The following is a 70,861-nucleotide window of genomic DNA, read 5'->3' as shown; positions in this document are numbered from 1 at the left end:
ACCAAAAGCAACAAACATTAGAAAGGACCAGAGAACATCACCAGAATTCCAACTCTACAAGCAACATAATGATAATACATTCATATCTTTCAGTACTCACTCTAAACATCGATGGACTAAATGCTCCAACCAAAAGACATAGGATAACAGAATGGATAAGAAAACAAGATCCATCCATACGCTGTTTACAAGAGACCCACTTTAGACCTAAAGACACCTTCAGATTGAAAGTAAGGTGATGGAGAACCACCTATCATGCTAACGGTCAACAAAAGAAAGCTGGAGTAGCCATACTTGTATCAGACAATCTAGACTTTAAAATAAAGACTGTAACAAGAGATGAAGAAGGGCATTATATCATAATTAAGGGGTCTATCCACCAAGAGGACCTAACAATTATGAACACTTATGTTCCAATGTTGTGGCACCCAAATACATAAATCAATTAATCACAAACATAAAGAAACTCATTGATAATAATACTATAATAGTAGGGGACTTTAACACCCCACTTACAGCAATGGACAGATCATATAATCAGAAAATCAACAAGGAAACAATGGCTTTGAATGACACACTGGACCAGATGGACTTAACAGATATATTCAGAACATTTCATCCTAAAGCAGCAGAATATACATTCTTCTCCAGTGCACATGGAATGTTCTCCAGAATAGACCACATACCAGGACACAAATCATCCCTCAACAAGTACAAAAAGATTGAGATCATACAGTGCTTATTTTCAGACCACAATGCTGTCAAACTCGAAATCAATCACAAGAAAAATTTTGGAAAGGTAACTAATACTTGGAGACTAAAGAACATCCTACTAAAGAATGAATGGGCTAACCAAGAAGTTAAAAAGGAAATTAAAAAGTTCATGGAAGCCAATGAAAATGATAACACCACAACCCAAAACTTCTGGGATGCAGGAAAGGTGGTCATAAGAGGAAAGTGTATAGCAATCCAGGCCTTACTAAAGAAGGAAGAAAGATCTCAGGTACACAACCTAACCTTATGCTTTGAAGAGCTGGAAAAAGAATAGCAAATAAAATCTAAAACCAGCAAAAGACAGGAAATAATAAAGATTAGAGCAGAAATTAATGCTATCGAAACCAAAACAAACAAACAAACAAACAAACAAACAAAAAACAGTAGAACAGATCAATGAAACCAGAAACTGGTTCTTTGAAAGAAGTCATAAAATTGATAAGCCACTAGCCAGTTGGACAAAAAAGAAAAAGGAAAGGACCCAAATAAATAAAATCAATAATGAAAAAGGAGAGATCACAACCAACCAGCAGAAATAAAAACAATAAGAGAATATTGTGAGCAATTATACACCAATAAAATGGGCAATCTGGAAGGAATGGACAAATTTCTAGAAACATATACACTACCAAGACTGAAACAGGAATAAACAGAAAATTTGAACAGACCCATTACCAGTAAAGAAATCGAATTAGTAATAAAAAATCTCCCAAAAAACAAGAGTTTCCAAGGGAATTCCACCAAACATTTAAGGAAGACTTAACACCTATTCTCTTGAAGCTGTTCCAAAAAATAGAAATGGAAGGAAAACTTCCAAACTCTTTCTATGAAGCCAGCATTACCTTGATTCCAAAACCAGAGACCCCACTGAAAAGGAGAACTAGAGACCAATTTCCCTGATCAACATTCATGCAAAAATCCTCAACAAGATATTAGCCAATTGGATCCAACAATACATTAAAAAAATTATCCACCACGACCAAGTGGGATTTTTACCTGGGATGCAGGGCTGGTTCCATATCCGCAAAACAATCAGTGTGATTCATCACATCCATAAAAGAAAGGACAAGAACCATATGATCCTCTCAATAGATGCAGAGAAATCATTTGACAAAATACAGCGTCCTTTCTTGATAAAAAAAAAAAAACCTCAAGAAAGTAGGGATAGAAGGATCATAACTTGAGATCATAAAAGCCATAAACAAAAGACCCAATGCTAATATCATTCTCAATGGGGAAAAATTGAGAGTTTTCCCCCTAAGGTCAGAAACACAACAGGGATGTCCACTCTCACCACTGTTATTCAACCTAGTATTGGAAGTCCTAGCCTCAGCAATCAGACAACACAAATAAATAAAAGGCATCCAAGTCAGCCAGGAGGACATCAAACTTTCACTCTTCGCAGATGACATGATACTCTATATGGAAAACCCAAAAGATTCCACCAAAAAAACTGCTAGAACAGATTCATGAATTCAGCAAAGTTGCAGGATATAAAATCAATGCACAGAAATCAGTTGCATTCCTATACATCAACAATGAAGCAACAGAAAGAGAAATCAAGGAATCGATCTCATTTACAATTGCACCAAAGTCCATAAAACACCTAGGAATAAATCTAACTGAAGAGGTGGAAAATGTATACAATGAAAACTATAGAAAGCTTATGCAAGAAATTGAAGAAGACACAAAAAAGTGGAAAAAGATTCTATGCTCCTGGATAGGAAGAACAAATATTGTTAAAATGTTGATACTACCCAAAGCAATCTACATATTCAATGCAATCCCTATCAAAATAACACCAGCATTCTTCACAAAGCTAGAACAAACAATCCTACAATTTGTATGAAACCAGAAAAGACCCCGAATAGCCAAAGCAATCTTGAAAAAGAAAACCAAAGCAGGAGGCATCACAATCCCAACTTCAGGCTGTACTACAAAGCTGTAATCATCAAGACAGTATGGTACTGGCACAAAAACAGACACCCAGATCAATGGAACAGAAGAGAGAACCCAGAAATGGACTCAGAAACGTATGGGCAACTAATCTTTGACAAAGCAGGAAAGAATATCCAATAGAATAAAGACAATCTCTTCAGCAAGTGGTGCTGGGAAAACTGGACAGCAACACGCAGGAGAATGAACCTAGACCACTTTTTTACACCGTACACAAAAATAAACTCAAAATGGAAGAAAGACCTAAATGTAAGTCAGGAAGCCATCCAAATGCTACAGGAGAAAGCAGGCAACAACCTTTTTGATCTTGGCCGCAGCAACTTCTTACTCAACACATCTCTGGAGGCAAGAGAAACAAAAGCAAAAATGAACTATTGGGACCTCATCAAAATAAAATCTTCTGCACAGCTAAGGAAACAATCAGCAAAACTAAAAGGCAACTGATGGGATGGGAGAAGATATTTGCAAATGGCATATAAATAAGGGTTAGTATCCAAAATCTATAAAGAACTTATCAAACTCAACACCCAAAAAACAAATAATCCAGGAAAGAAATGGGCAAAAGACATGAATAGACACTTCTCCAAAGAAGACATCCTGATGGCCCACTCACACATGGAAAAATGCTCCACATCACTCATCATCAGGGAAACACAAATCAAAACCACAATGAGATACCACCTCACACCTGTCAGAATGGCTAACATTAACAACTCAGGCAACAACAGGTGTTGGCGAGGATGCAGAGAAAGAGGATCTCTTCTGCACTGCTGGTGGGAATGCAAACTGGTGCAGCCACTCTGGAAAACAGTGTGGAGGTTCCTCAAAAAATTAAAAATAGAACTACCCTACGACCCAGCAATTGCACTGCTAGGTATTTATCCAAGGGATACAGGTGTGCTGTTTCGAAGGGGCACATGCACCCCAGTGTTTATAGCAGCACTATCAACAACAGCCAAAGTATGGAAAGAGCCCAAATGGGTAATGGAGTATTACTCAGCAATCAAAAAGAATGAAATCTTGCCATTTGCAACTACGTGGATGGAACTAGAGGGTGTTACGCTAAGCGAAATTAGTTAGAGAAATACAGATATCATATGACTTCACTCACATGAGGCCTTTAAGACACAGAACATATGAACACAAGGGAAGGGAAGCAAAAATAATATAAAAACAGGGGGGGGGGGGCGCCTGGGTGGCGCAGTCGGTTAAGCGTCCGACTTCAGCCAGGTCACGATCTCGCGGTCCGTGAGTTCGAGCCCCGCGTCGGGCTCTGGGCTGATGGCTCAGAGCCTGGAGCCTGTTTCCGATTCTGTGTCTCCCTCTCTCTCTGCCCCTCCCCCGTTCATGCTCTGTCTCTCTCTGTCCCAAAAATAAATAAAAACGTTGAAAAAAAAAATTTAAAAAAAAACAGGGAGGGGGATAAAACATAAGAGACCCTTAAATATGGAGAACAAACAGAGGGTTGCTGGAGGGGTTGTGGGAAGGGTGATGGGCTTAATGGGTAAGGGGCACTAAGGAATCTACCCCTGAAATCATTGTTGCACTATAAGCTAACTAACTTGGATGTAAATTAAATTAAAAAAAAAAAGAGTATATTTAATACTCTTGTTTTCATGGAACCAAAGTATAATCAACACAAATATTCAGCCTTTATGATAAAGTGCATGCCTTTGTTTAGATTTGTATTATGTGTAAGTAACATAGGCTATGTTCAATAATCCATCATAACAAGAAAATCTGTAGGAATAGAGACCTGACTACATGATTCTTCTACTACATGTTTTAAAAGACTGGAGTTCCTGTCCCCTGTGCTGGTGCATTGCCCAGTGTACCACTGTCCCTGTGGTCTGCAGCCCACTGCTTCCTGCCCTAACCCCTCCTGCCCAACCCCCAACGTTTACTGAAGGGCCGTGTCGCGGTGAGACGGGGCATGCCTGCTGGCACTGAGCCCTTAGCCTGCTGTCCTGCCACACAGCCCCTACAATGGAAGCTTTGTACCGGGGAGGGGCGGTCAGCACCGCCACTTAGCCCGAGCCAGGAGAAGAAACTGCAACCACAGAGATCCCCGACGCACAACCCAGGCGCCTGGACTCCCCCACCCAGGCCTCCCTGAGGTCCCAAACCTAAATCCGCTGTCTTGGGGACCACTGCACAGATGCGTTCCTGCCGGCTCCCCCAGCCCTCACCCCACTTAGGGGACTCCCCCATGACCGGGCCCTCAGCCATGGACACCGGTTTTCCAAAGCTCACACTGAGAAGGGGTCATCCCGCAGCTCCAGCTGACCCTGCGATGCCAGACCTCTCACCTGTCTACACCCTTCAGACCCCAGGGCAGAAAGCAGCCAAAGCAGACGCTTCTGGTAGTACCGGGCACCACGGCCAATGGCAAGTGACAGCCGCTCGTTACTAGACAGGATCTTGTCTCTCCACAACGAAGCGACCAGTCATGCGCCCCCGAAGGTGAACAGCAATCTGGACCAGTGGCTGCTTGCGTGGGTGGACTGTGGGCAAATTGCAAAGTATAGAAGTCATTGTCCAGTACGATAGCTACTGTAGCACTTGAAACGGGGCTAATTTGAATTTAAATATGCTGTGAGTGTCATAGCCAGATTTTGAGACTTCGTATGATAAAAAGAATATACAATATATCATTAATAATTTTATATTAATAACATGTTGAAATAATATTTTGAAGTAGTGAAGTAAATAAAATATACCATGAAAATGCATTTTACTCCTTTAATGTTTCGATGTAGCTTCTGGAAAGTGTGAATTTACACAGGTGGCTGATATTACATTTTTATTTAACAGACATCGCTGTCCTAGGAAAACGATGATGTGAAAAATGCATACATTGTTTGGAAAACCCTGCCCTCCCTAATTTATAAATGTACATGGAGACAGACACAGGAGGAGAGCAAGGAGATTTGAAAGGAATAATGAACAATGGAGGGGGAAAAAAAAGAAGGTGGAAAGATGTTTGACTTACTCATATTTCAATATCGTGTCAATCATTCCCTGTCTCTTCCCTCCATGATTCTGTTTTCACCATAGGATAGAAGACATTTGTGGAATAGACACCACCAAAGAGGCCGAATACTGGATTTTGACTGAGCACTGGGTTTGAAATAGAAAGCAATGGCCTCTCCCAAATGGCTCATTCCAAGGAGAAATTTGGAGAGTTCTAACCCTTTGAGTCAAATATTGTTCAGTGCTGGTCGCCACAAAGGTGGGTCTGTGAGGCCCCTCTGAACATGAATCCACACCTTCTTGGGAGAAATTGTTCGGTGGCTAAAGTTGTCCCAGCATTTCTTACATTCACCAACTTGGAGGTGCAGACTATTTTGCCTCTCACAAAAGAAAATCTAGTCCATGTTACAAGTAAGTGGTTGTTGTGCCTGTGTAGTTGTTTTTTATTTAAAAAAAATTTTTTTAACGTTTTTTTTTTTAATTTTTTTTTTCAACGTTTATTTATTTTTGGGACAGAGAGAGACAGAGCATGAACGGGGGAGGGGCAGAGAGAGAGGGAGACACAGAATCGGAAACAGGCTCCAGGCTCTGAGCCATCAGCCCAGAGCCCGACGCGGGGCTCGAACTCCCGGACCGCGAGATCGTGACCTGGCTGAAGTCGGACGCTTACCCGACTGCGCCACCCAGGCGCCCCTTTTTTTAAAAAAATTTTTTTTCAACGTTTATTTATTTTTGGGACAGAGAGAGACAGAGCATGAATGGGGGGAGGGTCAGAGAGAGAGGGAGACACAGCATCAGAAGCAGGCTCCAGGCTCCGAGCTGTCAGCACAGAGCCCGACCCGGGGCTCGAACTCGTGAACCACGAGATCATGACCTGAGCCGAAGCCAGACACTTAACCGACTGAGCCACCCAGGCGCCCCTGTGCCTGTGTAGTTGTATAAAGACTCTTTTATAGGAGACATGGAAAGGGGCTGGGGAAGTTTATTTTATTCAGGGAGTCTTTTTCATCCATAGCTGTCATTATTTATTTTTTACATTCAAACTGTCCAAGATGTAGCCAGTGGGATCCCCTTCAGGCTGCCTTGTCCTTTTGACAGATCCCCCTAGTTCTCTGAGCGTGTCCTACTTTCCAACATGTTCCAGGATCATCTAGAACATCGCTTGCCCCCAGCCTTCCATTTCCCCCAGGTTCCCTGGTATCTTTCAGTGGGGGAAGGGTATGCTTCCTGCTCCCAGGATGCCATTGCTTTTAGGAACTTTTGAGGAACTAGTTAGGGCACTAGGTGTGCGTGTGTGCCTGTAATTTTTTAAAATCGTAGGTTTATACTAATCCTCCAATTTAAATCAAACACCAGGGGCGCCTGGGTGGCGCAGTCGGTTAAGCGTCCGACTTCAGCTCAGGTCACGATCTCGCGGTCCGTGAGTTCGAGCCCCGCGTCTGGCTCTGGGCTGATGGCTCGGAGCCTGGACCCTGTTTCCGATTCTGTGTCTCCCTCTCTCTCTGCCCCACCCCCGTTCATGCTCTGTCTCTCTCTGTCCCAAAAATAAATAAAAACGTTGAAAAAAAAAATTTTAAATCAAACACCAGCAGGTTCCTCTCTATTTTTCCCCATTCCCGGTTTGTATTCCCTTTCTCCCATGGGGACAGCCCTGGTTACCCCACAACATTAGGAAATGTATGCATTTCCTCAATCCTATAACCCCCCAAAATAGTATCAGTGCTCCCATGCCTGTTGTAACATCAAAAACAAAACTGTCAAGCAAAGTTGAAGATTTCCTTTTTGATCTTTTGGTTCTTAGAGTACATCCCACTAGGGAAGAGTATATATTCGAAGTGTTGTTTTTGAAAGTCACTTGAATTATTTATTTATTATTTATCATTTTATTATTTATTTTTAACGTGCTCAGTTGTGGTATCAATTTGCTGCACAGGTTTGTGTTCTCCTGTTTGTATTTGATTTTTGTATTTTGTTTTTTATGCAACTTTATATTTAGCTTTATTTCCAACTTGGTAAAATGTTGACACTGTTAGAAAGTCAAAATTATATTTTTGAAAGTGTACCTGGAGAAATTGCCTTCCAATCCTTATCCTGTCCATACTATTCATCTAACCCTGAGAGCAAAGCATTTTCATTAATTTCTTGTTTATTCCTCTTGGGTTTCTTTTTGAAAGAAGAAACAAATACATATGCATCTATATCTATATATTCTTACTCTCCTTCTTTCTTCAAAATGCACATACACTTTGTAAACTGCTTTTTTCACTTAGCAGTATATCCTTGAAATCACTCCATAGCAGTTAAGCAGATGGCTTTCATTAGTTTTCACAGATGCATGTTTTGCAATTTGTTTTAGATGTAGCGTATTTTATTCAACAAGGCTTCTCAGCATGGACGTTTAGGCTGTTTCAATATTTTGCTGTTGCAAACAATACAGCCATCAACAAGCTTATGTGCACTGGTTTTGTGTTTTGTTGGGGGAGGCTGGTTATCCTTTGAGGTGTAGTTTCAAGCTTTCTCCTAGAAGTGCAGTTGCTGGGTCAAAAGGTAAATGCATTTGTGGTTTTGTTAGATAGATAGTGTCAAATTTCCCCCCACGGCTGCTACACTGTATCCATACCCCACACTTACAGAGGGTGTAGTTGAGGTCTGGGAATTTTTGCCAATCTGAGAGGTGAGAAGTGAGATTTTATATAGTTTTTCTTTTGCATTTGTATAATAAGTGAATTAAAAATCTTTAGTGTATCATATGATCCATTTTCATTCACTGTTCTTTTTTTCTGTCAATTTTAAGAGCTCTTTTCCATTAAGTAGATTAACCTTTTGGAAGGACATGTTGTAAATATTCTTTCAATTTTATTTGTATATTGGCTTAGCTTATGGTGCTTTTTGCCCATGCAAGAGTTGTTTTCCTTAGCACTTATGCATTAACCTATCAGTCTGTTCTTTTATTGGATCAGAATTTTTGGAGCGTACTTATGAAAGCCTTTTCCACGCACAGGTGACAATGGAATTACCCAGATTGTTTCTTCCAGTTCTTAAATGGTCTCAGTGTCTCCATTTATATCTCTGGTCAATATGCAGTGTATTCTTGCATAAGGAGCAAGACACAGACCCGACTTCACTGGGGTCTGTGAGCAGGGGCTGCTCACACCCACCCTGAGGGGGAAGAAATCACGTTTCCCACCAAACCACTGGAAACACAGTCTTCACTTTGCCCCCTCCCTTGCTCCCACATCTGCAGTGACTCCCTACTGTCTGCAGAGACATGTTATTTGGGGCCTCACTGTGAGCTGACGTGGAACCCCTAGGACCCTGCTGAGCCAGGCCACGCACTGTCGCACATACTTAAAGCACTCCTGCCTTCTATCCACTGTCCCTGTCTTCCAGAATTCCACTTGCCCAGACCTCTCTTCATGATCCTCAAAGATCAGTTTCCTCCTTCTCTGCCTCCTTCCTGCTCCAGCAGCCGGGATTTAACTCATTTCCTCCTCTAAATCCTCCTGGAATAAGTTTCTATAAACAGAGTTTAATTTGGTCCTTAGACCCTAGATGAATTTTCTTTCCTGGGTCACGGACTGAGCTACATTCCCCCGGATCCCCTCCGGCTGATGTCCCAGTAAAGTCTCGGCTTCCTGAGTCAAACTTCAGGGCTGGTGGCTGCACGGTTCTAACCACCAGTCAGTGCTCAGTTCAGGGCTGGGGTGGGAGGAGTATCTAGGTGGAAAGAAGTTTCCAAGACATAGATGCGGCCAGGGAGGGAAGGAACCTTCTGGAGAGGTGGTCAGGACTAGCCACTGAGTCCTGTGGCAGCGGTGAAATGTGAGGAATCCAAGGATTCAACCCCTGTGAGAGTGAGGAGTGAGGAGGAAAAGCCCAAGGACCAGAAGGGAGAGTGAGGAAGGCATTGCCCGCACTTCTCCTTCCCTGGAAATCTATCTGTTGGTTCGACACCCTCCCTGGAGCCTCCAACATGAAATCTGAATCTGGCACCTATATTCAGAGGGCAGGGAGAGGCTGACGGAAAAGGCAGGCCACTCCAGATCGGTAGGTGGCAATTGTAATCACAGCAAAGGGAACTTACATACGAGGCTTGTCTTGGGCAGCAGAAAGATGAAGCATCCCTGCCCCCACCCTCCAGCTATTAAAAGGTTTGCAGAGAGGCGCTAACTGGGCTCAGTCACATACATAAAGCGTGCAGGCGTTTTCAACACCACGTCACCATCTCAAGACTCTGTCCTTGATCACATTCCCTAACATCACCCCTCCCTTCACTCCTGAAATTCCATTTCTGCAACCTCAGCGCACACACCGTCTCCCCCAGGAGGCCACCCCCTAAGCTGTATGGTTGGCACTCTGTCGCCCTACCGTGACCCAGTGTAACACATTGCTCTTGTCCCTGCGGTCTTCCCCGCTGCTAGTGGGCGGTGGCTGGTGGCGTGCTTCATGCGATGAGCCGTGACGCCATTAGGCGGGTTGCCTGACTCCATTAGGACAGTGTCTTTTTCAAGTTTGAATTGCCATGCCTCTCATGCACATGGAAGGTCATTTTGTGGACGCTGAAGAATTTTCCAAGTGTGTGGGAGGGCCTGGGAGGCTGAGAACTGCTCCAATAGGCCGGGAGGCCAGGCAGAGAGACCCTGGTCCAATCGATCATCCTAGAATGTTGAGGGTTCCTTATACATTCCAATACCAGCCCTTGGTTGGCTATATGGTTGGCAAATATTTCCCCCCATCTGTATTTTGTCAGCCCCTCCTCTTTTAAGGGTGTTACACAGAGCATAAGCTCTTAATTTTGCGGAATTCTAATTTATCCAATTCTTTCTAGGGACCACGCTTTTGGTGTCAATCTAAAATCTCTTTGCCTAGCCTTAGATCATAAATTCTTCCGGAATTCCCCCCGCCAAAGCGTGTTCTAGTTTTATGTTTTACATGGAAGTATGAGTTCATGTTTGTATGAGCTGTGAAGTGTGGCTGTTTAGGTTAAGAAATTTTTGTGTGCTGGCTTCCGTGTTTTGCCTGGGGATGTCCAATTGCCCTGCTCCTCTTTGATGGAGAGGCCACATCTTTCCTCCCTTCAATGGCTTTTGCACATCTGCCAAAAATCAGTTGAGCTTGGGCATATTTGTTTGAGTCTCTGTTCCATCCCATTGATCAACATGTCTCTCCACCTGCCAACATCATCCAGTCTCTGTCAGCTCTGTAACAAGTGTTAAATTAGGGGCAACTTTATTCTTGGTTTTCCAAATTTCTGTGGTTCTAGTTTCTTTGCCTATTTGTAGAAATATTTTTAAGGTAAATGTGTACATTTTGTAACACCAAAGAAATTTGTACAACTTGCTTTTTTTTTTTTTCATTTGACTGTTCATCATGAACATTTACTTAATTCTTAAAAACCCCACAACTTTATAGTATTGCATTTATGGATATGCTGGAATTTATTTAACCCCTCCCCTCTTAATGAGTGGCTATTGTTTTCCTCATTTTTTTGTTTTAATATAAGTAATGCTAAAATCAATATTCTTATCACACATGTATTTGCGCAAATGTCCCCATACCTGTTTTCAGAATCCACATTCTTAAAAGATGGGGCCACATGGAGGCAGGGCTAGACTTCTGAGGAGGGGCCACCCCCTGGCCATGGAGATACATACCTCTGGGGCGGGCAGGCAGAGCACTATTCTGAGCTGGGACCCAGACCTCCGGAAGAAGGTCTTGATGAAAAGTAGAACAATAAACTTTCTAGAAGACATAGGAGCGTGTCTTCTTTATGTTGTGGTATTTATGAATTTGGTGTAAGAAGTGCTTTCTTAAATGGGACCCCTAAAACGCAATAGCCATAAAAGAAAAGTTTGTTAGGGATGCCTGGCTGGCTCAGTCAGTAGAGCATCTGGCTCTTGATCTCAGGGTTGTGAGTTCCAGCCCCACGTTGGGTATAGATTTACTTAAAAACAAAACGGGGGCGCCTGGGTGGCGCAGTCGGTTAAGCGTCCGACTTCAGCCAGGTCACGATCTCGCGGTCCGTGAGTTCGAGCCCCGCGTCAGGCTCTGGGCTGATGGCTCGGAGCCTGGAGCCTGCTTCTGATTCTGTGTCTCCCTCTCTCTCTGCCCCTCCCCCGTTCATGCTCTGTCTCTCTCTGTCCCAAAAATAAAAATAAAAAATAAAAACGTTGAAAAAAAAAAACAAAACGAAACAAAACAAAACAAGTAAAGAATCTTTAAAAAAAATAAAAATAAAAGATTGTTAAATCGGACTTCATTAAGATTAAGAACTTTGAGTAAAAAACAACAGCCAAGGGGTGTGTGGGTGGCTCAATCAGTTAAGGGCCCAACTCGTGATTTCAGCTCAGGTCATGATCCCAGGGTCGTGGGATTGAGCCCCAAGTTGAGCTCTCTGCTGAGCGTGGAGCCTGCTTAAGATTCTCTCCTTCTCTCTCTCTTTCTCTCTCTCTCTCTCTGTCACCCCCTCCCCTGCTCACACACACTCTCTCTTTAAAAAGAAAAAAAAGACCAAGTCAAAAATTTACAAGACTAGTAAAACAAGTGTTGCTAATGGGAGTGTAAATTAGTTCAACAACTTTGGAAGATGGCTTGGCAGTATCTATAAATCTAAACATACATAACACACCTCCTATGACACAGCCTGACAGTGATTATTGCTAATGCCCACCGAAAGACGTGGAAGTAGGCGAAAGCTAGAAGAGTCAGACACAAAGCAATTTTACATCAATCATAGAGGAGATATGCATATTTTGATATATTCGAACAACAGTAGTGCATAGCAATGAGGAAATCAACTATTGCTACATGAAATAATACGGATGAAGTTCACAGACATGACCTTGAGTGAACAAGCTAGAATAAGAAAAGTGCCTAATGTATGTTTTCATCACTGTTCCAGCTTTGATTGCTCCTGTTTGTTTCCTAACTTTGCTTTCACCAATACTCCAGCACATTAGCAAATAACATGGATGGAAACAGACACTGTTGCCCCTTAGCTAATTTTAAAGGACATACTTCTGCTTTGTAATTTCCCCGTTTAAAGGAAAACACCCTCTTACATATGGGTCAATCTATTCCTACTTATTCTGGAGTCTTAAAATTTTAAAGATGTATTTATAACTATCTCAAATTATATTTGAGATGACAGTTTTATTTTTGCACGTTAAATGCTGATAAATAGATGTCCAATTGTTGCCAGCAGTTGGATGAAGAAGCCATGTTCCTGGTGGCATTGTCATTGTAACTACTTCAGGCACATTTGATCGCTTATCTTCCAAACATCATTCTCTGTGAACACAGTATTTTTTTTTTTTGAGTACAGAATTTAGTAAATAGTGCCATATTAAGGAAAAAGAATAAGTTTAAAATTGGAAATCTCAGTAAGGTATTCATTCTGTATTCTTTTTTTAATGTTTATTTATTTATTTGAGAGAGAGAGAGAGAGAGAGTAAGTGGGAGAGGGGCATAGAGAGAGGGAGAGAGGATCCCAAGCAGGCTCCCACCTGCCAGCGCAGAGCTGGACACGGGGCTCCATCCCAGGAAGCATGAGATCATGACCTGAGCCTAAATCAAAATTCGGACTTTTAACCGATTGAGCGACCCGGGCACCCCTCATTCTGTATTCTTATTTATACTATTCAATCTGACTTCACTGGATCTTTCATGAAATCAGTTTTGAGTGGATTATGTTTCCACACAAATGCGCAAGAACGAAAGAGGCAAGAATACCTGACGTTTCCTATCCCCAGACCAAGCGACGGTCTAGTGACTGGTCTTTTGCTGCCCTCTGCTGGTTCCAGTTGGAAGCCCTTGTTTAGATACATTTCAAGAAAACAGCTCTATGGTAGAATTTTTATAGAAGTTTACCTACACACAAAACCAACAAAAATAAAATAAATAAAAAATGAAATCCTTGATGTATATACACTTAGTCAAATATTTAAAAAGGCAAAAGTATTCTGATCCCAAAGAATATTTCAAATCTACATTATTTGGCTCTTGGTGCCATTTGAACTTAATCAAAACTCTGCAACATTTTACCCAGAACGTGAGATTCTCAGTTAATAGTAGAGGTCAATAGTGACTCCTTTCGTGGGAGTGGTTTCCCCAGGCCATTTGCTGAACAGACTGTCTCAGCTGCAAATCCTAATAGACTAACTTTTCTCAAAGACAGGAAGAAAAAAAAAAGCCATGTGTGACACATCTAAACATAAGTCAAGCTGACAAAGTCTTAATATTCCAAATGCTTTTTATGTGATCTTATTCATGTAGGCACCAAGATTTTCACCACTGGAACCAGAGAACTTCCACCTGGTTCAGGCAAACACACACGCACAGGGGGACATGCACAAGAGCACACACACATACACACACACTCACAAGATGATACAGAAGCTCCTCGTAGGTAACCCAGGTAGCCCAAACTCTCTCAGGACTCACACATGGCCCAAACAGAGTTTCTTGTTTTCACCTGAACAATCAAGGTGACCTTGACTCTGTGTTCCCCACTGTCTCTCAGCAAGTCAGGACTTGCTTTCATGCATTCTTTACTCGTCTGTCCCCTGACTGCTTGTCTGTCCCGTGCCTCTGTCTGCCTGCCTCTATGTCTGCTGATGAGCTGTATATCTTGTTCTCTATCTACCTTCCTATCTTTACGTCTGTCTGTCAACCTGTTGCTCAATTAGTTTCTCTATTTGCCGTTCTGTCTGCCTGAATTTTTGTCTGCATATCTGTCAGTGTGTCATTCTAGCTCTGTGCATGTCTGTCTGCCTTTCTGTCTTTCTGATAACTTTCTCTGCCTGTCTTTATATTCATCTGGCCATCTCTTTGCCTGTCTGCCAATCTTTCTGTCAGTTATCTATTTGACCATCTTTCTACCTGTCTGAATGCCTATATAATATCCGTTTGTCTGCCTTTCTGTTGATCTATCTATATTATAAATCTACTTGTCTCTCGAACAGCCTTTCTGTTTGTCTGTCTCTTTGGGTTTTTATGTATCTTTCTATATGTATATTTGTCTATCCTTCTACCGGTCTATCTGTATAACTACTTACCTCTAGAGATATGTGTATATCTATTTGCATGTCTACCCTTGTGTCCGTATGCCTTTCTATCTCTTAATTAGTGATCTATTTCTGTATCCAGCTCTCTGCCTATCCATTTGTTCATCTATCTGTCTGTATGCCTGTCTGCTGCTCTTTCTGTATATGTGACTGTCCATTTTCCATCAGTCTGTTTCTCTCTCTCTCTCTCTTTCTACCTGTCTGTAGACAGATAGTGTCTTTCTGTCTGTCTCACTCTCTGTCTATCCATGTATCTGTCTTTCTATAAATATTTGTCTGTATGCCTGTCAATCTTTCAATCTATCTCTCTTTTTTTTAATTTTTTTAATGTTTTTATTTATTTTTGAGACAGGGAGAGACAGAGCATGAGCAGGGGAGGGGCAGAGAGAGAGGGAGACACAGAATCCAAAGCAGGCCCCAGGCTCCGAGCTGTCAGCCCAGAGCCCGATGCGGGTCTTGAACTCACACACCGAGAGATCATGACCCGAGCCGAAGCCAGACACCCAACCGACTGAGCCCCCCAGGCGCCCCAATCTATCTCTTTTTATATATTTGTCCACATGTTGTCCATCTGTCTCTCAAGCTATCTTTTTACCTATCCATTTGTCAGTCTGTCTATCTGCCTATCTTTCTATCTCCCTGTTCATCTGTCCATCCATCCATCCATCCATGCATCCATCCACTTGCCTATTTTTCACCTCCTTTCTGTTTTTCCTTCTATATTTCTGATTGTATCTTTATCTGCCCATCTACCAATCTATCTCCCAGTCTGTTTCTCTGACCCTCTTCCTGTAAATCTATCTACCTCTGTCTACCTACCTAGCTGTATGACTCCCAGTCTGTCTTTCCATCTGTCCATCTGAATCTTTTTCTGTATGTCCCCTTATCTTTCTATTTGTCAGTCTGCCTCTCTATCCATATATCTATATGTCTGGTTATCTCCCTCTGTCCAGATAGATAGATAGATAGTAGACATCTGTCATTTTGAATGGCTGTGCATCAGCCTCTTTCTATTTTCTATCTCTGTCTGTCTGAGTCTTATGTGCATATGTGTGTCTGTATGTCTACCGATTTTTCTGTCTCTGTAGTTGTCTGTCTATATGTATCTCTCTACTCGTGTTCCTGTCGTTCTATGTATTGTCCACCTGTGTCTGTCTGTTAACGTGTCCGTCTTTCTGATTGCATCTATTTGTCCACCTATCAGGCTATGTCTTTCAGGCCATCTGTCACACTCTCTATCTTGTCTCTGTGTCTGTTTTTATTATTTTTTATTTTTTTAATGTTTATTTATTTTTGAAAGAGAGTGATAGAGTGTGAGCAGAGGAGGGGCAGAGAGGGAGACACGGAATCCGAAGAAGGCTCCGGCCCTGAACTGTCAGCACAGAGCCCGACGCGGGGCTCGAACTCACGGACCGCGAGATCATGACCTGAGCTGAAGTCGGCCGCTCAACCGACTGAGCCCCCCAGGCGCCCCTCTGTCTGTTCTGTCTCTCTGACTATATTTTTTCTCAGTATATCTCTGTGTATACATACATATAAAATTTGTCTGTCGGCCTTTTTGTCTCTGAATATCTGTCTGTCTTCTGTAGATATGTGTACCTATCTCTCCAAACGTCTTTCGGTTTATCAGCTTAACATTGTGTCTGTGAGGAGCTATGTCTCGTGATGTATTTGCTTGAGATGCCACGTTTACCGGTGCCAGTGTGTGTATGAGACAGAGAGACAGAGTTGGGTCACCGGTGTGAGTGTGGCGAACTGTGTTCACTGACATGCGTGTGGCACTGCGTTCAGTGATGCGTGTGAGAGACTCAAGCGTGTGAGATGCCGTGTGCAGAGGTACGTGTGTCAGCACCTCACCTGGGTGCATGTGGCCTGTAGGTGACGACACCTTAAAAAGTCTTCCTTTTGAAACCTCAAGCCTGTGGGGGCCTCTGGGCTCTTTGATCCAACAACCCCATCTTTAGACGGACCACCGAGGCTGGGCCAAGTCCTGAGCGGAGGTGATGTGAATCGCCTCTCCCTTTATGCTCGTGTCCCGGTCTCTTGAGGGTGAGAGGGTGGGGGTGTCCGCGCACCCCAGTGGGACAATGTGGCAGGAGGAGATGGCGTCATTCTGATGCCTCATCTGCACAGCAGAAGCCCCAGTCATCCTCGGTGCCTCCCTCCCTCCCTCCCACCACGTCCTGCTGCATCACCTGTGTCTCCACCATCTCGCGACCGTTCGGTTCCATCCACACGCCAGTGAGTCCCCGGTCTTGACCTTCAGCCTGATCTCTTCTCCAAAACCCAGCACATTGATGTCTCTGCACACGGGTTTTGTTGGCAACTGCTTTTTCTTCCCCTTTATTTTGTTCAATAAAGTATAACTGACCTACATTTATCCTTCGTTGTGTGGAGTCCTGCGAGTCTTGACAAATTGCACCTAGCTGTGTGACCGTCATTACGGTCGGGATATACAGCATTTTTCATAGCCCTCCCTCCCATCCCTTGGTAACCCTGCCTCCCTGACCAACCCCCACCCCACCCCCCACCCCCCGCCCAGGCCCTGTTGACCACGGATGTGTTCTCCATCCATATCATTTGGGATCTTCCAGAATGTCACATAAATTGGAGACTCCTGAGTCTGGCTTCTGTCACTCGGCATCATGCCTTTGGGACGCATCCTGTCACACCATGCATCAACATCCGTTCCTTCTCCCTGCTCAGGGGGATTCCGTTGTGGGGACAGGCCACAGTCTGCTCACCCACTTACAGGTGAGAGACACCTGGGTCTCTTCCTGGTGTTGGCGATTACCAATAAATCTGTTACAAACATCCACTTACAGGTTTTTGTGTGAAAATGAGTTTTCATTTCTCTTGAGCAGCATACAGAAGGGGAATGGCTGGATCGTCCACCGAGTGTATGTTTAATTTCATAAGAAACTGCCAGACTGCCTTCCAAAGTGGCTGTGTCGTTTGGTGGCATCTTAAAATGCCCAGAGATGCCATCCCTCTGGGTGAAGCTCGCTCCTCCCCACCCACCTGGCGGCCCACATCAAAATCAATAGGGCCAGCCAGATGCCTCAGTGGCCCCATGAGCCCCCCTCAGCCCAGCGGCCACGCAGACTCCTAAACGCGGCCCCGGTCTCCTCCTCTCTTCCCAGACAGCACACTGGCCTCACTGCCCACTTCCTGCACGGCAGCTGGTGTGATCTTCTTAAGACGCCAACCATCTCACAGGCTTTCTTGCTCCCACCGTGGACACCTTGGACCCGGTCAGCAGACCCCATCCCCAGCCCATCCGTCCTCTTGTCCAAGCTCTGTCCCTGGCTCTATCTACTCCAGCCACCCTTGCCTTCCTTCTGCTCCCCCAGCCCATGGAGCACCAGCCCAAGGTTGCCCCCACCTTGGGTGCACATCCCCAGATCATGGCGATGAGAGACAGTGCCCATACTTACACGGCCCCTTTGTGTGTTGCTATTTCTTATTCATTTAATCCCCATGCTTCTTCGTGATTATCAGCCCCATTGTACAGAGGTGAGAACTGAGGCACAAAGAAACTAGCTCACTGGGCTGGGGGCACAGAATCAGGGAGAGGCGAAGATAGGTTCACAGCCAGGGTGTTGGAGTTGAGAGCACGTTCACACTCTCCCGGTGGTTTCAGGGCCACTGTGAAGGTCACCTTTCCAAGGGTCCTTCCGACTGCCCTTTTCCTCTGCCAACCAATTAGTTTGAGCATCATTGGCATTTATCACATCCTAGGCCAGGCATGGAAGGAGTACCCATCTACTGAATGAATGAAAGTCACACTTCACTGTCTCCACCGTTGAGCGGGTCCTGGGGAGACGTCACAGCCGCCTGAACTTTCCTAGTGCTCCCCCTTTGTGACCACCTGGCTGGGCGGACGGAGGGATGCTCTGTCTCTGAAGTAGCAGAAGGCTCAAGAAATGACCCCAGCCCAGTCCACCCTCTATGATCGGAACCCCAGGACCTGGGGCCTCATGGTCACTTGGGGGGGGGTCCTCGTCTCAGAACTGGGACCCAGGGGCTCCTCCCTGGGAGGAGCTGGGGCTCACGACTCCCCACCCCAAACAAGGCTGTTTAGCAGAGTTCACTAACGCACCTTCTATCACCTGCCCGTCTGGCCCCAGCAGCGGAGCCCCGCTGTTCTTCCGAGGGGACAGGGCGAGTGGGGCCTGATTCTGAGGGGCTGGGGTGGGGGTGGGGGTCCTTGTTTGTGCTGAGCCATTCCTGGGAGGGCCAGAGCCCATGTCAAGCAGCCTGTTGGTGTCTCTGAGCAGTGAGGGTGTTGAATGTCATGTGCCCCTCGGCTGACACCCGCCTCAGTGAGGGGCTCACCGCCCACCACGTCCCTCCCAACTCGCCCTCTGACCGCCAGCTCACCTTCCTTCACCCTCAGGCGGCACAGCCCACCCCACCCGTCAGCCCCCTGGCCTCTGTCTGCCTGTCCCTTGCAGGCTCTGCCTCCAGGATGACTGCTGTCAGCGGTGGCCGGCTGAGAGGGCAGCACAGTGCAACCTTGGGTATAAGTCACCTCCGACCTTCAGCTGTGAAACCCACTCTCTGCTGGGCAGGCCGTATGGACACAGGACCTCCCCTTGTCAGGCCCTTCCTCCCGATCCAGGCACTGCCTGTCCTCTGAGCCCAAACCCAGCCCCCTGCTCCAACAGGAACCACCTGTTCCCATAGGCGACCACTGCCCCGATGTCTATCACCACAGATTAATGTCTATTCTAGAATTTCATGTGGATGGACCTCACCACCGTGTGCCCTCTTGTGTCTGGATCCTTTCATTCAACATTGTGTCTGTGAGGTTTGGCCGCGTTGTTCCCCGCAGCGGGAGGCTATCTTCTCCGTGGCCATGTAACTAATATTCACACACGCTCATATGCGTGTGTGCTCAGTGTGTGCGTGTAGCTGTGTGTATGTTGGGGGTGTGTGCATGGGTCGGTGTGTGGGTGTTTGTGTGTGTGTCTGTGTGTTGGCATTGAGGCTGCACCACCTTTCAAACATTTTCTAGCTAGTCAGTGAGTTCACAAAACAACTTATAAAAGCTGATTATAAAAGCAGCCCCCATCTCTGCCCCCCATCCCTGCCGTCCCATGCCACATGTTCCACGTGTGCTGTGGGTCCCCCACCCCTGCTACATTGAATCCAGGGCAGTTCCTCTCTGGAGCCCTGAGGCAGTGAGGACAGGAAAAAGGCCGCAGAGATTGCATGTTTGTATAGGCTGTGAATGGCACCCCTGGGTTTGTGTAATACACCATCTGGGCAACCGCACCGCTCCAGAGCCCGGCCTGCAGCCCTGCCGTGGTCCAACGCTGTGGTCTCAGAGTTCCAGCTCAACCTCTATCCCAAGCCTCAGCTGGGAACCGCCAGGGTGCCTGGTGGCTCAGTTGGTTAAGTGTCCGACTTTGGCAACCTCGCGGTTCGTGAGTTCGAGCCCCGTGTCGGGCTCTGTGCTGACAGCTCAGAGCCTGAAGCCTGCTTGGGAGTCTGTGTCTCCCTCTCTCTCTGCCCCTCCCCCACTTGTGTTGTCTCTGTCTCTCCCAAAATAAATAAACTTTAAAGAATAATAATAATAGGGGCACCTGGGTGGCTCAGCCAGTTAAGGATCCCACTTGGCTCAGGTCATGATCTCACAGTTCATGGGTCCGAGCCCCGCGTCGGGCTCTGTGCTGTCAGCTGGGAGCCCGGAGCCTGTTTCGAATTCTGTGTGTGTGTGTGTGTGTCTCTCTCTCTCTCTCTCTCTCTCTGCCCCTCCCCCGCTCACTCTCTGTCTTTCTCTCAAAAATAAATAAACATTTTTTTAAAAATGGTCCCAGGCCTCAGCAATGACCCCAGCATTGATCCAGGAAGGGAAGAAGATCTCTAGCACCTGGGCCCACAGAGCTGGCCCAGCACTCAGGGCCATGAGGAAGCACCGTTCCTGGTAGGTCAGATTGAAGATGGGGAAACTGAGGCCCAGAGAGGAGCTACAGCTGGCAGAGTCGGGGAGGCTGGAACCAGGCACAGGTCTGTTCAGCTAAACTCTCTGCCTTGCCAGGACACCATCCCTGCCAGTGCCTCAGTGGATTCATGGGGGTCAGAGAGCCCAGATCCCCCAGTCCCAAGGCCAGGGGGCCCCAAAGACTTGCCCAGGTCAAGAAGAGAGCAAGAAAGCCCCAGCGGGCCAGAGAGGGGATAGTGGCCGTCATCTGAGAAGCAACGATGGCGGCCTGGACCAGCGGCAGTGGCATGGAGAAATCCAGTCAGGCTCCAAACGAATTTTAGAGATTAAAAGGGTCAGCATGTTGCGCCAGAGGGGGGGCGTGAGGAGAGAAAAGGGGCATCAGAAATCCGGCTTGAGCCACAAGACAGGCTGCTGGCCCATTCCTCTGCTCCTTGAGCCTCAGTTTCCTCATCCATAGAACTCTTTCGAGGCGCTGTGTAAGCATCCATTGGAATTACTCATGCCTGACTTCTCCCTGTGTATGTGCCAAGCCCGGGCTAATAAATGCCTGTATTCTCTTGTTATCTGTCTTTTGTCCATCTAATTCGCAGGGCACCAGGTGGAGAACCTAAGAGGAGGGAAGGAAGAATGTTCTCTCTCCTACACCAGAGAGGGGCTGCGCGGCCTGGCACCTCCGTGGGGGATGCCAGGTCACCCGGAACTCGATGAGAGCCTCGGCTAGGGGGTTAAGTCATACCTCTGGGGCTCCGTCCTGCCTGGCGTTACGGGACGTGTCCCTGGACAAGCAGCAGCAGCTCTGCAAGCGAAGCCCCCACCGCGGCATGGCTCAGTCGGTTAAGCTTCCGACTTCGGCTCCGGTCAGGATCTCACGGTTCGTGGGTTCGAGCCCCGCGTCGGGCTCTGGGCGGACAGCTCGGAGCCTGGAGCCTGCTTCGGATTCCGTGTCTCCCTCGCTCTCTGCCCCTCCCCTCCCCGTGCTCTCTCTCTCTCTGTCTTTCAAAAATAAGTAAATGTTTAAAGAAGAAGAAGAAGAAATAAAAAAGAAATACACGCTTCAGGCCTGACTCCAGACCTGCTGAGTCTCAAAGTGAGGCCCAGCCATGGGAGTCGGAAGACGCTCTCTGGGTGTTTCTGACGCAGCCCGCAGCCTGCTTCTGTATGGCCTTCCAGCTAAGAAGCGTTGTTGCATTTCTTAACGATGGGGGGAGGAATCAAAAGAAGAGTTTTTCATGTAATGTGAAAATTACATGAAATTCAAATTTCAGTGTCCATAAATGAGGTTTCATTGGAACACGGCCTCTATAACAACGAACGGACTTTATTGGAACCCATTAGTGGATATACTGTCCACGGCTGCTTTTGTGTGACAACAGCTGGCAGCTTCCACAGAGGCCTCACGACTGCAAAGTCTAAAATATTTACCATCAGGTCCTTTGCAGACAAAGTTTGCCTGCCCTGCCTCCCAGCAGCAAGCCAGTCCCCTAGCCACTGAGACCACAGGGGCCTGAGCCCGGACGCACAGCCCTTCAAGGGCCCCCATTTAAAGGGACACACATGGGGCGCCTGGGTGGCTCAGTCGGTTGAGCGTCCGACTTCGGCTCAGGTCATGATCTCGCCATTCACGAGTTTGAGCCCCGCATCGGGCTCTGTGCTGACAGCTCGGAGCCTGGAACCTGCTTCGGATGCTGTGTCTCCCTCTCTCTCTGCCCCTCCCCCGCTCAATGCTCTGTCTCTCTCAAAAATCAATAAACGTTAAAAAAAATTTATAAAATGAAGGACACATGCATCTGGGTGCGAAGACTGTATCTCCACGTTGTTTCACCACTAACACAAATTAAGTATTCTCATCCTTTTATAATGGAGGCGACCGTGGGGGTCATGACTCCGCCCCTCAGTTTTGTGGGACCCCCTGGCAGCGAGGCTGTGCTCCTCACTGGGGAGATGACAGCAGCGGAGCCACCGCCGGGGGGCGCTCGCCCATCGGTGGTTAGCGAGGAATCACAGCCGCTAGCATGCCACAAGTTAATTCGTTCCCGTTTTGATGACGGCATTCCAGTGAAATGGGTCTCCTATGCAACCCTGTGTGTTTTACGTGGTACATTTCAAATTTTTATTTTATCAAATTCGACTCCCCAGCACAGGAAACCGTCAAAGCCTCTGGGCAGCGGCTCCCTACGACCCGAGGCTGGAGATTTGCTCGTGCGCGGAGAATGCCAACAGGCAGCTGCACTGGCCTTTTTCTTCGGTGGCTCTTCCACAGCTTGACAGCAGCCAGATGGAGCACCTACTCAACTGACTGAGCACCTAGCGGGTGCCGGGTCTTGCGTCTCTGGGCGCTGGGCACAGTCGTGAAGCAGGTGGAACAGGGCTTCCCCGGCCCTGCAGAGGCTGACCTTCCGGGAGGTCGAGGCCGTGAGGCTGTGGCACAGGCCTGAGAGGCCGAGTGCCGGGAATGGGGACCCTTCATGGTCTTCCCTGCCCCTCCCCCAACGGAGTCGGTTCCTTCTGCTTCTCCTTGTGCTCTTTCCCCACTCAGGGCCTGGGAACTCCTCCTCACATACTCGGCAAAGCCTGACTCATCCCTCAGATCTCAGAGGAAGTGTCACTTCCTTGGGGGACCCACCCTGGTCCCTCTCTCACCAGGCCTCCCTTTGCTTTTCTTCCCACGGCACCTTGCGTCCGTCCCATTACCACTCAGGCATCACTCCGTATTGTTACTGCTTGGTGCGGTAGGCTCCGTCCAAGCTGGGGCGATGGGAAGAGGTGGAGATTGTAGGCTGGTGAGACCTGCGGACCCCTTTCGGGGTGGGAGGCCCAAGGGACCCGCCCCCCCCTCCACTCAACCATCCATTAGGCAAACTCACACGAGGCACATACTGTGCCGTGCACCGGAGACCCGGCAGTGAATGAAAGAGAGGACAATCCCTGCCTTCATGGAGCTCTCTGACACTGGGTCAGGGAAGGCCTAGACGGGAAGGAGGAGGTAGATCTGAGGGGAAAGTGTTCCGGACAGAGGGAATATCATGTGCAAAGGTCCTGGGGTGAAGATGAAAATATAGTGTTCTCAAAACAGTAGAAGGAGGAGGGTGCCTGGAGCAGAGGGGCACAGGGAAAGGGGGAGATGAGCTGGCTGAAGTCAGGGCAAGGTGGAATGGGGCTTCAGGGGCGGAGAAGTAGTTGGAATTCTATTTTCAGTGTAGCAGGAAGCCAGGGAGGGCTGCAGGAAGTGGGGTTACAAGGCCTGATTCTGTCACTCTGGTGCTGGATGGCTGGTGGGCGGTAGTGGGATAGGGTATGTCCTCTGAAGCCCCCACTATCCCCGAGGGGCAAACAGACAGCAATGATCGACCATCCACACTGAAGGGAAACCCATTTGTGAGTCCTTCCTGAGCCAGTGGGGCCCTTCACTGCAGGAGACAGATGATTGGAAGGATAAACGGAGTCCAGGGCAGGCCCCCTGGCTGGGACGTCATCCCTCCACCGGCCGAGAATCTAACCCCAGCACCGGCCACTGGTAGAGGAAAGGTCCTGGGTGGTCCGGTGCCTGGGAGGGTAGTGGCGTCTGGGTGAAATGAAGGCCGCAGGAGGGCTTGGGGACCCAAGGCCTGGATCAGATCCCAGCTCAGATAACCTCCCTTGAAAGTCCCTTAATGTCCCTGGACTGATTACCTCTAAGGCAGGTAAACCCGGCACCTTAGAGACCTCAAACTTCAAGTTCGTGAGCGCTCACTAAACACTCATCACCCCACCCCCCCCCACGCCGTTCTACCTTTTAAAAAGCAGATTCTGAGTTGGGCTCATCTCATCCTTGGGAGGCAGGTAAGTGCAGGGGGAGCCTGTGGTCTCAGCCACACACAGACCTGGTGTTGCCGCAACCTCGAGCCTCGGGCTCCTTCCACGTGCACCGGCCCCACCTCGTGGGCTTGTATATGCAGCATGTGTGCAAGGCATCTGCTAATTAAAGGTCCTCTTTCTTCTTCTCGTTCTTTCCGACAAGTGTGAGAGCTAGCAACGATTATGGACACCCCTTCTTTAGAGACCAGGAGACCGAGGCCACAGGAGAAAAGGAATTCAATATAGGTCACCAAGCAAAGGAGTGGCCTGGGGTCTGCCCGAGAGTCACAGCCAGGACAGGGGGTATCTCAAGGCTCCTGAGCTTCAGTGCTACGAAGTTTGAACAATAAATATTTATCAAACGCTGACTGGGGCCCCATACCCGTCTGTGGGAACTAGCACTCAGGGGGCCGGGGGAGGCCATCGCTCCCTGGCCTCAACTGGCTTAGATTCAGGTACTGCGATGCCAAGGAGGGCTCCAGGGTTAGGAGAGGATGAGCTCCAACCCCGCCCCCAGATTTAGCCGTAACCACCCTCAGCTCTCCCTGTCTCCAGGTTCAGCCCCAGGGAACAACAACCTCCAAGAAGCCTTCATGACCTGCCCCCAACACCTCCCAACCTCCTGTCCTTCATCAGTGCATATGTCACCACTACCCAGGCTTCCTACCTTGTGGTCTGGAATCATCATCTGAATCCTACAGAATGAAGGTCCCCTGGGGTCCTTCACTGATGCAGAGGGGTTCTTCGGCCACGGAACTAGTTTGGGCAAAGGAAAGAATTCTCTCCCTGTGGGCCCTCTGCTAGAAAGCCACTGAAATCCCAGAGACTGAGCCCTCCTACAGATAAAATTCTCCCTTCCCCAGAATGGGCCTTGCTGGCCTTCCTGCTCCCCCTTCTGGCCGCACTTGTCTCTTCCCTCTGTCCCGCATCGGCCCAGCCTCCCTAGGGGGGACACCACTCCAGGTCCTCCCCGTCACCTCACGGCGCCAGGCTGCAGTAGGGGTTCCTCTCCCCTACGGTGGTGAGAACCGGGGCTGCTGTCCAGCCGGGGCTCCTCCGCACCCGAGTCCCAGGAAAGAGCTACTGTTTCCCTGCAGTCGGCACACGCGTGCGTGTGGACGCGCTCCTCAAATCTCTGCAGAAGGAGCGCAAAGCGGGGAGGTGTGGGCCCAGGGAGGACAAAGCGGTGGCCCAAGGTCACGTGGCTGGGGAAGTGTGACAACCGGTCCGAGTGGGTGGTGTGCCCCCGGGGGTCTGTGTGGGACAGGGTGTGCGGTCACAGGAGAATGAGGGTCTATGTGCCAGTTGGAAGAGCCCGCTGGGGCCTGCGAGCAGGTTGTGTTCTGTCCTCTCTCCCAGAGCTCCTACCGTGACCCACCCACCCCCGCCCCCAAGGCCCCTGGGGAGCCCCGTCGCCCCAGGACACAGGGGGCTGAGGGAGCATCGGAATGCCAGGCAGGGATTTTCAAACACATATCTCCACACGGTGGCACTCAAAGAGATCAAAATGCATTTAATGTGGTCTAGTCTCGTGGCCTATGTCTTTAGATACTGCTATGTATTGAAAATAACATGAAAATTCTCCAGTTTCACCATTTAAAATAGATTTGACATTCTATGACCTCACGCAGGGCAGACACCCCTGTGCAGGGGCCTCCTTCCCATCAGGCCCCCGCTCCCGCCCCCCCGGCCCCCACCGGGACCCTCAGCAGGCGGGGACGGGGCGGCACAGCACCAGCAGGGCACGGGGGGGCGGCCAGCATGTTCCTAGCAGCACGCACGAGCGTGCACAGACACACCATTTCCACTGACATCCGTGTGCACACACCCCTGGGACCTGCACATGCTCACACGTGCCCATACACGCTGCCCCCAGCAGGCAGGCGCCAGCCCTGCTCACAGAGCCTGGCCCAGCTGCCACGCAAATGCTCCACACGTGCATACGTGTTCACTGGGACAAATGCACACATGCATAGGCCATCCTTGGATGCCATGTACTCACGCACACACGAAGACACTGCCTCGGAGCCTCTGGCACGCACATTCCACACATTCCCCTCCGGACACGATCAGGGCGGGGGGTCAGCAGGACTACTGCGTTCAGCTGTGTGCCCACGTCCGGAGCCGGCATCCGTCCTGGGCGGCGCGTCCCCAGCCTTCCAGCCTGGCTAACAGTTAAACCAATGCCCACGTATGGAACGCACACCCACAACCACGCCTACGGGTAAACGCACACACGAGTCTCTGCGTGTATCTGCGTACGCACGCGTACACATCCCGCATGGATGCCATCAGCCCGGATTCACACACGTGTGGAGATCGCCGTGCGCACACACCTGTACGGCGCTCCCATGACGGGGTGAATCCGCACACCCGGGCACTCAGGCAAAGCTGTGACTGCACACATCTGCTTGAACAGAGATGAGATGGGATGATTGTCCACGTCAGTTCCCACACTCGGGGCTCGCACACTCACGCTCCTGAGCACAATGCCAGCACGGCCCCTTTCCCACACAAGCGGCTCGGTGTCTCAGGCGGGAGGGCGTCAGAGGCCACATTCTGGGCCAACTGCAACCCCCACACCTCCTAGTTCAGGCCGTCAAGAAACCCCTTGGAGATCTCAGTGCCGGGGAAGGCAAGGGAGGGACCGGATTGGTACGCACACCTGCACGGCACACAGACCACACACACGGGCACAAACGCTCCCCACTCACCTGTGCTCAGCACACACACCACGCACGGCATGTGGCACACTCAGAGGACTGACGTGCTCGCCACACGCCACACACACGTGCACAAACATGGGTGCGCACGCACGTGCACACACGCACACACACACACGCGGCACACACTCCCAGGGACCACGTAATCCTTGCTCTGCACACACACGGCTCCTCCCATCCACCCTCCCGTTTCAAGTGCACTAAAGAGGGAGACTATTTTGGTCTTTAGCACAAGCAATAAATAAATAAATAAATACAGGGGAGGAAAAAAAAAGAGGGCAGAAGAGTTTGAAAACGCAGCATCTGCCTTTGGCAAGAGATGAAAGGCAGATCAGGGCTGCTCTCCCGCAGGGTCTGGGGCTGAACCATCCGGTGTGGGCCCGGGAGGGGGACAGGCCTGAGAGGAGGCGCACCAAGCCGAGGTGGCTGGGGCCTGGGGGGAACCCAGAGTCCCTGGCCCCTGCTCCGGAGGGTGGGAGCGGAAGCCGGACACACCCGGCCCTGGAAAGATCTCCAGCTGCTGGGCACAGCAGAATGCAGGCTCCTATGCCAGCCCCAAGTGACCAGGACCACCTCGTCCCTCCCTGGCTCCCTGACAACCTGGGCGGGGGTGGGCAGGTAAGCCCTCCCACATCAACTCCACCCTCGAGCCCCAGGGCTCAAATGGAGAAAGCCAGCTCTGGAAGCCAGGCCCTGGGCTGAGAAGGAGCTGAGGTCCCTCCAGCAGATCCTGAGAGGAAAGAGCTGTCTCCGCGGCCTGAATCATCCCAGCCAGAAATGAGGGTGGGGCCTGAGGCTAGGGCAGGATGCTGGGAGTCAGGCACACCTGAGGGCACGGGCCCAGGGTGTCTATGGGTGGGAACTGACAGCTCGTGCACAGACCCTCCACGGCCTCTGACTGCAGGCCAGGTCTCCGGCTTCCCTGGGGGCTGGAGAAGGAGAGAAAAAGCAAGGGCCCCCAGCCCAGCCCCCCCCCCCCGGCCTCTCCCTGCCTCCCAGGACCCACCCACTCACTGGGTGACCTTGCACCCTACCTGTTTCCCCACTTGGGCCAGAGTCCTTGGTGCCTGGCTGTCTTGGGGGACGTGGATTGGAGTGGCCTAGACAGGCAGGCTGGGGAGACACACATGGGCTTTCTAATTAAGGACTTCCTTCCAGGCCTGGTTATTTGGGAGGACAACATTCTCAGCTGTCCTGGAAAGGGCCCCAGCTCCATCTCTGCCATCTGTGTCCTCCACCAAGAGCAAGCCCACACTGGGCAGCTCCTGGTCCAGGGGCCTGCTCTGGGCCAACAGAGCCCAGTGCCCCAAACCCCTTCCTGACGAGGGTGCCTGGTTGCATGTGCCACCCCCAGTCGTCTCTGCTGACGATGCCACACCTTTTCTAAGATGATTCCTCTGCCGTTCAGCAGCAGAGTACAGCCCGTGCTGCCCCAGGCGTGCAGAGAGCACCAGGACGGCCCAGCCTCTGCAGACGGGCTGGTGGGGACTTCACGGTGGAGTCAGGGGCGGCTGGGAGGAGGGGCGAGTCCGATAAGAACAGAAACAACCGGAGCTGGCCCACCCGGGTCTCTAAGGCACGACTCACTGGGGTCCCGTGGGAACGGGGCTGATCTGCTTCCTTGTAGTCTGGGAACCCGGTCCCCCTTCCCACGGGGCCATCTCCTCCAACGTTTTCCAAGTATCCCTCACTGTGGAAGGGGTGGGGGCTACTGGGCAGAAAAGGAGAGAAAAGTAAAACGGGAAAATCTGGCGGGTGGGGGGAGAGCGGACCCTCCACGGCAGGCAGATCCCATATCCAGCCCTGAGACGCACCTCTAAGGTACAAAAGTCAAACTCAAAAAGCTCAGACTGGTTTTTTCCCAGCCCCTACCCCCACCTCTACCGGAAAGCTTTTATTACGATCATTCACATGGTCTTGGTTTTCTATCGCAAACGTCATCTACCGCACCCGTGAGCACGAAGAACCACGGGTGAGCACCGCGCTCGCCCTTGCGGATGCGCCGCCCGGCACACACCCGCCTTCGCAGAGGAGAGGCCCTTTCGGCCTCAGGGAACCTCGTGGAGCCTCCATCTGACTGCTTCCATCTCAGCAGACTAGTGGGATTCTAACTGTCCTTTCTCATAACCCCCACAAAGTAAAGTGTTTTCAATCACGTGTTATTATTATTTTTTTTTTTTGTAAACAGTCTTACTCAAGCTAAGGTTGAGAAAGCCAAAACTGGTGTTTCTCCCCAAGTTAAAAACCAGCGAGGCGCACTGCAGCCTGCCAGCCTTCGCCCACAGAGGCTGGGTGGCTGTGGAGCCGTTTCCAGGCAGGCTGCAGTTCTAGCCTCAGGCAGAAGCCCCCGGCTCCTGGCCCGGACCCCGAGAGGCCACCTCCCTGTCCCTGCACCTGCTCTGGCCCCTGAGGCCAGGGGCAGCCCACTGGCCGCCCACTCTCCCGCCAACCTTGCCAGGCCACTGTGAAGAAACATAAAACATCTAAAACGCTACTGAGTCTGCAACCGGGGCACCTGGCCCGTTCTGCTCAAACCCGGGGCCCTTGCGGGACGCCGGGCCTCTCCCTGGCGGGGCGGATGCTGCACGTTGGCCGATGGCGGCTCAGATCTCTGACTCCCGTCTGTAGGGCCGCTGCTCGAGGCCGCCGCCGCCGCCGCCGCCACCGGCCTGGGGTCTATCAAAGTCATGCCGGGCCTGGGGGCTGCGGCCATCCTGGTCTCCATCTGCCTCGTCCTCCTCATCACGGCTCAGAAAGGCCAGCTCGTTCTCGTAACAGAAGGAGTTGGCACTGGGAAGCAGGAATTTGTTCTCCACCAGGTCCTTGGCGCTGCAGCGGGGTGTGGAGGGCACCTCGTAGGTCTTGTGGAAGTGGGAGTAGTCGATCTTGTACTGGTTCTTCTCCTCAAAGAGGACAGGCTCAAAGCGGTGGCCCCACAGGATCTCGTTGGCCAGGTAGGAGCTGCGGGCCTGCGTGGTCATGGCCGTGGCCTCCACCATGCCCTCCAGGATGACCACGATCTCGAAGTCATCCGTCTCCAGGTCCTGCCGGCTGATGCCAAACAGCGGGCTGGCCTCGTCGATCTCATGCAGGATGGTGATGGGTGACACGAGGAAGATGCGGTCGAGGCCCTTGTCAAAGCCGACATCGATGTCGATCTGGTCCAGCGGGATGTACTCGCCCTCCTCGGTGACCCTCGGCTTGATGAGCTGGGCCCGCACGTGGGCCTCCACGATGTGGCTCTTACGCAGGTTGCCCACGCGCCACATGAGGCAGAGCTTGCCGTCGCGCAGGGCCACCACGGCGTTGTGACTGAACAGCAGCGTCTGTGCCCGCTTCTTGGGCCGAGCCATCTTGGCCATGATGGCGCCGATCATGAAGGAGTCGATGATGCAGCCCACGATGGACTGCGCCACCACCATGAAGACGGCCACGGGGCACTCCTCCGTCACACAGCGCAGCCCGTAGCCGATGGTGGTCTGCGTCTCGATGGAGAAGAGGAAGGCCGCCATGAAGCCGTGGACCTGCATCACGCAGGGCGTGCGGCCGCGGCCCTCTGCCGGCTCCAGGTCGCCGTGGGCCACGGCGATGACCCAGAAGATGACACCGAACAGCAGCCAGGAGGCGAGGAAGGCCAGCGAGAAGATGAGCAGCATGTAGCGCCAGCGGATGTCCACGCACGTGGTGAACATGTCGGCCAGGTAGCGCTGCGACTTCTCATCCATGTTGGCGAACTCAATGTTGCACTGGCCGTTCTTCTTGACGAAGCGGTTTCGGCACCTGCGCCGCGTGTGCACCTTGCCGTTGCCGAAGCCGTTGGCGCCCGACATGGTGACCAGGTGCAGCCCGTCCTCCTCTGATGACACGATACTGTAGGGGTTGGCCCTGCCGGCCGAGGTCATCCCGGGGGTGGGGGGGCCCTGGCGCGCCCCCAGGCCGGCTCCGGGTGGGGCGTCTCCTGTAATGGAGAAGACGGCATGGCTGGCGGAGCAGGCCACTCCGGCCCGTGCTTCCGCCCCCACCCAGCCCTCGGACGTGGCGGGCGGACATTTCGCCCTAACTCACCCATCACCGGACTCTCCATTTCCCCTCCTAAGCCGGCTCCTCATCCTCCCTCTCGGCTTGGAAAAGTGACACTCCATCCTCCCAGTAGCTCTGGTCAAAAACCTTGGATTCGTCCTCAACTCCTCTTGGTCCCACCCCCAAGGCTCTGACTTCAAAATCTATTTGGGATCCTGCCTCTTCTCCCGCCTCCGTGGCCCGAGTCCCCATCATCACCCACCCGGACCAGTATGGCGGCCACCTCGCCAACCCCGATGCTCCTGCCCCGACCCCAGTCCAGAGGCAGCCGCGGTGGGGGCGCCTGTCCGTCCTCCGCTCAAAGCCAGAGTCCCTGCTGGCACTTGCAAGGCCTGCGTGAGCGGAGCCCGGGACCCCTCGGAACCCACCTCCCGCCTCCGCCTCGCTCACTCGGCTACAGCCCACCGCCTCCACGTTGTTCCTCAAGCCTGTCCTGGACGTTCCTCCCAGACATCCTCCTGACACCTCACCTCCTTCGGTCCTTGGCTTCAATGCCACAGGAGCATCTCCAGAGGTCTTCCTGCACCCTCGGGAGACCGCACCACCTCACCCAGGTCCTCACTGTAACCCCAAAGCACCGACCGGTGACCTGATAATGGTGGTAATAACAGCAATGACATGCACGGGGTTGGCTTGGCTGCCGTTCCCACTACGAGATCCCTGGCCACCAGAACACGGGGGGTGTGCTGTTTCGTTCGCTGCTGTCTCATGCCCAGGGTCTGGGACACAGCCTGGCCCCGAGGACACCCTCCTGACGCTCACGGGCTCTGCCCCAGGGCACCCACTCCCAATACCCCTTCTCCACGTCCTCTGAGTCCCCAGCAGTAGCTAGGAGGGGGTCCACGAGTTCAGTGCCCAGAGAGGTCCCTGACTGACCCCGGCCCAGGGGCCTTCCCTATCCCTGCCTTTCTCAGCTCCAAGTGACAGCACATAGGGAGCGCTCAGAAGCATCACTGTCCTGGGCCCACGCCGGGGAGCACGTGGTTGACTTGCCACAGACACGCACACATACACTCAAGCACACCAACAAGTCTCAGGGCGTGCCCCGCTGCACAGCACCCGTGGCCGGACAAACACTGCTCTCATGGCCGGTAGCACGCATTCAGCCCCCAGACACACAGGCTGGCGGCCGCCCCTCCCCCAGTGCCCCGTTGGCTCCGGGCTGGCCTGTTGGTGCCAGGCTGAGGCATCTGCGGGCCGGAGGCCACGGTGCCGCCCGGCCCTGCGGGCACTGAGGCCATCTGGCCATTAGCATCGGGGCTGCAAGTGCTCAGGCCCCCAGCCTGGCTCAGCGGGGCTGGGCTGGAAGGAGGGGGAGAACCCTGGCCGGCCGGCCTGGCCGAGGCACTGAGGAGTCAGGTGTATTCCTCTCCACTCACCCCTGATCCCCTCCTCTGGTCACGCTAGAAGGTCAGTGCTAGACAAGGCTGGGAGCCCTCGAATGCCCAGAAGACAATGAGGCCCCAGATAAGAAGGCCCCCACGGTAGCCGGGCCAGAAGCAGAGGCAGGTGGCTGGGCACCCACCAGAGACCGGGAAACAGGAAGTGACACAGCCAGGGGGAGGCGACACTGGCATTCAGCCCGGGTCTGTGTGACCAGGGGCAGCCAGAGCCTCCGGGGGAGCGTGACATCTGACCTCTGCTTCAAACCCCTGGGAGACAGGTGTGGGAGAAGCTCACATGACCACCCAGGCTGCAAACCCGTCCCAGGGTGTGTCTCAGCTGCCAGGTGCTTCTGGATCCCCGGGGCTGTGGCACATGTGTGACACTCTCGTTTCTCATTGCCTCAAACTGCAGAGAAAGCAGGCCAGACTCATCAGCATTTGCTGGTCTTAGGTCATCCTCTCAGAAACCCAAGAAGGTGGCCACTAGCATTACTTCTCCTCTGACTGGAGATTCAGAGAGGTTAAGCGACTTCTCCACAGCCACACAGCCGCAAGGCAGGAGAGGTGAAATTCAAACCACTCTGTCTAATGCAAGGTCTCATGCCATGGGGGACTCTAGGCTCCACGGGGGCCTCTTCTCGCACTTCCCTCCTCCCCCCACAGCTTCTCCAGCTGACCACCTCACTATGGGTCTGAGGAGCTGAGGCCTGAGGCTGTAATGGTGGATGCTGCTTCTGCCCAGCCCAGGAGGCAGGGAGCCGGCGATTGTGGGGACCCCGGAGACTGCGCCGAGAAGATGGCTCAGCCCCGGGTTCCTGGACCCTCCAGGCAGAGGTGGCCAGGCTCGGGGTACTTAGATGCCGGCGGGAGGCCACCGGATCGCAGGGGGCAGGTTTATGTGGCCTGGAGGCCTGGAGGGATGTCCAGCGGGTCATGGCTGCTCCAACTGGGGCTCTGAGCGGCTCGAGGCCTGCAAGGGACAGAATCGGAAGAATCAAAGGCCGGAGAGCCCAGCCTGGCGCGCTGCTCCCACCAGCCAGGCAGCCTCGCACCTGGCCAGCAGCGCCCAGACAGGGAAGGCTGCTGCAGTGACTCCTGGTGTCTGTGCCCGGGCTGGGCACTTGGGACCCACCCAGTGTGTCACACAGGCTGGGGAACCCCTCTTCTGTTGGTGTTCCTCCTAAAACCACACAGAGAAAATCAACAAGGTCACGTTCACACCCTGCTCCCCTGTTTCTCAGGTAGAAACTGAGACTATGAGCAAAGTCACCCAGAAAGTAAGGATCAGAGATAGAGTTAGAGCTTCAGGCATCAGTCCGGTCCTCAGCTTCCCATGGCCCCCCTCTGCTGGGTGTATATGCCTGCCGGTACATGCACGTGTGTGGGTGTGTATATGTGTGTGTGTGTGTGTGTGTGTGTGTGTGTGTGTGTGATTCTAGGGGGGTGGGGAGCCCCTCCCAGGCTCTTGGTGAATACAGCACCGCAAAGAAAGACCCAGAAGAGGACCCATGAGTAGAAAACCCAGCACCACAAACTTGCCAAACATCCCAAGGACACTCCACGCAGACAAACACAGGTGTGGCAAGAAGGTTACGCAGCTCTGTGGTCTTTAAAGACTTGATTTAAGAAATGTGGGACAATATCCTCAACCAAGGATACGCAGGCCTGTTTGGCTCTTGCTCAATGGATGCATATAGTTAGATCAGATAAGAAATGGAATTAGATTTGTTTTGCTGGAAGAGGCCTTAGCAAGTAAAGAGGCCGGCTCCCCATTTCCCAGATTCAAGAGCTAAGGCTGAGACTCGTCCCAGGTCACAAAGCCACTCGTGGGTTTGGAAGAGACAGTAAAGACAACAGTTGGGACCGCTGTGGGCAGATGCCCAGGTTGGCCAGTGGGGATCCCAGGCATTGCCCGGAGGGGAGCAGGAGAGAGGCAAGGGCTGTGCTACCTGAGCGAGCCAAGGTGACTTCAACGCCGCAGGCAGGGAGCGAGGCAAGTCCAGCAGGCAGAGAAGGAGCAGTGGGCAGCACAGACCCAGACACCTCTGAGAGACGGGGAAGCTGTCCCAGCCCCGTTGTCTCTTGAGCCCACTTCCTTGCCGGGCACAGCGTCTGCAGACTCAAGACTCCTGGCCCCCAGTGTGTTCAGAAGGCGACAGGGCCCGGGCTGGGAGCTTTTAGAGAGGCAGCTACCACATGACCCAAAGGTGGGGCCCAAAAGTCACCGGGAGGTGCCTCCGGATGCAGCAGGACACCCCATGCCCAGTCCCCTGAGGCTCTGGGCACCTCAGGTTTCGGTGACATCCGGGAGGGGAAGAGGACAGGGCCTGGGCCCACATTCTCAGATATTGAGAAAGCGCTAACTAACTACAACAGCCAGTGGAGGGAGCCCGGAGTGGGAGGGGCTCAAGGTCCTGCCTCTCGGGCTTTCAGCTGGCCAGAGCACCTTCCGAGGTGGGAGCACACTGATCAATGCATCCTGAGTGCTCACTATATGCCAGGGCGGGTTCTAAGAGCTCAAATTATCTCACTTAATCCCTCCACAACGTTATAACTATTATCCCCATTTTCCAGATGAAGAAACGGAAGCTCAGAAAGACTAAATCACTCGCCCAGGGTCACACTGCCTTTAAGCAGCAAGTTCCCAGTCTACAGGGTTAGGAGAGAAGCCAACACCCCATCCCACCAGGCCCTGAGGCCAGACTCCAGGCATGACACTGAATTCCTGTCTCAGTTCTCAAGGCCTTTGTCACGCCGTGTGCTGAGAAGACATACAAATCCCAAATCTTGGCACCAAAAGCAGAGGTAAGCCCCGCACCAGCACCCCTGACCCATGGCCACTCAGCCCTTGCTTGGACCATCTAGGGATGGGGCACTCATTACCTCGTGACCAAAGCCTACAATTAAGAAATCCTTGGAGATCACTTGGTTCAGGGAAAGCCAGTGTGTGGCCTACACGCAGCTGGCACCCCCTCCTCTACCCCATACCCGTGGCAGACATCACTAATCCATCAGAGAACTATTTCTCACGTGTCCTGGCACAGCCCCAGAATCTTTCTCAATCTAGTAACTATCCATCAGGCTTAGAAAGAGGGTTTGAATGGGGCACCTGGGTGGCTCAGTCGGTTGAGCGTCCGACTTTGGCTCAGGTCATGATCTCACGGTTCGTGAGTTCGAGCCCCGTGTCAGGCTCTGTGCTGACAGCTCGGAGCCTGGACCCTGCTTCAGATTCTGTGTCTCCCTCTCTCTCTGCCCCTCCTCCACTCATGCTCTCTATCAAAAGATGAATAAATGTTAAAAAAAAATAAAGAGGGTTTGAAGAATCCAATCTCTGATTTGCAGGCTCCAAGAGGGGCTCCCCCTGCTCAGTCACACAGGAAGTGAGAGGCAGGGCCGGGCCTGGAGGGTGCACCCCAGCCAGGCAGAGCACCTCAGCAGCGAAACGCACCCAGGGCTGGGAGTGCACAGGCAGGGGGCGGGGCACTGCTGGCAGGGGGTCGGGGGCACCGTGGAGCAAGAGGGAGAACATGCTGGCACACTCAGGGGCCAGGGAGGAGGCCGAGGTCACCTTGGAGGGGGCCAAGAGTTTGCATGGAGGGGAGATGGAGGGTTGGGGGCACCCTTTCCATTCTCACAACGGGGAAGAAGAAGACAGTGTCCTTTGACCTTTCCAGGCCAAACTCCCCTCCCCTCCGCCAAAGCACAGACAGCCGTTGCCCCCAGTGCACACCATGGCCTGCAAACATTCAGGGTCAACACAGTGCAGGTGTTCTGTGGCAAGCCCATGCCAGGCCCAAGGAGAGAAACAGTGATGACACCCCAGTACGATGCTGGAGATGACTGGTGCCCTGTCCATCCCCCAGGCCTCACCACTGCAGGGCCCACCTGCTCAATTTCCAACCGCTAATGCTAGTCTTTTTGCCCGCGCTCTCTCTGGCCACAGGCACGCGCTCTGCTCACGCATCGGGCAGGCTAGGGAACTAATGCCCCCAGGGCAGCCTTCCTTGAGGGGCAGCTCCCTGCCCCTGACAAGCCTCCTCTGGTGCCAGCTCTCTGCTGCCTCCCCAGACCCGAGCCTCCCCTCCTGGATGCTCCACAGGACCATGTGGTCAACTACGGCTCCCCCTCTTCTCCCAAAGCTCCTCCCTCCTCCTGTGCCCTTCCCCCCTCCTCCCCCTCCTCCTTGCTTTTCTCGCCCGTCCTCCCCTCCCCCACATCCACTCCTCCCCCTCCTCCTGTCCCTCCTCACCCTCCTCTTCATCCTCATCCTCTTCCTCTTTACTTCCTTCTCCCTCCTTCCCTCCCCCTCCTCCTGACCCTCCTGACCCTCACCCTCTCCCCCTTCCTCCTTACCTCCTCCTCACCATCCCCCTCCTCCTGTCCCTCCTCATAGGGTCATTTGGTAACCTGACCACTTCCCCAATTGCCTGGCCTCCTCTCTCTCCTTCAGCCCCTATATCCACTGCCTCACCAGGTCCTGTGTAGTTTTCCCTCCTGAATTCTCAAAGTTGTCCACCATTTCCTCACCCACATCTTCCTTCCGGTCCAGGCCACTCCTGTTTGGGCACACCAACAAGCATCTAATGGCTTGTGCTGTGGCAACCTTCCCCCCCATGTGGTCGGACCCCCAGATCACAGCTAAAGTGAATGTTTAAAATCCTCCCATCTGTCAGGGATCAGCTAAAGGCCCCCACTTCCAGGGAGCACTTTTGGATTCTCTGGCCCCGGGCTTCTCCTCTTGTGGCCAGAAGCTACCTTCTTCGTTGTGTGAGTTGCCCTTCCCCAGGCCCCATCTCTGACCAACCTCAGAGGTCCAGAGAGGATGGTGCAGGCCTGGCACAGAGGGGACACCCAGGAAACGCCCACTGACCAAACAAAAGGATGAGGGGATATGCAGCAGGTAGCAGACGGATGAGGAACTGGATGGATCAATTAATGAGGTGACAGATACACGCACAGGTGGGTAGTCGAGCACAAGCATCAATAAATGGGACGGATGGACGGATGGACAGACGGACGGACGGATGGGTGGTAACCAGAAAGATGGATGGGTTAGGTGGATAGGAAATGATTCAGTGGGTTGGGTGGATGGATTAGTGGGTCGATGAAGAGACGGATGGATGGATGATGGATGGATGGATGGATGGATAGATTTGTGGGCAGGCAGATAAACAGATAGATGAATGACTAGATGGACGAATGGGTGGATGGAAAAACAGATGGGATTTTGGGTGCATGGATGAATGGCTGGGATGGTGGGTGAATGATTGGGAAATGGGTGAATATATGGATGGAAAGATGGCTGGATGGGCTGGGTAGGTGAGTGGATAGGTAGATGGAAAGAAAGCAAATGGGTGGAAGGATGTGTGGAGCTGGTGGATGGATAATGGGTTAATGAGAGGTCAAACAAGTGGTTGGATAGGGGAGTAAACAGATAAACAGACAGACGAGTATTTGGTTGAGTGGATGACTAGATGGATAGATGCACATTGCTGACCTTAATCTTACCTCTTGAATCCTATCTTCTAAGTAACGGTGCTGAGGGGGCAAGTGGCTGTCTTCAAGTCTGTGTTAGCAGCAGTTGCCATTTCCCAGGCACCAGCTGGAGAGGAATCAGTTGCTAGAAGACCCTAAAGTTAATAGGACAAAGCCAAGTTACTGTCGGTGGTTCTGCTCTCCTCACAAGTGCTCAAAAGTCTGAAATTTCTACATGAACCCACATTGCTGCTGCTTCTCTTGGGGCCCCACAGGAGGTGGAAGAGGCCTCCAGCCCACACCTCTGTTACCTCACACCTTCGCAGAATGTGAGTCTATCTATCAAACCTTTCGGAACCAAATAAGGGCAGAACACAATGGGTCCCCAGAGAAAATAACAACTGATAATTATAGAGGGCCTACCACATGCCAGACACTGTGGTAGGTGTTTTACAGAGATCAGCTCATGTAATCCTCACAACTACCCCACAAGGTTGAAACCATTGCTGTTCTCATTCCAGAGATGTAGCTAATGTGGTAATTTTCCTAAGTTCACGGAGGAACTCAGATCCCTAACCTATGCTCCTAGCCACCACCTACAGAGCCTTCCCAGTGCCAACCACAGGATTCAAGTGTAGATGGGTAGAAGGACGGATGGAGGGATGGATGGATGGACGGATGATGAATAAATGGATGAATTATGGATATGTAGGTGGGTGTGTGAGTGGATGGATGGATAGATGGATGGATTATGGATGGGTAGATGGGTATGTGAATGGATGGATGGATGGATGGATGGATAGCTGTATGTATGTATGGATGGATGGATAGATGGATGGATGAATGGATGGATTATGGATGGGTAGATGGATATGTGGATGAATGGATGGATGGATGGATGGTGGATGAATGGGTGGGTGGATTATGGGTGGGTGAGTGGGTGTATGGATGGGTGAGTAGGTAGATTATGAAGGGGTGGATGGGTGTATGGGTGGATTATGGATGGATGGATAATTAGATGAATGGCTAGTTAGATGGAGGGATAGTTGGATTGATGGATGAATGGGTGGGTGGGTGGGTGATGGATAGATGGATGAATGGGTGGGTGGGTGGGTGATGGATAGATGGATGAATGGGTGGGTGGGTGGGTGATGGATAGATGGATGAATGGGTGGGGAGATGAGCAGGTGAATGAATGCCTGGATGGATGAAGTGGTTGGGTGAGTGGGATAGATGAACAGACAGATGAGTGGATGGGTGGATAAATGGCTACATGGATGGGTACACATCAGTAACTTGTCAGAGACTTGTATTAGGCATACACATATCCTACGTGGTCCCAGCATTCCATAAGCCTCAATTTTCTCACTGTCAAAGGAGGCCTCTGCTTTTCTTTCCGGCACACCGTGTGGATCGGGGGAGAGTGTGGCGGGAAGGGGCTCTGTGAATTTCCAGAGGCAAACTGACTTGAGAGGCCCTTCTCACCTTTCCCCACCTCCCAGCCACTGAGCCTGTGGAGCCCCACCCTTTCGCGGCTGAGGCTGGCTGCAATCCACTGTCACACTGGCTTTTCTGGCTGGGATTAAGGGAACTGTGGGTGAGTCACCCCCACATCATAAGCCTCCTGGGGCAGGTGACAGCAGTGGGTTTAGAGGCTCACAGGCCTGGGTTCAAGTCGCAGCTCTGCCCATCACAAGCTGTGTGACCTTGGGTGACTCACTTCCCCCTTCTGGGCTTCTGCTCACTCCATAAGGGAATGTCTTGCTCGTCCCTCTTCACCTTCCAGGCTTTCACCTCAAGACTTCCAGTCCTCAGCACCCTGCTTTCTTGTCCCTCATCATTCCCTGAGCAGCTGCCATGGGTCTACAGGGTGCCTCCCTTAGCCCTTACACTCTCAAAACTGATGGGGAAATTGGGGCTCAGGGAGAGTCCATCACAGACCGTATCACACAGCTGGGAGACTCCATGGCAAGGACTTGTGTCCAAGTCCCTGATCTTATGTCCTTCCCCTTGAAGGGGCCTACACTTTGTCTGGCCCTGAGTGTTCAGCTCTTGGCTTCAGTTGTTCCAAGCTTCACAGCCCCACCTTGAGGGAGAGATAGTTCTCCCAGCTGGACAGACTGGGAAATTGGGGCTGGGAGAGGCTAAGTCACTTGCTCCGGGGTCACCTGGAGCTGGAACTCTGAAAGAGGAGGTGTCACAGGGCAATGGGAGCCAAAGTTTAGGGAGAAGGGTGCGAGACAGCCTGCCCCTCCCCGCTTCCTGTTGGTCACTTGGCCTGCCCCAGGCTCTCTCAACCTTGTTCCTGGTGCCCTAGTTCCTGGAAGGGGCTTTCTTCAGACCCACAAACCCAGACACATTTTTTCTCACAAATGGGCAAAACTAGCTCCATTCTACGGGTAACTGAGGCTCAGAGCAGAGAAGTGACTCGCCCAAGGTCAGAAAGCCACTGAATGAGAGGCAGCTTGGAGACAAGAACCCAGGTCTCTGGACACCCTGTCCAGTAGTCCCCCTGCCACCCTGTGGTGGCCACAGCAGCCCATGATGTGAACTCAAAACTTCTGAAGTCCTCCAAATGCTTCTACGGGTCACGGTCACAGTCCTAGTTGGGACAGGCTGGGTGGGGGGGCATGGCTTGCACATAACCCTGGAGTGGCCCGAGCCCACACAGGCCAGACCGGCCCTCAGTCTCCCAGCAAGTGAAGGCAGCACCTGCATGGACACTGAGGCTTCCCTACTCCTCCCCGTCAGTGCCAACCTGTCAGCCAACACTGGGCTGACATCGCCAGGGACGTGGGGCAAGGCACTTCCCCTTCCTGAGGCCCAGCTTCCTCCTCCACAAAATGGGCTGATGACGCCTGCCCAGCGGATGTGCCTTGCAATTCAGTGTGGTGAGGGAGGTATGCTCTGGGCACAGGGCCTGGGACAGCAGGGCTCTGGGAGGAGGCAGCTGTCACCAACGTGCACAACAGTCCTCCCGGGCGGGGTGCGGCCGAGGGGGCCGGTGATCCCCGATTCCCTAATTCAAGCCTGGCTGACCCCAGCTCATGAAGGGCCTTTTCTGGGCCTCAGCCTCCTCATTTGCAAAACAGGTAGACCCCGCCTATCTCAGGAGACTGTCGAGGGAGTAAACTGAGACCCTGTCCCGGTGCAGACCCACGACAAGTGCCAAGTCCCTTCCGTGTTCTCCGAGAGCGGGTTTCCGGCTCTGACCGGCACCGGCAGCTGACAGCAGAAGTGGGGACTCCCCACAGGACTGAAAGGTGGCATATGTATCCCTGACCCTCCCACACAGCCCCGCGTGATCCTCTCCGAGTGCATCCCAACAGGCAACAAAGCAGGAGAGCCATGACCTTGCACAGACAGAATCCTGGCTGCCTCCTTCCCCTGTGCCTGGACGGTGCTGGCTGGCACGCAACCCTCAGGCCCCTCGTGTTCCACAGCCCATGACAGGGGCTGGACACATCGATCCCAGGGACAGGCTGCGCCAAGTGGCCAGGAGAAGCGGACATCTGCCTTCTGAGCCCCAAGGTGAAGCCAGGGCAGGAGGTTCTGGCCCCCAGGATGGACGGCGGGTCATGCCAGACACTAAGGAATGTTTCTGAGGGTATTTTTATCTTGAGAACATCCTTCTACAGGGGGGCGGGGCCAGGAGGGAGACAGGGTGTCCTTGGCCCCAGGCCCCTGGGAGCAGCAGAGGACAGAGGCCCCTGGGAACCCTCCACTAGAGTGGCCATTACAGACACTGTGCCGTCCCCAAGCTTCACTGAGTCCCAGGAGCAGATGACACCTAGAGGGTCTTGGGGGTTTCAGGGGCTTGCTGCTCCGCTCCGACTCACTGTGCGACCTGGGGCAGGTCTCTGTCCCTCTCTGGGCCTCCCTCTTGCAGTCAACCTTTCCTGAGGGCCTGCTCCTGCCGGGCTCAGCTGGGCACCAGTGACTTGGATGGGCCAGCAAATAAATGCCTGTCTGCATGGGGCACCCTGCCAAGCAAGGGAGATAGTGAGTTTACCAGCAATCACAACAAGGCTGGATCAGAGCCACGGTCAGAGCCCTCGGAGCCCAGGGGAGATGTCTAACCCGGTCAGGGTGCAGGGGGACTTCCTGGAGGGAGCAGCAGGAGGAAGCCCAGCCCAAGACTGACCGCAGTGCAGTGAGGGGCGCTGACAGCCTCACGAATCAGGGTCCCCACCTGGCTCTGCTCCTCACACACCGAGCCTTGGGCAAGGCTCTCCCCACCTCGGAGCCTCCCTGTTCCTATCCCAGGGGCTGGCCCTTCCAAGCCCAACATTCCAGAATCCTAAGGGATCTGGGGCCGAGGAGGGTGTAGAGCGGCAGGCGGGGACATACTTTATCACTCTAATAACAGAGAAGTGCCTGCATGCACAGGCGCTGGGGCCAAGGCATTACATTAACAGATGGAGAAACCAAGAACCTGAGAGGCGCCAGATAACATATTAAGGAGCTTGGACTCGATCCTAAGGGCTATGAGACGTCAGAAGGAAATCTGAAAGTATGAGCTCTGGGGCAATATGACCTGGGTTCAAGTCCCATCTCTGTCCCTTCCTCTGTGTCCTTAGGCAAGTCATATCATCTCTCTGAGCCCATCTTCTCATCTGTAAAATGGGATTAATAATGGTATCTATCTCGTGGGGTTTCAGCAAGTTAATACATGGAGGTTGCCTAGCTGGAAATTTCCTGGTCCCCCACCCGTTCCCATCATCATATATCTGAGGCCCTGATTCACTCTAGAAGAGGGGCATAGGCCCCTGGAGGGCCTGGACTGGACCTGACTCCAAGTAGGAAGGAATGAACAGATGGGAAGAGAGGGAAGGATCTCCAGCAAGAGGAATACAGTGAGCAAAGGCACCATGGCCTCTATATTTCTTACAGCTGTAATGCTTCAAGCTTCAACTTAATTGGAGTCTCAGACATTTCCTAAGCATCCAGCATGTGCACAGGAGAGCAAAGACCTGAGATAAAGTTACAAGAACCAACCTGGGACAAGGAAGACCGTGAAAGAAAAGATAGGAAAATTTACCAACATAAAAATATTTATGATGTTGTTGATCACAGTCCATCATAAGCAAAAAAGGTAAATGAAAATGTTATAGAAAGGACTGGAGTGCTTAAATATATAAAGAGTTCTTATGAATCAACAACAGAAAAAGACAGAGTAGAAATGAACCCAGTGCTAGAGCTGGGCTCCCCACTGAGTATCATGTGATCCCCAGCAAGTGATGACTCAGGAATGTGCACACCTCAGAGCCCAGCATGAGATGGCCCCTGACAGTGGAATGCCTTGCTCTGCCTTCCAGAACTCAATGCATTCTTCAGGCTCAAAGGATGCCTCCTCCATAAAGCCTTCCAAGATTTCCCTGGGTCCTCTGTTACTCCTTGCTGAGTCCCCACAACATGTCCCGGGCCCCTTGAACTGAGTGCCTGGCTTCAGCTGAGTGCCTGGCATTGCATCAGAGAATGTTCCAGGTGGAATAGCACGAGCATTTTTGACAGAGGAATAAATAAGGCAGAGAAAGGATCATGGCCATGTCCAAGGTTACCAGACTGCGAGCAGAGTCTATCACCCAGGTATCCTGCCTCCGGTCCCTCTGTGCTCCAGCCACCTCCTCCCTAGTGAGTCCTCCAGACCTGCCTTGCCCCCATCGGGGAAAAGGCCCCCTCTTGGAAGCTGCATTTCTTCGTATCAGGCTGGGCCCAATGTGGGGCCTGTCTGGGACAAGGCAGGGCAGGATCGGGGCCTGAACCCCTGGCCTCAGTCCCCCAATGACCCCGATGCTCTGCAGGGGGAAACACAGGGATGGTTGTTTTCTTAGCTTCCCTTTTTTTTTGTCCTCATTTGGCAAATTTGTTTTTATTTGGAGAACAGAAAATGCACTGGGAGAGCCTGCCAGACCTCTCTGAGGGGCCCGGGGTTCCTTCTGGCATGGACAGGAGGCTGAGCTCTAAGATCAGGAGTCCATGAAAATAGAGGGGCCTTTCTAGAAGGCTCATCACTCCACCCCAGGACTCCTCTTTACAGTTCAGGTCTGGGGGCACCGCCAAGGGCTTGGGCCTTCACCTCCTCACCAGAATCACACTTAATACTCACTAACTCACTCAACAGGTATCTATTGAGACTACAACGTACAGATACAGTGCTTGGGGCCAACATTCAAGTGGAGCAAGACGGACAATGAACATGTTAGAGGGGAAAAAAAAGAAGCAATTCCAGAGGCAACGTGGGCACTGTTCCAGAGGTCTTTCAGAAAACTTGAGACCTACGGGAGAAAATGTGGGAACAGTGTTCCTGGAAGTAGGAACAGCAAGAACGAAGACCCTGAGGCCAGAAGGTTGCTCCATGTGTTTAAGGAACTGGAGGGAGGGCAGCAGGGCTGGAGCTGCGTACGCCAGGGAGAGGAGGGGAGGTGAGAGGGGACAGAAACAGCTCAGAGAGAGGACTTGGCTGGGGACACACCGCCAGCTGGGTAGATGGGAGCACCTGAGCTGCTTCTTGCTCACCTGCCAGTGGCAGTAATGACCCAGGTCCCAAAAATGGTGCTCCGAGGAAATGCTTCCCACCGCCTTGCCTTGCCACATGCCGGACCCTCTGCCCAAGGCCCTTTCTTCCTCTTTCTCCCTCAAACTCTTATGCATCCTTCCAAGCCCCTACCGCTTGTGCTTCACTCTGTCTTTGAGCAGACCGTGCTGGGTGGCACTTACCTATCCCTCCAAGTTTTCCCTACCAGGCCAGGGCCCCCCTAAGGCCAGGGCCTGGGTCTGACTGCCCTGAGCACGGTCCAGGTTCTAGAAGAGGCTAAGGAGGGCAATGGAGACTAAGCCTCAGAAGGCCCCTCATGATTCTGCCACTATGACCCAGGAGTACCCTCGAGGCATGCAGTGCAAAGCAGCGGGCATGGCTGCCGTCCATCCCAAGACCACTTCAGTCTCAACTTGCCACGGGACCTTGCTCTCTCTGGGCCCCAGTTTCCCCATCTGTCAAACGAGAAGCTCTTCTGGGTTTGTTCATGTTGCCTCAGGGAGAAGGCTGTGGCCCGGGGAACGGGAGTCTCCCACCCCATTCCCCTATTAACGGCTCACAGCAGAGCAGCCCTGCAGGGTGCAGGGGCAAGGCTGTCATCATCAGAGTCCCCTCTGAGCTCTGGGCAAGCCCACGGAGCAGGAAATGTCAGCTTTCTGCCAGGTCAGTGGGGGGGGTGGGGGGGGTCCAGGCCGAGCCTCAGGGTGTTGGAGGGTCCTCCCACCCCTAATAAGACCCTGCTGGGAAACATCCCAGTGCCTGCCTACCCAGAACAGCCATGTAGGTGGCACTGAGGGTGCAGCTAAACTTTTCTCCCTGCCATGGCCTGTGTTGGTCCCCAAACCCTCACGAGGGCTGCTCAAGGACACCAAAGCGAGGGAGCCTGAGTGAGGGGAGAGGGGTGCAGGGAGGTCCGGAGGACCACGTGGGGCAGAGGCAGGGCATGTGGTCCCTGCCACTCAGTAGCATGTTCCAGGGGGTCCTACCCTGGGGCCCCAAAATGGAATCCAGGGCTCTCTGAACTTGATGGGAAAAACACCCGAACTTCCCCTTTTCTCTCTGTAAAAGGTACCATCCCCTCTGCGACAAATGGAGGCAGCAGAGCCCAGCAGCCTGGCGCTCAGTACGGCTGGTCCCGGGGCCTGTTCTAGGTGCTGCCAGAAAAGGCATTCTGAAGCAACAGCGTGCTAATTACCGTATCACACATTCTAAAATAACGTTTTGATAAACAGTTCACGTTTCTGGTTTCCTTTGTGGTCCTATGTGGGTTCTCTCACGCGTTCAAGAACATTATCCTGAGCAAGTGCAGATCAAAGGCATCCACGGCCAGGCAGGTCGGGACTGGGGCATCATCGTGAAATGGTGGAGTCACCTGGGCCGTCTCGTTCGTTCATTCGTTCATTCATTCATTCACGCGTTCACTCATCCATCCGTCCGTCCATCCCACAAGCATGTCTTCATCGAGCACCAACTCCATCTCTGGAATTGGTGTAGTGGGAACAGGGTGAAAAGCCCGTGCCCCTTGGTGTTTCTAACAGGTAGGGGAAGAGACAGACACTTCAGAAGGAAGTGAATGAATGGAGAAGACTCACGCTGCACCGGAGGCTGTACGACCACGGGGGGAGGCGCGGTCCGGCTGCCTGGGGGGAAGCCAGGGCTTGCAAGAGGACACAGGGCTCAAGCAGGGAGGGCAAACGCACAGGCCAAAGGCAAGGAGTTGCTATCTGAAGGAAGAAGGTTGGCAAGAGGGAGGCGGGCAAGATGAGGTCCGAGCGGGCATGGGCGGGTCCTCGGCCTGTGACCCACCTGTGATGCCCCCTGGCCTGGTCCCAAAGTCACTCGGGAGCCCTTCTGGGGCCCAGGCCAGGAACATGAGCCTGAGGAATTCTCTGGAACACAGGGATGAGTATTGACAGCATCGTCTTCCAGGCATTGCTTCGTCTAGTCCTCGGTGAGGTACAGGATCTTCTTGGCCCAATGTCACAATGAGCTGAAGCTCAGGGTGGGAAGGGACCCACAGCCAGAGAGCAGTGATGCTGTGACCTCACAGCTGTCTCACCCCGACTCCCCCCACCGCACACGCTTCTCCAACCCCAGCAAACCGGAACTGCGCACCAACCGTGCACCAGGCACACCCAACACCGTGACATATGCTGCTTCAGTTCACAGCACCGTTCCTCTTGATAAAGGCCAGAGATGGGCTCAGAGAGGGTGAGCACCTTGCCCAGAGCCACACAGCTGGTCCACAGCAGAGGGGATGGGAATCCAAGACTTCCAGGGCCATGGGAAGAGAGACCCTGGACAGGACTACGCCAGCCTGGCCCTAATGTCTCCAGGAGAACCCAGTCTCTCCAGATGTCTCAGGACCACCTCCTGCAGTGAGCCTCCCTGTGCGCTCCTGTCTGCCTCTTCCTGAAAGCTAACTGATGCTGGGGCAGGACAGCGCGGGGAGGGGGGGAGGGGGGGCGGGGGCGGGGGCACTGCTGACAGCCCAAGGCTGGCGGGGCAAGGGCCTGGGGGTGTGACCAGCAGGTCTCTGCCCCAAGAGCAGGTGGGGCAGCCACTGAGAACCCCAGGAAAAGCTTTCTCATGCCTGAAGCTTTCATTTAGCACCTCTTCTATATTCCTCTGAACAACCCTACGAGACGCTGCCTGATGTCCTCCCCCAAGAGGAAGAAACAGGCTCAGAGAGGGAATCGAGCACCTCAAAGCTACAAGCCAGTCAGCGCGCAGAGGGCCGTCTCCTCCTCAGGCGAGGCCTGGAGGCCTGGAGGCCTGGAGAGTTCGTGTGTGTTAGTGGCTGGGGTGAATGGCCAGAGCTCAGAGGACGAATGAGGCTGCTTCCTGACCCCATTCTCACACCAGCATCTGCCGGCAGGAGGAAGATGTTAGGGGCCCGGGGATTCTTCCCACACTTGGTCCCAGCCCTTGCCTGCTCCAGCTTGCCCTGCCTCCGCCTTTAAGACACAATTACAGGATTAACCCTTGCCTCAATTTCCACATCGGTTACGCGGGCCAATTATATTGCCTGCCTGGTACTGCTGTTTAGGGAATTAGTGGAGTTAGTTTATGCAAAGTGCCCAGATCAGGGGCCAGCACACAATAGGTGCTCATGTGTGGGCACATCCTTGCATGGACCTACAGCCTGAGGTATGGGTGCATGTTTTTCTAGGAGTGTCAGGGAAGTGTAGACACTTGGCCCCACTTTGCATTTCCCCAGAAAAGACCTTGAGTGAAGGATGCGGGAGCAGGAAGTTTATTTCGGAGGTGATCCTGGGAGCGGGAGACAGAAACAGGGGAAGGACGGCAGCAAGTCACTGCCAAGGGCACGTAGGCTCCGGCCCGCTGGTGCCCAGAACTCAAGCCTCGGTTATCCCCCCAAGGGGCAAGGGGCGAGTGGTGCTGGGGGAGGCGGGGGTTGCGGGGGGCCTGACGTCCACTCCACTGATGGGTACAGGGCCCCGGGTGGGGGTGGGCGTGGGGGCGGTGCGGGAAGGACATGTTCATCCCCCCCGGCCACACGTGCAGGCAGCTCCGGTGACCAGAGGAGGCGCTTGTGCAGAGAGTTAGGGTGTGGTCAGAAGCGAAGTGGGAGGTATGAAGCGGGCAGCCCCGAGAGCTGGTGTCTCACACTCGGGGGTACACGTACGGCTGGGGCTATGTGCGCTCCTGCTCTTCGGCAGGAACACATGGGTGCCTGTGCAATCTGCGGTGTGTGCACACAGACCAGACCTGTGCCTTCACGAGGACAGATCTGTGCCTACATTTGTGCTGGGGCTGGACACCATGGGGTGGGTCTCTACGTGTCTGCCCTTGCACACACGTAGGTATACGTTTAAGCTTTACAAGGCGCGGCACACACATGCATGTGTGCTCAGCCTGGGTGCATGTGCATGCACTGTAGTCCCTCGCCCAACCCTGGCAGTGGCCACAGGATGGCAGAGATGGTCTGGTCACCTTGGCAACGGGGCAGGAGCTGGCTAAGCTGGGACAGCCTTGGTTCAAAGGGAAAAAAAAAAAAAAAAAAAAACCAAACCACTGAACACAAAGAGGCTGGGAAAAGAAAAGGAGGTGGAGGGCCCGGATGGGGCGAGGCTCAGCCCCCAGCCCCCAGCTTCTGCTCACAGATCTCCTACCCCCACTGGATCTGAGGCCCAGTCCCTGCCCTGGCTGCCGGCTGCCAGGAGCCAAGACACGGGTCCAAGGACCCATATCAGGCCCAGTTTTCTGAGCATCCCCTGTGTAAGATCCCTTTAGAGTCCTGGGAGCTCACCTAGGAGGAAAGCAAGAAGGGACGAGGTGGGTGCCAAATACCCCGGGAGAGCCCTCTCCCAGATTCGCTGCACCCCAGAAGAGGGCGCCCCAGACACGAGGCACTTTGCAAACCAGGGGACCCTGGGCCGTGCCCACACAGAAGTCACCCTCTCTGGACAATTAACGCACAAATTGCGTGCACCGCCCCACAGCCGGGCCATTAGCCCAGATCCTGCGATGATTTATTCACGAGCTCCTATCTCCTTCTCATCCCCACGGCCAGCTCATCGGCCTCACTGCCTAGGCCGGGAGGGACGACCCACAGACGCTTTCCTGGCCTCGCTCGAAAACATTGCATGCTATTTATATTTCATCAGACGAGTGCACGGGATGAAACCGCTGGTGATCTGCTCCCGCAGGCAGCCGGGAGCTGAAAGCCCCACATGGGTGGCCTCTGGGAAGGGAACTCTGGCTCTCAGACAGGAGAAGTCCAGATTTCTCTCACTCTTTCACGGTGGGCCCATGCTGAGAGCCTGTGGCACAGGACCTCAGCTCACATTGACAGGGGCTTTACCTTGACTGCCTCACTGTGTCCTGACAAGGCCCCACCGGAAAGATTCTGCCATTATCCTCATTTAACAGATGAAGAACGAAGGTTCGGAGAGGTGAAGTCACTAACCTGAACCACACTGCCTGTAAGAGGCAGAGCTGGGAAGTAAACCGCAGGCAGCCCCAGAGCCTGTACCTTTACATCCCAGCATCTGGCCTCCCGGAGCCCCAGGGCAGCGCTACGAGGTCGTAGGTATCCTGTCTCACAGATAAGGACACCAAGGCTCAGAGAAGTACAATGACTTGCTCAGGGTCACACAGCCAGGAATGGAAGCCAGGCAGGTGACCTTGACTGATAATGTGCTCTAATCCTTGCCCCGGGAGACGCCACTGATGTGCCCAGGGAGCAGCCCCAGGAGAAGGAGAATGGCTCGGGGCAGCCAGTCTCCACTGCTACCTGAAGCCACAGCCATGCAGGGTCCCCTCACCTGCCAGGGGGTGGCCCTACCTCAGTGCCCAGCCCCGCCTCCCAGAAGCCAAGTGGAGGCACAGGGTGGGTGGCTCTGGTATAGCTCCAGCTGTCAACACAATGACAAGCGTGAAGGGCACTCAAATCACAGCGCTACCCTCTTGTCATCGCCCTCACAGAGAAGGGACCCTCACACAGTCGGACGGGTCAGGCCTCACCAACATCGGGCTGGGGAGCTCTGGATAACCCAGAGCTCCCATAACCCCTGGATTTTCCTGAGACCCCTGGGAGCGGAGTTGGCTAGAATCCCAAATCCTGCCAGACAGACTGCCCCCTCTTTGAGCCTCAGTGTCCTCATCTATAAGATGGGAACTGACAGTGCCTCCGAGGGCTGGGGTGGACATGTGAGAACTTGGTAGCCAGCATGAGGCCGGTATGCAGTGGTCACCCAGCAAGTGGCCACTGTGCATTCATGTTATTTGCAAAGCCCGAGGTACCGCACCTGCTTGAATACAGACTGCACGAGCTTTGCAGTGGGCCAGCTCTGGGTTCAAATTCTGACTCTGTGACTCCCTGGTTGTGTACCTCGGGCACCTGGCTTCCCCACTCTGAGCCTCCGTTTCCCTGCCTGTCAGCTGAGGATGTCACTCCTTCCCTATGAGACTGTGGGAACAAACTACATCCAGGCGTGTACAGCACTGATCTCCGACCTCAGCAAGCACTTGAGAGCCAACCAGCCCCTCACTCGCATTTCAACGCCAAGGTCAGGGTGGCAGGCACCTCTGAGCAACCCCCGGCCAGTATCTGCCTTCTAGAGACCCTGAGAGGTCGCCATGCCAGGCCTGGCAGGGACCCAGGGACGAGAGGACTGTGGCCCAGCTGGGGAGCAGAAGGTGTCCCAGACTGGCTGCAGGGGCTCAGGGCCCAGAGAAGGGCAGGCTGTACCTGGACCACACAACGGGACAGGGTGGGGGACTGGGGGGACCCAGCCAGGAGAGCCCCTCTCCCCGACTCACCCTGCCTAAGCCAAAACCAAAACACCCTTCTCCTCTCCCTGGACCAGTCCACAATCCTTGCCTGAGCACCAACCGTGTTCAAGCACTCTGGGCCTCGGTTTCCCCATCTGTAACATAGGGGTGAGACGACGTGATCGCTGTGATGATGAATGAGTTCATAAAAAAAGAACCGTGCCTGGCATAGAGAAATATTATTAACACGTCAACATGATCAGCAGCAGGTGCATTTGTGTGCCAGGCCCCGGGGATACGGAGGGAAGAGGCCCGCGGATCCCAGCGCTGACCACACTGTGTGTTCGTGGTCTCTGTCCAGGCCTGCCAGCTCCGGGGCTCCTCAAGCACTTTCAGGCACCCCTTTTCTATGACCCCAGCAGGGCCAGGAAAGAGTTTTTGGAAAGAAAATGAATTGACAGTTTATCTGACAGTTTATCTCTGGCCACACTCAACTCCCAGCAGGCCGTACCCCTACATGCCTTGGCCCAGGCTGTCCCCCTAACCCGCAGGGTGTCCACCTCCTGGCTGACCTCTGCCTTCTTCTTCAGGCTCCCAGGCTGGGTTTGGAGCCGCCCCTAACCCTCTGCAGCCCCCTGGGTTTTTCTCTGTCACAGCCCTGACCACACCAGGCACCCCTACCACCCCTGCCTCAAGCCGACCTTCTGGTCACCCAGCACGGGGCCGGGCACAGTACAAGGGCTCCGTGTCTGCGTTCAGAACAACAATCTACAATTTAAGCTTTTATGTTTACTAAGCATGCACTATATACCACACCTTGTCCCCAAGGACAAAGATTTCCTTGTTTAAGCTATACAAGAGTCCTACGAAGTAGATATTGTAATTTTACAGGGGAGAAACTGAGGCTTGGGGAGGTGGCCTGAGAACACTGGAGACTTCATGTGAGTCACAGCCCAGATCTGGACTCCTCTCTCTGCTCCAGCCCGTGGGGCGGCAAGAGAGGCCCGCACTGGTGACCATTAGCGCCCTCAGTGCCCCAGCCCCAGCTTGAAGAAGGATCCTTCTGCCAAAGAAGGGCCCTCAGTGTGGGGGCAGGACAGAAGGGGCACAGGGGCTGGCTTCACACTTGGGGGGCTGAACTGTGCATTCCAGGCCTCTGGGGCCTCATCTGTAAAGTGGGGACACTGAGACAAGCCTGGCGCCTGACACAGACCGGGCACTCGGCAATCAGTTGTTGAAGAAAAGTGTGGAGGGGCCCTCATAGCCTGGGATCCCCTGGCCTCCCTCTGCATAGGCCTCTGCCTAGTGGTGGCCGCAGCTCAGCCCAGACAGGGGCCCCAGGCCCCCAGAAGGACATTAGAGGCCCCCAACACCAGATCGATGGCCTGCAGAGAGTGCTGGCCCTGTGAGCAAGAAAGCAAAAACACCCGAGGCCTTGCACAAGGGCAAGATGCTGCACGGGCTCTGTGTGCACAGGGAAGGGCAGCAGGGGGCGGGGCCAGCCCCGGGAACAGCCAGTGACATAAGGACAGACTGTGTGGGACCCTGAAGCTGGGCTTCGGAGGGCTGCTCCGTCAGCCAGAGCCAGACCCCTGGACCCGGGCTCAGAGGAGCACCTGGGGGCCCAGAAAATCCCTCAAACCTCTCTGCGCCTCACGTCCTCCTTTGTAACTGGGGATACCAAGAAGACAGCATTTCCACGGTTATCTTGTGAAAGCACCCATAAAACTCTGAAGCAGCAGAAGCCTCCAGTAAACATCCTTTCCAGAGACCCAGGAGCCTGCACTTTCCCTCCAGCTGTGGGTGGAGGGCAGGTGACAGGTGAGCCAGAGAACCTGGGAACTGGGGAGACACGGGCACCGTGGTGCAGGGAACGGGATGTTAGAGTGATGTCAAGGGACACAATAATGACTTACAAATCCAGCCCCGGCCTAGAAGCAGCCTCAGCCCCTCCCCAGAGAGCGGTGGGCTGGGCAAGAGGGGCAGAAGGTACCGAGGGTCAGGGAAAGGGGAGGCGGGGGGACCAACCCATGTATACTCCCCACGCCCACCCGCGCCGCCCGCCCCACCTGTGCCGTCGGGCCACATCCACTTCACTGGCCAGGACACACACATCTCTCCCACCCGCTCACAGAACTCAGGCGCACGCCCTCTCCACGGTCAGGGCCCCTGCACGACCACCACACACACGGAGCCACGCACCCCCATCTCCAATGGCTTTCCACCTGTCTCTACAGTCCACGTCCGTCTACACTGTCCCCAAACGGGACTCATCACCACGGGCCTGGCCCTGTGAACACGGCTGGTTCACACTGACCCCATGTGCCTGGACTCCTGGGTTGTGAGGACGGGAAACAGAGAGGAGGGCAGGGGACCATGAAACCCTCCACTCGCAACAGTACCAGCATCCCCAGGCCAAGGGGGAGCCAGGTGGCTTGGACGCCCTCCAAATCCAGCCGCCAGGCACAGCCTCGGTGGGGGGCTCCTGCCGGATCCTCGGTGCTGACAGGCTGATGAGGGGGTGGGGGATCAGCTGGGTCTGTGCCTCCGCCTCAAGCAGCTGCAGTCTCGGGAGGGAGGGGTAGAGGGGGGTCCTATCAGGAGGTGGCATCTGTCCCCTTCCTGCCTTTCCATCCCCACTGTAGCAGGCAGGGCCCCCCTTCCCTGAGGAGCCCTGCCTGCCTGGCTGGGCACTGCTGAGCACACTCGTCCGTGACCCCCAAGCAGGCACAGGTTGAGAGCCCACTGTGTGCCGAACTTGTGGGAACTCCTAGACACAGAGCCCTGCTAGGACCTCTAGTGGGTAGCTTATTATTCCCACTTTACACATGGGGAAACTAAGGGTCAACAAAGCTCTGTGGCATGCCTGGACCGCTTCCTGTAGAAGTTGCTGCAGCTCAGGAAGAAAGACAGGATAGGAAGCCGCTTCAGAAAGCCCACCCCACCCCCATGCAGGCCACACACCGGGCACCCTCCACTGATTGTCTTGCTTCACCGTAAGGACAGTCCTTGGAGGTGGACAGCTGGATGCCCGCATCCACCGTTCCGATGAGGAGTCCAGGCCACAGCGGCGGAGCCAGGAAGCAGTCCTGCCGGAAGGCCAAGCCGTGGCTCAGTTCCCCCAACCCGCTGGCCACCTGAAGCCCTGCTGGGAGTCGTGGGAGGTCGCCTGCCGCCCGGGGAGGGGGCAGAGGATCAGGGGAAGGTAAGAGCTCGCAGGGGAGATGCTGCTGGGCAGGGAGGGGGCTGAGCCTGGAAGCGGAGGGCAGGCCTGGATGAGAGATGAGACCGAGAGCTGGCTGAGGACACGGCTGAGGCCCGGGGTTGGCGGGGAGGAGAGGGCACCCCAGTGAGCACACCTCAAGGCGCTGGGGCGGATGTCGAGCCACGCAGACCTTCCCAGGGGGAGCCAGGGCCCTGGGCCCAGACGGTGCTGACGGTGAGCCAGACGAACTCTGGAGGTGACCAAGGGGGACCCAGGTGACCTGGACCTGAGCAGTTTGTACTGCCACCATAGGTACAAAGATCAGGGGCAAAGGCCAAGAGGAGAAATTGGGGAAAGCGACTGGGGACACACGCAGTGAGGAGTTCTGTAGTTACAGGGAGCAGAGAAATGAGCAGAAGCCAAAGGGGAGGGGGCGGTCAAGAGAGCGTGCTTTTAGTGGCGGAAGATAATATATCCTCAGAAACTTAAACACAGGGTTGCCATATGACCCAGCAGTTCACTCCTAAGTATGGACCCAAGAGAACTGAAAACCAGTGTTCACACATGACCATGTACATGACTGTTCCCAGCAGCACGACTCACAACAGCCAAAGGCGGAAACTGCCCCGACACCCGTCAACTGCCCAAGGATGACCAAAATGTGGTACATTCACCCACGGACCATCATTCAGCCCTAAAAACCATCAAGTACTGAGCCACACTGAAGTCTGGATGAGCCTCAGAAACACTCTGCCAAGCGAAAGCAGCCAGACACAAAAGGCCACAAGTTGGATGATTCCACGTATATGAATGTCCAGAATCGGTAAATACACAGACGCAGAAAGCAGTGGCTGCCAGGGGATGGGGGCATGGAGAGTGTGGGTTGGAGGGTGGGGGGTGATTATTTAATGCGCACAGGGTTTTGTCCTGCGATGAAAACGTTTTGGAACAGGATGAGAGGTACATTTGCACACCCTTGTGAATGTATTAGATGCCACCGAATGGCTCGCTCTCAATGGTTAATTTTATGTCATGTGAATTTCGCCTCAAAAAATATTTTTTTTGAGGAGTCACATGAAAGGGATTTGAACCCAACTAAAGCCTGACAGATGCAAGGCTAACTCCTCACACCCACTCAGCGGGGCCACGGCCACGGCCCAGAGAGTGGGAAAGAAACGCTTGCTGTTGCAAGAAAGAAGGAAACAATAGCAGAGCACTGCATGGCCTCCGGGCCACCTGCAAGGCCCCCTCCTTACTCACGCTGCTCCAGCCATGATGTCTGTTCTCCACACCAGTCCCTGACCCCGATGGGGGAACACCACCTACCTTTGGCCTCTCCCCGGGCCCGCTTCCCTCCGATATGCTCCTGGCTCCTCCCTGACTCCATGAAGGTCTCCGATCAGATGTCCCCTTCCCTCCCGTGTATTCTACGGTCACTTATTCAGAAATCTATGCTCAGTTGCCCCTTGACATGTGAGGGCAGGGGGTTGGCTGCCCTCCAAGACTACTCGTTTTCCAAGACTATTTTGTAGAGGTGTTCTAGGTTCACACCAAAATTGAGGGGAAGGTACAGAGATTTCTCATATACCCCCTGAGTCTACACATGCACAGCCTCCCCCACTGTCAACATCACTCACTAAAGTGGTACATTTGTTACAATTGGTGAACTTAAACTGACACATCATAATCACCCAAAGTCCACAGTTTACCTTAAGGCTAACCTCTGGCGTTGTACTTTCTATGGTTTTGGACAAATGTGTAATGACTTGTATCCATCATTATGGCATCATACAGAATAGTCTCACTGTCTAAAAATCCTCTGTGCTCTACCTATTCATCTCCCCTTCTCCACGCCCGGCAACCACTGACCTTTTTATTGTCTCCATGGTTTTGCCTTTTCCAGAATGTTACATAGTTGGAATCCTACAGCATATAGCTTTTCCAGACTGGCTTCTTTCACTTAGTAAATCTGCACTTAAAGTCCTCCGTGTCTTTTCATGGCTTGATCTCTCTCTCTCTCTCTCTCTCTCTCTTTTTTTTTTTTTTTTTTTTTTTTGCTGAATAAGGTTCCATTGTCTGGATGCACCATTTATCCATTCACCTATTGAAGAACATCTTGGTTACTTCCAAGTTTGGGCAATCGTGACTAAAGCTGCTATAAACATCTGCGTGCAGTTTCTGTGTGGATGTAAGTTCTCGACTTTGTTAGGTAAATACCAAGAAGTATGACTCCTGGATCATACGGTAATAGGATGTTCAGTTTTTAAGAACCAAACGTCTTCCAAAGAGGCTGCACCATTTTGCATTCCCACCAGCAATTACAGTTCCTCTTGCTCTGTGTCCTCGCCTACACTTGGTGTCAACAGTATCCTGGATTCGGGCCATTCTAATAGGTGTGCAGTGGCATCTCGTTGTTTTAATTTGCATTTCCCCGATGACATATAACGTGGAGTGTCTTTTCCTATGTTGCCTGCCATCCGTGTATCTTCTTTGCTGACACGTCCATTCAGGTCTTTGACCCATTTTCCAATTAGGTTGCTTGCTTCCTATTGTTGAGTTGTAAGACTTCTTTGTATATTTTGGATAACAGCCTTTTATCAAATGTGTCTTTTGCAAATGTTTTCCCCAAGTCCATGGCTTGTCTTCTAATTGTCTTAATACTGCCTTTCCCAGAGCAGAAGTTCTTAATTTTAATGAAGTCCGGCTTGTCAATCATTTCATTCACGGATCGTGTCTTTGGTGTGGCTAAAAAGGCATCACCAGATCCAAGGCCATCTAGGTTTTCTTCTATGTTATCTGCCAGGAGTTTAATACTTCTGCATTTTACATTTAGATCTATGATCCAATATGAGTTAACTTTTATGAAGGGTGCAACGTCTATGTCTAGGTTTTTTTTTTTTTCTTATGAATGTCCAGCTCTTCCAGCCCCTTTTGTTGAAAAGACTATCTTTGCTCCGTTGTCAGAGCCGGTTGACAATACTTATAGGGGTCCATTTCTGGGTTCTCCACTCTGTTCCTTTGATCCATTTGTCTATTCCTGTGTCAATACCACACTGTCTTGATACCTGTAGCTTTACAGCAAGTCTTGAAGTCACGTGGTGTCAGTCCTCTGACTTTGTTCTTCTTCAATAGTATGTTGGGCTCATCTGAGTCTTGCCTCTCCATATGACTTTAATCAGTTTGTTGATATTCATAAATTAACTCGTATTTTGATCGGGATTCCATTGAGTCTATAGATCAGACAGGGAAGAACTAACATCTCGGCAATATTGAGTCTTCCTATCCATAAACATGGAATATCTCTCCATTTATTTAGTTCTTCTTTGATTTCCTTCATCAGAGTGTTGGAGTTTCCCTCTTAAAGATCTTGCATATATCTTGTTAGACTTGAACCTAAGCACTTCATTCCAGGGAGTGCTAATATCAACGGTATTGTTTTTAATCTCAAATTCCACTTGTTCGTTGCTGGTATATAAGAAAGCAATTGACTTTTGTATATTAACCTTGTATCCTGCAACATTGCTAAATTGCTTATTTGCTCCAGGGCTTATTTGTTTTTTGTCAATTCTTTCAGATGTTCCTACATAGACAATCACGTCATCTGTGAACAAAGACACTTTTATCTTTCTTCCCAGTTTGTATGTCTTTTATTTCCTTTTCTCGCCTAATTGCATTAGCAAGGACTTCCAGTATAATGCTAAGAAGGAGTGGTGAGAGGGGACATCCTTGCCTTGTACCTGATCTAAGTGGGATCTCCCGTCATTAAATATGATGTTAGCTATAGGGTTTTTTGTAGATAGTCTTTATCAAGGCAGGAAAGTTCCCCTCTAGTCCTAGTTTGCTGGGAGTTTTGACAATGAATGGGTGTTGTCAGGTCTTTGTTTTGTTCCCTGGAGAGTCCTGGTACTTGCAGAAAGTGCTGGCCTACGGTGAACCCTTAATGCCCACCTTTGGAAGAAACAGGTGCAGCGTGTAGAGAAGTGTCTAGCAGAGAGAGGGAGACTCACCACAGTGATGATCTGGGGTAGGTGCGAGGGATGGGGGCCCAGTGGGCAAGGCAGGAGATCATTCCATCCGCAGGAAAGAGAAGAAGGCACGCTGAGGGGCACAGGTGCCAGGACATGAGTGGCTGTGGTGGGAGCAAGTAGAAGTTCTCTTCTTTGATTTTCTCAGTGAAAGAGGAGGCCACACTGTCAGCTAAGGGTCCGGGACCTTGAAGTGAAGGGCAGGGCCCCAGAACTGAGGGAAAAGGTTCCGGAACAGGCAGGAAGGAGACAGGCCTGGGATCAGCAGTGTAAGCCGAGAAGCAGCACCTGGAGTGAGGTGGGGCTAACTGGCCACCCCAGGCAACAGACTCAGGGGTTCGTGTCCCTTACGTCTTTCTCCCTGGTGTCTAGGAGGGTCAGGGTGTGCCCAAGAGGCAGGTGGCAAGAAACCTCTCTGCCCCAGGCCCTGCCCAGGGCCCCAGGGATGGCCTCTCTGAAGGAGAGTCTGAAGGACTCTCTAAGGTCTCCACTGGCTGGAAACTCACCCTGGGAGGCACTGGTGTAGAGACACCTCCTTAGGGTGCCTTCTCTGCTCTGCCATCCCCCCGTCCTCTGCAGAAACTTCTCCTCAGGCCATGGGTTAATTTAAGTCCATAATTAAAGGAATCAGTGAGTGAAGGAAGAAGTGATCAACGGCTCCTCTGTCTGCACAGGCACCAGAGCGGCTGCCATCACATCCCAGGGCATCAAATAACATTCGTGGCCAGGTCTATAGGCAGCGTGCTGTGCCCCCACCCCATATCCACAGACCCACAGAACTCAGCTGTGGGTGGGGTTGGGGCTCCAGGGACGTGGGACCAATAAACAGACGTGAGAAATGGATGAAGGGGAGGAACCCCGACCCTGAGAGCTTTAGCAAGACCTCGACCTAAATCTTTCCCCTGCATGAGCCTCCCAACACACAGTAGGTGCTCAAGCGATGACCTTTCTGCTCTAGTCCTGTGGGGGTAAGAATGAGGGAGATTGGACGGACGCCGTGTTCGGTGGCCGAGGTCTCAGGGGACAGAGGACAGCAGGTCATTCAATGTGGGCATCAGCTCTGCCGGTCCCTCCCTCTTGGGGCTTCAATTTCTCCCCCTGCAAAATGGACAGAACTCTGGGAGCCCTCCATCGTCTAGAGCTCTGTAATAGTGCTAACACTTGGCACACACGATCGCAGTTTAAACGGGGTGTAGACTTAGCCCCATTTCTCAGAGTAAGGGAGTGAGGCTCAGAGAGGTGAAGCTGCTTGCCTCAAGACACACAGCTAGCAGAGGGCGACAGCCCCATTGGAATCCAGGCCGACCTGGCTCCTGCCCAACATCGCATTTCCCGGATCCTTGGCCAGGGCATCTCTGCCCCCTCGGGGGAGAACACGGCAGGGCCTGTGGCTTTCGTGCCTTTGGAGAGAAACTGAGGCCCGCTCATAGGGCCTGTCAATCTGGGTTCAAACGCTGTTTTGGCCACCTGTGTCCCTCAGTGGCTCCTCTCTCAAGCCCTACGCCCCGCCTGGCCAGGACGTTTTGAGAATTAAATGAGATAATGTTCGGGAAAGCACTGAGCACAGCACCTGGCACCAGAAGACACTGGGTAAACAGTCATTTTCATTATTATTTTTGGGTGCCAAGTCTCAGCGAAACGTCACGTCACTTCCTGAGAAATAAAGGCACCCAGTACCACCACGGGCTGCTGATTTCACCACCAGGGCATGCATTTTGCTAAAGCCCCCAAAACGTCCTGACGGCCACCGGAAGCCAAGGGAGGGGCTGAGGACACCCAGGCTCTCCTGGCCACGTGGCATCAGGCCAGGGCATCGCAGCGGCTCATCCGTCGTGGCCCGAAGCGGGGGCGACGGCGGGAATAAAACCCAGCCCCCTCCCTCTGGCAACTTCGAGCTCTCAGGGAAACCCAGACCCCTGAGGAGCCCACCCCTCGGGCTCCGGGCGCAGACTGGGCTGTTGAGAGACACGATGGGCTGCGCGCGGCCTCTCTGAGACTCCGTTTGGGCATCCGCAAGACGAGGCAGCCGCTTCCTGTCCCTGGCGTTAGTCACGAAGACCCACTGCGATGAGAAAGGGCAGGGGCATGCCACCTGACTCCCAGTGACTTGAGCCTGGGGGAAGGATGAAGGTCAGGAAAACAAGGTCCTTGCAGGAGCTGGCTGCGGCCAGAAAAGCTATGGGAAGGTGTCTGGATGTAAAGAGCTGCCCCACCTGACTCCAGAACAAGCAACGGAAGTGCAAGGGCCACCGTCACAGCCAGGACTGGCAGGGGCTGGGTGGCCAGCGACACTGGCGGCCGTGGGTGCGAGGGCGCAGGCTCGCTCGGCTCTGCCGAGAGGTGAGGACGCTGGGATGACCCGGAGGAGGGCACGGCAGTGACGGCTCTCGACGTCACAGAGGCACAGGCCCTCTGACCCCACAGGGCCATTTCTGGAACGTTTGGCTTGGGCAACCCAGGCATGGGGACCTAAGTCCGGGCAGGAACAGCCCAGGGGTGGGCGGAGACACAGAAGCGTATCAGAATGAGGCGGGCTGACTAAATGGAAACTCAGCCTCGCATGGGAAACGCCAGCTAGATTTTAAAACCATTTCACTGGTTGGTATACTAACAAAAGGTGTCACACACACCCCATCCCAGGGCTACGTGTTTCATCTGACTGCTCCCAACAGCCTAATGGACAAAGGACCCTAATAGCTCCATTTTGCCAATGAGAAAACTGAGACACAGAACAGCTGAATAATTTGTCCAAGGACACACAACTGGCACAGTAGCAAAGATCAGGCATGTAACCCCAATGCTGTATGTCTCCAAAATACATCGCTAAAATAGAATACGTTTCTTAAAAAAGAAAGGACAGCGTATCCAGGTTGACCATGTGTAGTGGGTTGAATGAATGCCCCCCCCCCCGCAAAAGATATGTCCACCCAGAACCTGTGAAAGTGACATTATTTAGATAAAAGGTATTTGCAAATAAAATTAACCCAAGGATCTGGAGATGAGATCATTCTAGATTAGGATGGGTCCTCCATCCAATGACAAGTGTCTTTAGAAGAGAAGAAAAGAGAAGACCAGACAGGACACGACAAGACACAGACAGAAGAAGGCTGGGTGAAGAAACGGCAGAGATTGGAGGGATGTGTCTATACGGCAAGGAACACCAAGTTTTGGTGTCAGCTACAGAAGCTGGGAGAGAGGCATGGAATGATTCTCCCTCAGAGCCTTAGCAGGAAGCAAGTCTGCCGACCTCTTGATTTCAGACTTCTGGCCCCCAGAATTGGGATATAATAAATCTGTGTCGTTCTAAGCCACTCTGTTTGTGGTAATTTGTTATGGCAGCCACGGGAAACTAATACAGGGTGCAGTTTGCTCCCCACTGTCCCTGCGTCTGTTTTCCTTTCTGGGACCTGGCTGATTGTCCCCCCTGGACTGCTGCCTCCGTGCTCCTTCCACCACCCGGACACAATTTCAAGTGTATGTGTTCATTCAACCCATTTTCCCTAGTGTTCCCATTTCACAGATGAAGAAACTGATACCACTGGCTCGGATCGCTGGTCCAGAGGACCCCTGGAGCCTGCCCAACCACGGCTGGTCCTGCGACCACCAGGAAGGTAGCTGGGTCGGGACAGGGCCCAAAGCCTGGTCACCTGGCCCTGGAGCTTCAGAACTAGGGCATCTGCTGCAGGATGAGGGCCAGGCCCCAGGGGTGCCTGTGAGGCTGCGGCTGGCAGGGTCCACAGAGGAAAGGAGGAAGGCAGCCAGGGGCTCCTCATTATGCAGCCCCCAGGGAGGGGCTGGACCATTCTGTAGCTGCCCCAAGGTCTGCTGGGGGCACCCCTTCCAGTGGTCCTGAAGGCTCCCCAGGGCCCAGGAGGGGGCCTGGCCGCCCCAGCCAGGCAGGTGCTGCCGACAGCTTGAAGCTCAGCAGGCCAAGAATATGGGCACGGTTGAGCCTCCGGCCCGAATGGCAGAGGGCGGGGGAGCAGAGAGAGAGAGGAAACTGCCCTGCCCTGCCCTGCCCTGCCTTGACCGCAGAGCCAAAGCCAAGAGGGATGAAAAAGTGGGTGCCCAGATGTGGGCCTGGTGTCCACACCCATTTCGTAAATGGGGAAACTGAGACTGGGGGTCCAGGAGCAGTGGGGGTGACTCACACCCCTCTCGGACTTAGGCTAGCAGATCCTCTCCACCAGGGGCCCTCAGTGGACCGAGGTGGGCAGTGTCTTTCAGATTCAGGCTCAAACCAGGTTATGGGAATGATGGGCTCGCCAAGCAGGTGGTAGACATCTGAGATGGAGAGGCTCAGAGATGAATCAGGGGTGACCGGTTCCCCAGAGGCCCTTCCCCCCACCGTAGCTCTGAAGACCATGAAGAAGTAAACGACGGCAGCGAGCACCTTCCCTGTGGTGCATGAGCTGTGGGTCACTAAGGCCCAGAGGGGGTGGGATCTGCCCCAGGGCAGGGAGCTTCGCAGTGGCATGGGGACCGAAGGGGGCTGGGCTGGGGGCTCCGAGGTTCGGAAGATTGAAAAGTGCAAGTTCCCAGGCTCTACCCCAGACCCTCCGAACCAGAATCTCTGGGGATGGAGCGTGCTCCCAGAGAGGTCTGAGGAAGGAGGTACCCCGTCCAGGATTCGGCACCTCTCCCACGGCTAAGATGCGCCAATTCTGCAACTCTGTAATCTCGGTCTCAAAGAGGTTACAACTTCCCAACTCAAAGAATCCATGACCCGTACGCTTGGGTGGCTCTGGATATTCAAAGACTCCACAGCTAAGACTCTATGATCTGGACTCTGTGACTCAGCCCTCAAGCCAATGCCCATCAAAGGAGAAAGGATGAAGTCCCTGGGTCTGGAGCCCTGGGGCATCAGCAGGGACAGTGCGTATGGAATGATCCCACGGGGAAAAAAAAAAAAAACAGAAAGCAAGAAAGGAAGAAAGGGGAAAGGGAACTATAGATGTTGGCATGTTTATATAACTACATTCACATGTTTGCGTAAGCACTCAGACAATCCAGAAAGTTCTCTAATAATGGTCACCTCAAGAACATAAAGCTTTGGGCTGGGGTGAGGCGGAAGACAGAGTCTGAGAAGGAGAGATTCACTTTCTGTCCCTACACTTATTTAATACTTTACCATGAGCATGTAACACTCTAATAATTAAAAACGATAATGATTCATGGGAAAAAAAAGGCATGACAAAGTCTATGCTTCCTTATGTGTTTGTTCGCTTGTTTCTTTTATCCTCTTCCACCCACCAAGACATCAGCCGCGATCCCAAGGCACAGGGCACAGCTCACCGTCCTCGCTCAAGAGCTAATCGTGGAAAGCATGAATGGCGCCAAAATCCTGACATCCCCAGAGCCTGCACACTAATACTTGACCGGAGAGACCTCTCCGAGAAGGGAAGGGAGGGGCCTGGGAGAAAAGAGATGCCAGGGGCTGGTCCTGAGGATGGGGTGGCACCGGGATTCCCAGGTCCTGTCACACCCTGCTTCCATGAGGCCACAGTCAAGGCCGCTAGGAAACCCCACTTTTGAGCTCCCTACCTGCCCCCAGATCCCCACGCCCTGCATCCACCTCTGCCCTCCACGTGACCCAGGCAGGCCTCACACTCTCTGGGCCTTACCAAGCTCTAGTCCCGTGAAGGAATGGGGCGTGAAGGGATGGGGCCAGCTCCCCCCGGCCATCCCCAGTCCTCCTCAGGCCCCCACAGGCCCGAGTGGAAGCCTGGCCTGGCCTTGGCCCGGAACCAAGAGCCCAGAGGCATAGGGTCGGGGGCAGGAGGCAGGCGGCTGCTACCACCCAGAACGCCAGCTGCTGGCAGTGATTTATTTTTGCTTTAAGTGCTGGAGAATTGCAGGGCTGCAGCCGCCAGCTCAGGGGGCTCAGGCTGCAGCTGGAAGGAGAGGGAGGTGGGCAGGAGGTGGGGGCCGCACAGCCCCTCCCTGACCTCTCTTGCCCTCAGCCTCTCAGAGTCTCCATCACACACACACACACACACACACACACACACTCACACACACACGCGCACACACACACACACACACACACAGAGCTCAGGACCTCCCTATCTCCACAGGCTCCCTCCTCCCCGCCCCAGCTCTCCTAAGTAAGTCTCAGAACAGCTGCAAGGAGGCTCTAGGGGGCAGAGAGTCTCGACCACGACCCCCCACCTTGCTTCTGAGGCATTTCACCACCTCTGGCTGGGGCTGTCCCTCTCTGGCCCACTCCCACCTTGGGATGTCATATTCACCCTTCCCCCAGGACACCCACTCACAGGTCAGAGGCTAATGACACTCACAGGCAATCTGGAGATAGCTCTGGTTTTCATTATGACCTGATCCCTTTTCTGCCCGGAGGGTGGGCCTCAGGAGACAGTGCCCTGCCCTGGGGCACATCTGGCTAAACGGCCGCTGGGCACCTGGGGTTGCTGAACAGCCCTGGCCGAGGCCCGGCCCCTCGGGAACCTATCTGCACATCCACAGAAGGAGTGTAAGCCTTAGGTTGGCAGAGGCGATGGGGTGATCTGGGGGAGCCAAGGGGCTGTGCTTTGCCAGCTAGAAGGCTTATAGGTTCTTTTTACAGCTGGAAAGCTGCTAAAGTTGGTAATGGCCAATCTTGAAACATAAAATGTTTCAACCTGGGTGTGGTGCTCAAAAACAGAGACTGTGCAGAGGAGGTAAAACACACCGACACAAAACAAAAGGCCGATGGGCATGTGAAAGTGCTTAATTGGGCAAGAAATGGAGACACTGTCCCCTCTGCCACCCCCAGCCCCTGCAGCCGGCCTCCACACATTCTACTGAAGGCCCATAGATTTATAAACGTGAAGAGAAGCGCTGAGGACCGAGCGGCCCTGACCCTCTGCACCTCAGTTTGCTTAGATCTGCAATGGGAATGTGGTTTCTGCCCCTCACAGAGTGGGGATGGGGGACGCCCTAAGCTGCAAGCAAGCCAAAGCCCAGGAAACACGGCAAGGTTCAGAGCTTGAAGCTGATAAGGTCACAGACAGAAAGAGCTCAACGCAGAGTTGGGGCCTGAAATAAATGCCACTTCTCTCCCCCTCACAGACAGACGGCAGGCCAAGGGCTCAGAGGAGAGGTCTGAAAGCTCGCTCTGCCCCCGACAAGCTCCTCAGTTTGGGGACAGTGATGTCACTTCTCCGAAGCTCGGTTTTCTGATCTGCAGAATGGGATGATAATTGTGGCTACCACTGCTACTGAGCACACTCACTATCTATCAAGCACCGCACATGGAGGAACCAACCCATTCATTCCCCACATGTTTATCGAGCATCTACTACACACAGGGTAGTGCTGTAGGTGCTGGGGACGTAGCTGGGAACAAATAAGACCCAAACCTCTGCACTTAAGGCACTTATATCCCAGTGGGGGAGACGGACAATAAACAAGATAAGCAAATAAAACATAACATGGTGGATGGCATTAAATTTGACGCGTCGAAAAAAGCAAGAGAGGGAATGTGGGCAAAGGGAGCCCATGGTGTCATCCAGGAGAGGCGTCATGGAGGAGGTGGTCTTTGGACAAGACCTGAAGGTGGTGAAGGAGGAGGCTTTGTGGGGATCTGGGGAAGAGTGTTTCAAGCAGAGGGAGCAGCAAGTGCAAATGGCCTGGGGCAGGAGCAGGCCTCAGGTGTTGGAGGCACAGCAAGGAGAAAGGCAGGGCGGCCTGAGGAGAGGGAGACAGTGGGGGGCAGAGAGGGTAGTACCAGACTGTGCAGGGCCCTGTGGACCACAGTGAGGAGTGTGGCTTTTATTCTGAGTTGAGGGCAAAAGGGGGGGGGGGCAGGACACGGGAGGATCCTGAGCCCAAGACCAAGACGACAGCACCCAGAGTGTGTCAAGTACACAGTAGGTGCTCAAGCAAGCACGGCCACTCTGAAGGCTTTATCTTTGTTCCCTGGCCCTTCCCCAAGCCCGAGTCCCCCAAAGAGACCCAGACCACAGATGATGGAAGGAGGGGGAGGCTTCAGTTGCCCAAGTGGTGGGAGTGCTCAGTCCAGGCTGGTTGAAGGGGGACGGGTCCCTGGCAGGATCCAGGAGGCTGCTCCCACTGACTCTGGGGCAGCACCAATGCACAGCCGGGGTAGACCTGCTCCCCGGGATCACTGAGAAAGGGGCCCCCGCTCCTGTCTGGCCGTGCAAATGGGACTCTGTCTGATGTTACAGGGCCGAAGGCCAATTAGGGGGCTGGACCAGGGGTCCCCAAGGTCCCCTCAGCCTCACGCTGCCTCTGCAGCTGCCACTTCAGCAGCTGGGCAGGAAGACCTGCGCTATGGAACGTCGGGGGGGTGGGTGGAGAGAAGGGGTGGAGAAGGGGAGGGGGCACAAGACACACAGCAGGAGCAGGAGGCCTGTGTCTGAGGCCCTCTCCCGCTGCAGCAAACCACTTAGCCTCTCTGGGCCTCAGTTTCCCCACATGTCCAAGGACAGGCTGCACTGGAATGACAGATTCTCAAGGCTCTGGTGCCACATTCCCCTCCTTCGTGCAGCTCCCTTTCCACACCCCCACTTCTGCTCAGATCCCCCCTGCCCAGAAGCACACACGGAAGCTCACGTTTCTACTCCCCCCCTCCCAGGTGTTCTCAGGGGCCCCCCCAGCTGCGACTTTGATCCCACTTCACAGATGATAAACTGAAGACCACGAGGAGAAGTGACTCAGCCCCGCTCACCTTGGCTGTGTGCCCTGAAGCCTCCTCCCAAACAGTGAGATTCTCGAGGGAAGGGGCTGGGTCTCCATTCATTCACCACCAGTTTATTAAGCATCTCCTGTGTGCCGGGCACTACACCGGGACCACGGCTGAGGGTGCCAGGGTCTCCACCACTAGAGCTCACGGCCCGCCACAGCTCCCATCATCACAGCGAGGCCTCTGTGGCCAGAGAAAGCAGCCTAGACACAGACCCACCAAACATTTACAGGGCACGCCCGGCCTTCCCTGGGTCCCAGGGATACCACCACCTGGGCACTGGGATGCCGAGCAGGCACCCTGCAGCCAGCCTGGCACACAAACGCAGCCGGGCAGGGTGTCTGGGGAACAGAGGAGGGTGCAACTCTGTCCCCGGGAGAGCGCCAGGGCTCTGGACCAGAGGGACACAGGTTCCAGTCCCTCCCGGTGCCTCCTTGGGCCTCAGATCTCCTGTCTGTACAATGGAGCTAATGCCACCCTAGGTACTGGCAGACCATTAGGAAATTAAATCAGGTGGCAGAGTGCTGGGCCCTCGGCCAGTGCCCGGGCGAGGGCTCCAGTCCCGCCTGCGGCCCGGCTCCTCTGGAAAATCCGCCTGCCTCAGTCCAGCCCCGCCCCCACCCCACCCCCAAGGCTCCTCTGAAGCCTCCAACCTCCCTGCCCCGCCTGCGGCCCAGTTTCAAGCCGGCTTTCTTTCTTTTATCTTCGGCCTTTGCTGTCTTCCTATCACGCAGCCAATTCCCCTGGTACAGCCAGCCTGTGGGCCCGAGCCCACACCCACCACACCTTGGAGTGGCCGGCCCAGCCTCCACCCTCCCGCTGCCCACGAGCTGCCTCCCTCTCAGCCTCTTCTCTGTGCCAGCCTATGGCAGGGCTCCAGCTGCAGGCCCCAGGGGAGGGGCAGGTGTGCCCATGTGTCACTCACAGCAAAGCCCTGGCGGGGGCCCAGCACCGCACACCAGGTGCACCTGTCGGAAGGATGGCCCAGCCCAGAGCCAAGAGGCAGCGAGACCAAGAGTGGCCATCGGGTGGGCTCTGAGGGAGCACCAGCAGCCTTCAGCCTGGGGCTGGGCGAGGGCCGCAGGGGTTGCCGGGAGTGACGACGCAGTTGCTTCTGCCCCAGACGTGTGCCAAGGCCGCCGGGTGCCATGCCCAGTGCTGCCAACTGTGGCCCAGGGCACCAGAGGGAACTGTTCACAAGCAGAACCCGTCCCAGTACCGCATAACTGCAGGGAACTGCTGTCATTGTTACTGTTATTACTATCTTCATTGTTGTCACTATTATTTCACTGCTGCAGGGCCACCAATGTTACCTCGTTCTGCTTCAGGAAGACTTGAGGGGAGGGACACTGTGGCCCTGGGACAAGAAGCTTGACAGGGGCAGCACCCTGGCCTGGGAAGAGCTAGATGATTCTGCTCAAACCCCTGACTCGCTGTGTGGCTTTGGGCAAGACCTTGCCCCTCTCTGGGCATATCTTTCTCGCAGCACAGCACAGCTCACTGAACATCCCTGGATCGGGCAGCAGCCTCCACCACATCCCTTCCTGAGCAGCCTGGAAGCCCTACGGGGGCCTAACGGGGCAGGTGGCCATGATGGGGACAGAGGTCCAGGGGCAGGCCAATAAACCCAGAGCTGCACCAACACCCAGCATTTACAGAGCACCCCCTACCTATATGCATTCAGCAGCGCACCAGTGGAGAAGAGGGGACCCCTGGCATCTGGCACACTGGAGCGCCCGTTCTTGTCCCCGGGAATGCTCAAGCAAGTCCCTCCTCCTTGCACCCTATTGCCCCTAAGGAGTCTTGACCCCACCTGAAGGGATCCCGTCCAACGTCTCCTTCTTAGAGCTGCCAACCTCCAGTCCCCTGGCCGGAGAGAAGGGACCCCCAGAAAGCTGATGGCAGACTTTACTGAAGATTCTCTTTGGGCTCTGAGCACGAGGAGTGGGGTGATTTTCTGAGAACAGAGGAGCGGGGACTTCACAAAAAAAAAGACCATAAGCCTCCAGTGGGCCCAAGACTGGGACCTCCTCCCTAACCCTCCGGCCATATGGCAGCGGCCTAGGGAGGAAGTCCCCGGTGAGGGGCCACAAAGGAACAACCTAGCAGAAAGTGAGCCTGGGGTCACGGCGAGGCAGCGGGACTGGCCTTATTCGGCACCTAAGGGAGGGGGTCAGGGATAAGGCCGGAGGCTAACGCCTTGTAGGTTCTACCTTCCAGACGTGGCTACTGATTTCAGCGGCATATGGGCACCTCCGTGCTCCTGGAAGACAGAGCCTGTGAACCTGGGTTCCGGGAGGTGGGTATGGGGGCAGGGGCAGGAGGTCCCCAGCACTTTACCCCAGGGCTCCAACCTGGGCACAGGGAGCAAAGAATAAAGTAGAACGGATCACAGGCAGTGCAGCACTCCCAGATGGGTACGCCCCCTACGAAATGGGCAGCAGGGTGAGGGGCCAGGAGAACCTCCCAAAAGAGAAGACCATCTCTAAAGAAACACTTTCCTGTGACCTCCCATTCTAAACACAGGTTTTAAAATATTCACATGACCAGTGCACACTCAATCAGGACCGGCAGCAGAGACATGCGCTGGGGCCTCAACTCCCATGTGAAGCACCCCCCACACACACAGGAGCTCCCCACCCCAGGTGCCACTCCAGTGAGCCCCCTGGTTCCCCACGCCGCTTCCCCATAGGGCATCGGGAGCAGAGGTGAGCACCTAGGAGCCACTTCTGCCATGAAACCCTGGGGGCTTCTCAGCTGAGGGGTCATCGCCTCTGCGATCAAGGCCGACTTCTAAAAGCAAAAAGGTGCGGCTGGAGTTGGCGGCTGGCTAGCGGAAAACACCATTTCCAGAATATTTTTACTCCATTAGAGCACGGGAGGTGGGAGAGAGAAAGGACTCCGAGGACCCGCAGATCTAGGGCCTGGAGGCATTTTCGGGCCGCTGGTAGACTGCGCCCCCTCTGCACCCCCACTTTAATCCCGGGGTCTCCGGGAAGGTCACGCATAGGATTGATGCCGCGCGCGAAAGTGCCTCCCCACGCTCCCTCCCGAGCCCCCATGTGCGAGTTGGCCAGAGGGGGGCCGAGGGCGCCTCAAAGTTTCCCGGAGCGCCCCCAGGACGAAGGTTAGCAAGGAGCAAAGTTCCCTGGTGGCAGTAGCCGGAGACATGGCAGGGGAAGAAAAGCTCGCAGTCAGCATTTCCTCCGATGGCTCACCAAGGGAGGAAAAAAAACAGAAACGAGAGGAAGAAAAAAACCTCCCGCCCCACCTTCCCTGTTGCAGCACCACCTCGTGCTCGCTCCGGGCCGGGGAGGGGGCCTTCGGGGTGCCGGAGTCGGGCCCCCGGGGGGCCGGGCGCCGGGCGGCCGCGCACTTACCTCGGTCAGTGCCCCGGGCGCGGCGCGCTCCGCGTCCTCCGAGCTCCGGGCGGCCGTTCCTGGCCCCGGCAGCCGCCGCGCTGGCTGCATCGCCGCCGCCGCCTCAGGGCAGCCCCCGGGGGCGCTCCATGCCAAGGGGCGCGTCAGTGTGGGGCGCCGATCTCCCCGGTTCAGCCACGGGTCGGGGGCGCGCGCCTGGACGGCGCCCCCGGCCGCGGGGCGCTCGCTCTGGCCGGCGCGGCTGGCGTCCGTCCCTCCGTCCGGCTGGGAGCGCGGCCGGCCCACCCCCTCCCCCGCCGGCTGTTATCTGATCCCAGGCAGGGCCGGGCGCGCTCGCCTCTACGCCCCGGCGCCCCGCGCCTCCCCGCCCGCTCCGGCCGCGCCAGCCCCTCGCCCCCGGCTACCGTTCCCAGGGAGGCGATGGCAGCGGCAAGGCCCGGGGAAGGCGGGGAGAGCGGAATGGAGGGCGAGGAGGCGGCGGGAGGCAGAGGCTCGGCGCGCACCCAGCTCCGCGCCCCGCTGCCACCAGAACCGGGCTCGGCAACTCCTCT

The 70,861-nt window shown here is 53.7% G+C and overlaps 1 protein-coding gene across 8 annotated transcripts; it reads right to left on the bottom strand.

The window, feature by feature from the left end:
• Nucleotides 1-26,048: 26,048 nt before the first annotated feature.
• KCNJ12 (potassium inwardly rectifying channel subfamily J member 12) lies at nucleotides 26,049-70,470 on the bottom strand. Of its 8 annotated transcripts, none has more exons than XM_030295412.1 (4): nucleotides 70,311-70,470; nucleotides 38,252-38,373; nucleotides 33,429-33,713; nucleotides 26,049-31,236 (listed from the first exon to the last, which is right to left on the bottom strand). In XM_030295412.1, the coding sequence occupies exons 3-4, from the start codon at nucleotides 33,676-33,678 to the stop codon at nucleotides 29,882-29,884; spliced, it is 1,605 nt and encodes a 534-aa protein (XP_030151272.1). In that variant the 5' UTR covers nucleotides 33,679-33,713; nucleotides 38,252-38,373; nucleotides 70,311-70,470; the 3' UTR covers nucleotides 26,049-29,881. The 8 variants fall into 8 exon arrangements, with proteins under 8 accessions (XP_030151272.1, XP_030151273.1, XP_030151278.1 ...); XM_030295413.1 differs by lacking the exon at nucleotides 70,311-70,470 and adding an exon at nucleotides 46,563-46,651; XM_030295418.1 differs by lacking the exon at nucleotides 33,429-33,713 and having other exon boundaries at nucleotides 38,241-38,373.
• Nucleotides 70,471-70,861: the final 391 nt, after the last annotated feature.

This window comes from Lynx canadensis, chromosome E1, assembly GCF_007474595.2.
Source record: "Lynx canadensis isolate LIC74 chromosome E1, mLynCan4.pri.v2, whole genome shotgun sequence".
In the NCBI taxonomy this organism is placed as follows: Eukaryota; Metazoa; Chordata; class Mammalia; order Carnivora; family Felidae; genus Lynx; species Lynx canadensis.
Note: the sequence above shows the minus strand (reverse complement) of the source record. Positions and strands in the feature narration are given on the sequence as shown.

What these genes read in the sequence shown, in the direction of transcription:
- KCNJ12 (XM_030295412.1), bottom strand. Translation starts at nt 33,678, where the DNA reads ATGACCCGCTGGACATCCCTCCAGGCCTCCAGGCCACATAAACCTGCC. An exon ending in CTCAGCTCCTCAGACCCATA is followed by an intron (nt 31,237 to 33,428) that starts GTGAGGTGGTCA and finishes TCTCCATTACAG; the next exon opens with GAGACGCCCCACCCGGAGCC.